Source organism: Ovis canadensis, chromosome 1 (genome assembly GCF_042477335.2).
Source record: "Ovis canadensis isolate MfBH-ARS-UI-01 breed Bighorn chromosome 1, ARS-UI_OviCan_v2, whole genome shotgun sequence".
In the NCBI taxonomy this organism is placed as follows: Eukaryota; Metazoa; Chordata; class Mammalia; order Artiodactyla; family Bovidae; genus Ovis; species Ovis canadensis.
In genome coordinates, this window is record NC_091245.1 from 2,342,336 (window position 1) to 2,411,930 (window position 69,595).

Below are 69,595 nucleotides of genomic sequence, written 5' to 3' on the forward strand. Positions count from 1 at the left end.
CCATCCCTCCCCACCACCCTCCTGTGCACGGAGGTGTGGGGCCGAGGGCCGACTCAGGGACAGCAGCTCCTCAGGCTCCTAGGACGCGGCCACCGAGCTGGGTGGAGTGAAACGAGGGCCACAGTGTGGATGCGCAGACCTGCCCTCAGCCGGCCCCAGAGGCATGAGGACCCACTAATTGGCCATGTGGGCAGTGTCGCCTGCCTGGTAGGTAATTGGGCCCTGGAGTCCTTGAGCTCCAACTGAAAAAGCCAAGACTACTGTGCCTCCCAGCCACCCATGCAGTGCTCCTCTCCGGAGTGAGTCCCAGTCACACTGGCCCAGTCCCTGTGGCTGGCCTGCAAGTCATTGGACACCAGGCGAAGCCACTCACAGAGAAGACTGAGGACCCCAGGTGGGATCCAGCACCTTCCATGTTGATATCTGTTGTTTTACTGTGATTCTAGAGCATGGTGTGTACACTGCATCCTGGCTGAGTGATTGTGTGTGTGTGTGAGAGAGAGAGAGAGAGAGACTCCACCAGCCATGCCTGCCCCCTCACAACAGCCGATTAGGGGCAGGGGCTGTGCAGGACTCCCCTCTGCAGTCCCAGCACCAAGACTCAAGTGTGCTCCAGAAATGGCCCTCACACCTGTAGGCCCTGTGCCGACTACACACCTGTGGGTCCTGTGCTGAGCCCCTTTCGGACATCACCCCCAGCCTCACCAACAGCCTCACAAGGACTGGGCAGACCAAGGACACCTGTCCCCATGCTGGCTCAGGTGCCGTCCAGGTGGTCTCCCAGGAGTGGGGGACGTGGCTGCAGGCTACCAGTGCTGGTGAAATCAGGGAGACCCTGCTCTAAGACCACCCAGGGCACGTAAATCCATCCTTCCTGGGAAGGGAATCTTCCTTCGCTCCTCTCAGGTTTTCCCAAAGGACCCAAAAGAGTTTGCATTTGCTGGCCTGGTGAGAGCCTTCTCTCTGCAGCTGCTGGAGAACTTGTTTCGGAGCAAAGAACCCCAGGCTCCCTACTGCTCTTGGACTCTGAGGAGGGAACCAGGCAGCGGTGGGGGCAATCACACCAAAAATGCAAGCTGTCTGAGAACCACGTTGGGCCCTGGAATGGAAGAGGGCCCTGAGAGGACACAAGACCAAATCCCAGCAGGGCTGGGGTCCGGTTGGCCGCAGGGCAGTGAGGTTCATCCAGACCTGAGGCACTCCAGTGCGGTGTGAGATGAGCCCTCAGCGTGGCGGAGATGCTGCTGTGGGCTCCCTCGGCGCTATCTTTGCAGCTGGTCTAAAATTTTCCCAAACAAACGGTTTGCTGGAAAGACATAGCCATTGTCCTAAGTGCAGACAAAGGAGGATGAGCTCCAGGTGTCCTGAATTTCTAAGGAAACACAGTTTTCCATTGAGCCAGACAACCTAGTGTGAATTATCCAATGCACTGGTGATCAGTCATTGTTCAGTGGCTAAGTCATGTCCGACTCTTTGTGACCCCATAGACTTCAGCACGCCAGGCTTCCCTGTCCTTCACCACCTCCCAGAGTTTGCTCACACTCACGTCTACTGAGTCAGTGATGCCATCCGAGCATTGCATCCTTTGTTACCCCTTCCACTCCTGCCCTCAATCTTTCCCTGCATCACAGTCTTTCCAATGAGTCAGCTCTTCCCCTGAGGTGGCCAAAGTATTGGGCCTTATCTTCAGCATCAGGCCTGCCAGTGAATGTTTAGGCTTAATTTCCTTTAGGATTGACTGGTTTGATCTTGCTGTCCAAGGGACTCTCAAGGGTATTCTCCAGCTGCTCAGTTCAAAAGCATCGATTCTTCAGTGCTTAGCCTTTTTTATGGTCCATCCCTCACATCAGCACATGATGACTGCAATAACCATAGGTTTGACCACACGGACTTTTGTTGACAAGTGATGTCTCTGCTTTTTAATATGTTGTCTCAGGTACCTGACTGGGTCTAGAGTCAAGCTGACATAGACAAAGTAAGGGAGAAAAGCATTTGTGTAATAGCAGTTTGGTGACACACAGGAGCCTTTATAAGGAAAGGAAATCTGAAGAAATGGCCACACCCAGAGTCTGATGCTGTGTGATGTGGACAGTTGTGGACCACAAGGCTCAGGGACTGCTCAGGGCAAGTGCTGAACCTCAGCCAGGTCTGTCTGGCTCCTTCTCAGCATCTGCTTGTCCTTGGAAGTAAGGATGCTCCTCTCCTCTGGGTGCAGAAAGAGCCCCTCTCATGGGAGTGTCTTATGACCTGATCCAGGGGAGATGGTGGTGGTGGGGGTTCAGGATGACCCTCCTCTCTCTGCCATTTTCTCAGACTCCTTCCAGTTGAATTAGTCATTGTGCCAGGGAGCTGTGTTCTGGGCTGTGCACCCTCAACCCACGTATGTAGCGTGGTTTCCTTGGTTTATGCCTTTGTGCTGTCTCTGGGTCCTCTGCCTCCTCAGCTGGAACACAAACTCCATCAGGAACAGGACAGTTGCATCTCCGGCCCTGCCCCCAGAATGTGTTCAAGAAATATGTCTCACAGAAAAGGAACATAGGCTAGCAAGGAGGAGGCAAGAAACCTGTGAGATCCGACCTCATGAGGCCAGCCTGGCGAGACAGAGACCTCTTCCCAGATGGAGACAGAGGCCAGGAAAGCCTGGTGAGCCCCGGGCTCCCACGTCAGTGCTTCCCCAGCGACGCTGCGTCTCCTCACAGGCTCTCTGCGTCTCCTCACAGGCTCTCTGCGTCTCCTCACAGGCTCTCTGCGTCCTCTGGGCACATCGGTTCTCGTATTCGGCAGTCATCATGTGCAGATTGAGATGTTATTTTTGTTCAGTCACTCAGTCATGTCTGACTCTTGGAGACCCTGTGGACTGCAGCACAGCAGGCTTCCCTGTCCTTCACCGTCTCCTGGAGTTTGCTCAAACTCATGTCCATCGAGTTGATGTCGCCATCTAACCATCTCATCCTCTGTTGCTCCCTTCTCCTCCTACCCTAATCTTTCCCAGCATCGGGGGCTTTTCCAGTGACGTATGCCTGGAATTATTCTTCACCACCGTACCCTCTGCCTGAGTCCCCTGCAGCCAGCACGGTTGCAGGGTGGTGGAGCATCCAGGCGGGATAAAAGCCCACACCTGTTGGGAGTCCAGGTGCTGCGCATCAATCACCTCCTATACCGTGGCAGGGAGACGGACACACCACTGTATTTCTGGGTTAAAGACGCGGGGGCCTGAGGTTGGGCAAGAGCCCCAGGTGCCGCCCAGGGAAGGCAAGTGGGTAGCAGGTTCAGACAGGGCCCGAGGCTGCTCTGCTGGAGCAGAGAGGAGAAGGGGTGCCTCGTGAGGTGGAGGGGAGCTCAGCAGATGAGCAAGGAGCAGGACAGTTGGGAGGGTGGTGGGAGCCAGGGGTCCACACTCAGGGGGGCAGGAAAGCAGTGGTCTCACAGCTCAGAGCATCCTTTCCTGTGGTGCCACCAGGTGAGTCAGACTCTGTGAGAAGACCCTCTGCCCTCAGGCCAGTCTTCGTCTTGGGTGTTTGTCAGAAGTGGTCTCCTTAGCTCCCCTCCACATGCCGCTGGGTCTGCCCTCTCATACATCTGCCTCCTTACCATAGGCACCCCCTGCCTGCCTCCCCTGGGACAGTCTGCCCTTCATGTCCTGCCTAGATGACCTGGGGAGACAGCCCTGGGGGCCAGCAGAGACCATGCCCACAGCCCCTGCCCATCCTGTGATCTCCTGAAGCCTGAAGCCCTTTCCTGGAGCCTTCTCCACCCTCCCCCAGCCCTACAAGCTGAGTTGGGGATTCTTCCCTTTTGGCTGGTGGCCCTGACTTCTTACAGGTCCCTTTCTTCCTGCTCAGCGTCAATAGAACAGATCTGAAGGAAGCTTCCAGGCCTGACGATTGCTCCCTCCTTCCCATCTGATAGACACCAGTGCTGGCCACACTCCCCCTGCCCCCAACTTCCCACCCACTGCCCCAACCCCTCACTCCCCCATGCCCACTGGCTAGGAAAGGCAGCCAAGACTTCCTGTGTGTGTGTGTTTATGTATGCGTGTGAGACTGTGAGTATAATTGTGCTGTATGAATGAGTCAATCTGTATCTGTGTGTGTACATACGGGTGTGAGACTGTAGGTGTGTGTCCAAATGTGGCAGTGTATCTGTGGGTGTATGTATATGGGGTGAGACTGTGAGTGTAGTTGTTGTATGAATATGTCAGTGTGTGTGTGTGTGTGTATGTGTGGGTGTGAGACTCTGAGTGTAGGTGTGCTCTATGAATGTGTCAGTGTGTATCTGTGTGTCTGTTTTTATGGATGTGAGACTGTGAGTGTAAGGAAGTTGTATGAACGTGTCAGCGCGTATCTGCATGTGTATGTGAACATATGGGTGTGAGACTGTAGGTGTGTGTATGAATGTGTCAGTGTGCATCTGTGTGTGTATGTAGACAGGGTGAGACTGTGAGTGTAGGTGTGTTGTATGGACGTTTTAGTGTGTATCTGTGTGTGTGTACAGAAGGGTATGAGACTGTGAATATAGGTGTGTTGTGTTAATGTATCAGTGTGTGTCTGTGTGTCTGTATGTATGGGTGTGAGACTGTGAGTGTAGGTGTGCTGTATGAATGCATCAGTGTGTATTGTGTGTGTGTGTGTACATATGGTTGTGAGACTGTAGGTGTGTTGTATGAATCTGTCACTGTGTATCTGTGTGTGTGTGTATGTATGGGTGTCAGACTGTGAGTGTAGGTGTGTTGTATGAATGTGTCACTGTGTATCTGTGTGTGAGTGTGTACATATGGGTGTCAGACTGTGAGTGTAGGTGTATGAATGTGTCAGTGTACATATGGGTGTGAGGCTGTGATTGTAGGCATGCTCTATGAACATGTCAGTGTGTATCTGTGTGTATGCGTATGTGCGGTGTGAGACTGTGAGTGTAGGTGTGTTGTATGAATGTGTCAGTGTGTATCTGTGTGTGCACGGCTGTGAGACTGAGTGTAGGTGTATTGTATGAATGAGTCAGTGTGTGTCTCTGTGTCTGTGTATGTATGGGTGTGACAATCTAAGTTTAAGTTCAGTTGCTCAGTCATGTCCGACTCTTTGCGACCCCGTGAATCGCAGCACACCAGGCCTCCCTGTCCATCACCATCTCCCGGAGTTCACTCAGACTCACGTCCATCGAGTCCGTGATGCCATCCAGCCATGTCATCCTCTGTTGTCCCCTTCTCCTCCTGCCCCCAATCCCTCCCAGCATCAGAGTCTTTTCCTTTTTTATTTTTTAGCTGTATCTGTTTTCTTTTTTTTATTTTATTTTTACTTTATTTTACTTTACAATACTGTATTGGTTTTGCCGTACATTGACATGAATCTGCCACGGGTGTATACGTGCTCCAAATCCTGAATCCCCCTCCCACCTCCCACCTCATATCATCTCTCTGGATCATCCCCGTGCACCAGCCCCAAGCATCCTGTATCTTGTGTCGAACATAGACTGGTGCTTCATTTCTTACATGATAGTATACATGTTTCAATGCCATTCTCCCAAATCATCCCACCTTCTCCCTCTCCCTCACAGTCCAAAAGTCCGTTCTATACATCTCTGTCTCTTTTGCTGTCTTGCATACAGGGTTATCATCACCATCTTTCTAAATTCCATATATATGTGTCAGTATACTGTATTGGTGTTATTCTTTCTGGCTTACTTCACTCTGTATAATCGGCTCCAGTTTCATCCATCTCATTAGAACTGATTCAAATTTATTCTTTTCAATGGCTGACTAATACTCCATTGTGTATATGTACCACAGCTTTCTTATCCATTCATCTGCTGATGGACATCTAGGTTGTTTCCATGTCCTGGCTATTATAAACATGAGTCAACTCTTCGCATGAGGTGGCCAAAGTACTGGAGCTTTAGCTTTAGCATCATTCCTTCCAAAGAAATCCCAGGGTTAATCTCCCTCTGAATGGACTGGTTGGATATCCTTGCAGTCCAAGGGACTCTCAAGAGTCTTCTCCAACACCACAGTTCAAAAGCATCAATTCTTCGGCTCTCAGCCTTCTTCACAGTCCAACTCTCACATCCATACATGACCACAGGAAAAACCGAAGCCTTGACTAGAAGGACCTTAGTCGGCAAAGTAATGTCTCTGCTTTTGAATATACTACCTAGGTTGGTCATAACTTTTCTTCCAAGGAGTAAGCATCTTTTAATTTCATGGCTGCAGTCACCATCTGCAGTGATTTTGGAGCCCCAAAAAATCAAGTCTGACACTGTTTCCACTGTTTCCCCATCTATTTCCCATGAGGTGATGGGACCAGATGCCATGATCTTTGTTTTCTGAATGTTGAGCTTTAAGCCAACTTTTTCACTCTCCTCTTTCACTTTCATCAAGAGGCTTTTTAGTTCCTCTTCACTTTCTGCCATAAGGGTGGTGTCATCTGCATATCTGAGGTGATTTATATTTCTCCCAGCAATCTTGATTCCAGCTTGTGTTTCCTCCAGTCCAGCGTTTCTCATGATGTACTCTGCATATAAGTTACATAAGCAGGGTGACAATATACAGCCTTGACGTACTCCTTTTCCTATTTGAAACCAGTCTGTTGTTCCATGTCCAGTTCTAACTGTTGCTTCCTGACCTGCATACAGATTTGTCAAGAGGCAGGTCAGGCGGTCTGGTATTCCCATCTCTTTCAGAATTTTCCACAGTTTATTGTGATCCACACAGTCAAAGGCTTTGACATAGTCAAGAAAGCAGAAATAGATGTTTTTCTGGAACTCTCTTGCTTATTCCATGATCCAGCGGATGTTGGCAATTTGATCTCTGGTTCCTCTGCCTTTTCTAAAGCCAGCTTGAACATCAGGGAGTTCACGGTTCACGTATTGCTGAAGCCTGGCTTGGAGAATTTTGAGCATTACTTTACTAGTGTGTGAGATGAGTGCAATTGTGTGGTAGTTTGAGCATTCTTTTGCATTGCCTTTCTTTGGGATTGGAATGAAAACTGACCTTTTCCAGTCCTGTGGCCACTGCTGAGTTTTCCAAATTTGCTGGCATATTGAGTGCAGCACTTTCACAGCATCATCTTTCAGGATTTGAAACAGCTCCACTGGAATTCCATCACCTCCACTAGCTTTGTTCGTAGTGATGCTTTCTAAGGCCCACTTGACTTCACATTCCAAGATGTCTGGCTCTAGAATAGTGATCACATCATCATGATTATCTGGGTCGTGACGATTTTTTTGTACAGTTCTTCCGTGTTTTCTTGCCACCTCTTCTTAATATCTTCTGCTTCTGTTAGGTCCAGACCATTTCTGTCCTTTATCGAGCCCATCTTTGCATGAAATGTTCTCTTGGTATCTCTGATTTTCTTGAAGAGATCTCTAGTCTTTCCCATTCTGCTGTTTTCCTCTATTTCTTTGCATTGATTGCTGAAGAAGTTTTTCTTATCTCTTCTTGCTATTCTTTGGAACTCTGCATTTAGATCCCTATATCTTTCCTTTTCTCCTTTGCTTTTTGCTTCTCTTCTTTTCACAGCTATTTGTAAGGCCTCCCCAGACAGCCATTTTGCTTTTTTTGCATTTCTTTTCCATGGCGATGGTCTTGATCCCTGTCTCCTGTGCAGTGTCACGAACCTCATTCCATAGTTCATCAGGCACTCTATCTATCAGATCTAGGCCCTTAAATCTATTTCTCACTTCCACTGTATAATCATAAGGCATTTGATTTAGGTCATACCTGAATGGTCTAGTGGTTTTCCCTATTTTCTTCAATTTGAGTCTGAATTTGGCAATGAGTTTATGATCTGAGCCACAGTCAGCTCCTGGTCTTGTTTTTGTTGACTGTATAGAGCTTCTGCATCTTTGGCTGCAAAGAATATAATCAATCTGATTTCGGTGTTGACCATCTGGTGATGTTCATGTGTAGAGTCTTCTCTTGTGCTGTTGGAAGAGGGTGTTTGCTATGAGCAGTGCATTTTCTTGGAAAAACTCTATTAGTCTTTGCCCTGCTTCATTCCACATTCCAAGGCCAAATTTGCCTGTTACTCCAGGTGTTTCTTGACTTCCTACTTTTGCATTTCAGTCCCCTATAATGAAAAGGACGTCTTTTTGGGTGTTAATTCTAAAAGGTCTTGTAGGTCTTCATAAAACCATTCAACATCAGTTTCTTCAGTGTTACTGGTTGGGGCATAGACTAAGGGCAGACAGTGCAGTGGCAGGCCGGGGCACTAAGCGCAGGCAGTGCGGTGGCGGGCCGGCGCACTAAACGTGGCCGAGAGCTACCCCACGTCCGAAGTCAGGGACAGTGGCCCAGAGTGCCAGGCTGCGACGGTGCAGGAACGGCTGGGAGGAGCCACCCCACGTCCGAGGTCAGGGGTGGCGGCTGAGAGGAGCTACCCTGCATTCGAAGTCAGTGGCGGCTGGGAGTAGACACCCCACGTCTGAGGTCAGGGTGGTGGCCAGGAGGAGCTACCCAGTGTCTGAGGCCAGTGGCGGCCAGGAGGAGACACCCCACGTCCGAGGCCAGGGGTGGTGACCCTGAGGAGTCACCCCAAGCCCGAGGCCAGGGGCGGCAGCTGGGAGGAGCCACCTGAGGAGCGGTGGCTGAGCAGGCACAGAGGGCCTAGAGGAGCTACCCCCACGTTGAAGGTCAGGAAAGGTGGCTGTAAGGAGATACCCCTCGTCCAAGGTAAGGAGCAGCAGCTGTGCTTTGCTGGAGCAGCCGTGAAGAGATATCCCACGCCCAAGGTAAGAGAAACCCAAGTAAGATGGTAGGTGTTGCAAGAGGGCATCAGAGGGCAGACACACTGAAACCATACTCACAGAAAACTAGTCAATCTAATCACACTAGGACCACAGCCTCGTCTAACTCAAAGAAACTAAGCCATGCCCGCAGGGCAACCCAAGATGGGCGGGTCATGGTGGAGAGGTCTGACAGAATGTGCTCCACTGGAGAAGGGAATGGCAAGCCACTCAGTATTCTTGCCTTGAGAACCCCATGAACAGCATGAAAAGGCAAAATGGTAGGATACTGAAAGAGGAACTCCCCAGGTCATTAGGTACCCAATATGCTACTGGAGATCAGTGGAGAAATAACTCCAGAAAGAATGAAGGGATGGAGCCAAAGCAAAAACAATACCCAGTTGTGGATATGACTGGTGATAGAAGCAAGATCTGATGCTGTAAAGAGCAATATTGCATAGGAACCTGGAATGTCAGGTCCATTAATCAAGGCAAATTGGAAGTGGTCAAACAAGAGATGGCAAGAGTGAACGTCGACATTCCAGGAATCAGAGAACTAAAATGGACTGGAATGGGTGAATTTAACTCAGATGACCATTCTATCTACTACTGAGGGCAGGAATCCCTCAGAAGAAATGGACTAGCCATCGTGGTCAACAAATAGTCCGAAATGCAGTACTTGGATGCAATCTCAAAAACGACAGAATGATCTCTGTTCGTCTCCAAAGCAAACCATTCAATATCACAGTAATCCAAGTATATGCCCCAACCAGTAATGCTGAAGAAGCTGAAGTTGAATGATTTTATGAAGACCTACAAGACCTTTCAGAACTAACACCCAAATCTGAGTTTAGGTGCGTTGTATGAATATGTGGCTGCATAGTTGTGTGTGTGCATGCACGGTTTGAGACTCTGGGTGATGTGTTGTATGAATGTTTATCAGTGTGTATCTGTGTGTGTGTATGTATGGGTGTGAAACTGAGCGTAGGTGTACCAGATGAATGTGTCAGAGATACCTGTGAGTGTGTTATGTATGGGTGTGAGAATGTGAGTGTAGGTGTACTAGATGAACGTGTGTATCTGTGTGTGTGTATGTATGGGTGTGAGACTGCGAGTGTGAGACTGCGAGTGTAGGCGTACTGGATGAACATGTCAGTGTGTATCTGTGTGTGTGTATGTATGGGTGTGAGACTGCGAGTGTGAGACTGTGAGTGTAGGTGTACTGGATGAACATGTCAGTGTATATCTGTGTGTGTGTATGTATGAGTGTGAGACTGTAAGTGTAGGTGTATTGGATGAATGTGTCAGTGAGTATCTGTGTGACTGTATGTATGTATGGGTGTGAGACTGCGAGTGCAGGTGTACTGGATGAACGTGTCAGTGTGTATCTGTGTGTATGTATGGGTGTGAGACTGTGAGTGCAGGTGTACTGGATGAACGTGTCAGTGTGTATCTGTGTGTATGTATGGGTGTGAGAATGTGAGTGTATGTGTGATGCATGCACGTGTGAGTGTGTGGGTATGATCATGGGTGGGGGCATGGGTTGAGCGTGGGAGCGGCAGGTCACACCACCAGAGACCTGGAGACCCTCGCTCACCTGCAGCAGCTTCTCAGGCCCTGACAGCACTTCCCTCTGGGGAGAAGGGGGCACGACCCAGTCACACCCAACTCACCTTCCTTGTGCATCTTTCTGCAACAGGGCAGGGCACAGCAGTGGTGGAAGAGCAGCTGCCATGCATAAAATTTGGGGAAAACGAAGTTCACTAAGCTTTCGTCATGGTTGGTCCTGATGCAGGTGGTGGAGGCAGTGGATGCTAGTGGTGGCCGAGGAATCCAGGCTCATGTTCTCTTGTGAAACATGCCCCACAGCCCAAGACGGGGCCAATACACCCATCCTGGGTCCCAGCCACACATCCCAGTGGGCCGTGCAAAGGGTCTCCGCTCTTGAGTCCTAAACAACCACTCCTTGCACGTCCACTCTCCCTAGATGTCCTCTGTCATTACCTTTAAATGTATGAAGGGCTTTTCTAACTCAAAACATGGAAATACTGTACCACTGCTTCCCTGCTGTCTGAGGAACCAGGCACCCACCCCTTGGGTCAAAACCCACCCCCAGACTGACCTCCGCTTTCTCTCCCCAGCCGCCCTTGGCCCTCATCTGGCCTGAAGGTTGTTTGTGGCCCTGGGTGCCCCGCACAGGAGGATGAGGGGGGAGAATGTGACGCAGGTCAGCGCCTTCATCCTGGTGGGCTTCCCCACAGCTCCCTGGCTGCAGTACCTGCTCTTCCTCCTCTTCCTGCTCACCTACCTCTTCGTGCTGGTGGAGAACCTGGCCATCATCCTCACCGTCTGGGGCAGCCCCTCCCTCCACAGGCCCATGTACTACTTTCTGGGCTCCATGTCTTTCTTGGAGCTCTGGTACGTGTGTGACATCATCCCCAAGATGCTGGACGGCTTCCTCCTGCAGAGGAGGCGCATCTCCTTCGTGGGCTGCATGACCCAGCTCTACTTCTTCAGCTCCCTGGTGTGCACCGAGTGTGTGCTCCTGGCCTCCATGGCCTACGACCGCTACGTGGCCATCTGCCACCCTCTGCGCTACCAAGCCATCATGACCACGGGGCTGTGTGTCCAGTTGGTGGCCTTCTCCTTCATGAGTGGCTTCACCATCTCCGTGATCAAGGTCTACTTTATCTCCAGTGCCACGTTCTGTGGTTCCAACGTCCTGAACCACTTCTTCTGTGACATCTCTCCCATCCTCAGACTGGCCTGCATGGACTACTCGACCGCAGAGCTGGTCGACTTCGTCCTGGCCTTCCTCATCCTGGTGCTCCCGCTCGTGGCCACCGTGCTGTCCTACGGGCACGTCACCCTGGCCGTGCTGTGCATCCCCTCGGCCACGGGCCGCTGGAGAGCCTTCTCCACCTGCGCATCTCACCTCACCGTGGTCACCATCTTCTACACGGCCATGATCTTCATGTACGTCCGGCCCCAGGCCATTGATTCCCGGAGCTCCAACAAGCTCATCTCTGCTGTTTACACTGTCCTCACCCCAATCATCAACCCCTTGATCTACTGTCTGAGGAACAAAGAGTTCAAGGGCACCTTTAAAAGACTCTGGTCTTAGGCCAGGTTTCAAAGCAACACAATTAAATGTCTTGTCATCTAATTTGTGATGATAATAACATTTTATAAGGCACATTATGTTGTCTAAAGTAAACCTTTAAATGAAATTTAGTAAACCTACAGAGACATTACTTTGTCAACAAAGGTCTGTCTAGTCAAGGCTATGGTTTTTCCAGGGGTCATGTATGGATGTGAGACTTGGACTGTGAAGAAAGTTGAGCACCGAAGAATTGATGCTTTTGAACTGTGGTGTTGGAGAAGATTCTTTTGAGTCCCTTGGACTGCAAGGACATCCAACCAGTCCATTCTGAAGGAGATCAGCCCTGGGATTTCTTTGGAGGGAATGATGCTGAAGCTGAAACTCCAGTACTTTGGCCACCTGATGTGAAGAGTTGACTCATTGGAAAAGACTCTGATGCTGGGAGGGATTGGGGGCAGGAGGAGAAGAAGGGATGACTGAGGATGAGATGGTTGGATGGCATCACTGACTCGATGTATGTGAGTCTGAGTGAACTACAGGAGTTGCTGATGGACAGGGAGGCCTGGCATGCTGCAATTCATGGGGTCACAAAGAGTCGGACACGACTGAGCAACTGAACAGAATTGTGCACAAATAAGAAACCTCCCCCTGAACTTGTTTTCACAGAAGGACTGCACCCAAACCAAGAGTCAGAAGCTCCACTCATGTACCTGGCCCCAAGATTTCCCCCATCCTGACTTCTAACACCAGATGCTATTTTTGATGTTTCTGAGACTTTTACAAATGAAACCATGAAGGATGATTTACAGTTTCTTTCAGTCGTTATGATGGTTGAGGGAACCTGTGATTTTTTTTTTAATGTAGCAATAACCCATGCATATAATATGTAATATCCCACTGTATAGATACATCACAATATATTTCAGCATTATTATTCAGAATTATGAATAGTGCTGCTGTAAATACCTGGTTTGTCTCTTTATCTAAATGTGCGTACAGTTTTATGAACTGTGTGCTAGGCTATGGACATGGAATCCATACCTACAGTGGCTGTAACAGAGGATTGATATCTGATCAGGCTTAGTAGAAACAGCAAGACTGTTACCCCAGTGGGAACCTGAGAATTCCAGGAGCTCCATGCCTTGCCAGCATTTGCATTCTAATATTTCTCTCCTTGCCTTCCTTCTGGGTTTGTACAAGTGCTCACAGTAGCCTGAACTCAGATTTCCCATGCCCAAGGCTGGGCACCTTTGTAAGTTTAGCTTTTTAATGTCCTTGTCTATGTGCCCGTTCTGAAGGATCCCTGCAATCACATTTTTTGCCTACTTTTGTACCGAATCACTTTTTAACATGCAGGACTTCTTATATATTCTGTATCCATGCCCTCTGTTGGATACAGTTATTGCAGAAATATCCTAATGTCTGGACTTGCCTTTCATTCTCTTAATGTTGAATTTTATGAAGAGAGGTTCTTTATTAATGCACAATTTCTCCATTTCCCCCCTTCATAGTTAGTTCATTATCTTGCATTTGAGAAGTGTTTGCCTATTCCAATATCATGAAGATATTCTCCTGTGTAACTCCAGAAGCTTTTTGACTTTACTTTTCACGTCCCGATTTACAGTCCATCACATGATTTTGATTTATGGTATGAGATCTGGGTCAACATTAATTCTTTTCTATATGCATATGAAATTGACCAGAACCCACTCTTTGTTGAAAAGACAATGCTTTGCCCTCTGCAAAATCACCCTTTCCATAAACCAGTCATCTCTTTTTGGACTCATTTTACCCCGTGGTCTGTTTGTCTATTCATGTGTATTATGCTCTTGATGTCAAGCCCAAGAATTCTTTCCCTAATCCTAAGTCCCAAAGGTTTTATCCTATGACTTTTTTCTAAGGGCTTCATAGCCTTGCCCTTACAAAGAAGGGCCATGGTCCACTGTGAGTCAGGTTTTGTATAACGTGTGATGGGCATACTCAGGTTTGTTGTCCATGGACGTCCAGTTGCTGTAATACCATTTGCTCAAAAGGCTGTCATTCCTCTGCTGAGCTGCACTACACCTTTGGGAAGCATCAGTCGACTATACTGCGGATTTATTTCTGATCTCTGTGTCAGTCCGTCAGGACCACATGGTCTCGATTAATGTAGACGCAGAGTAAATCCTCAACAGTGGAGGAATGATCCCTCCCACTTCACTCTTCCTTTTCCAAATGGCTGCGGCTCTTCTAGGGCCTGGGCAAGTGAATTTTATTACAAGCTCATGTACATCAATAAAAATCTTGTTGAGATTTTGACAGCCCTTGCGTTAAACTTACAGATCAGTTGGGGGAGAATTCTCTTTGTTTCTCTGTTGAGTCTTCTCGTGTTGCGTAGCTTTCAGCATACATATCTTGTACGTTTTGCTAGATTTGTATGTCTTTGCTAGATTTATACCTAAGTATTATATTTTTAGAGCAATCATCAATGGCATTGCATTCTTTTTATTTCCACTTGTTTTTTTGTTAGTATATAGAAATGCACTTGATTTTCATCTTGATTTTGTAACCTGAAATCTTGCTGAATTCACTTATGATTTCTAGGAGTTTTTTGTAGGTTGCTTTGAGTTTTCTACACAAACAATCATGTTACCTACATATACAGATAGTCTTATTTCTTCCTTTCCAATCTTTATGCCTTGAAAGTGAAAGTGTTAATCATTCAGCCATGTTCGACTCTTTGGGACTCCATGGACTGTAGCCCACCAGGCTCCTCTGTCGTGCATGTGATTTTTCAGGCAAGAATACTGGAGTAGGTTTCCATTTCCTCCTCCAGGGAATCTTCCCGACCCAAGGATCGATCCTGTGTCTCCTGCATTGGCAGGTGGATTAATGCTGAGCAGCCAAGGAAGCCTGCAGATATTGTAGCCTGTTTCTTATTTTAGAAAGATTAGAAGGAAATCATCAGTCTTTCACTATCAAGTATGATGTTTGCTATAGGTTTTTGTAGATTTTTTTATCAAGTAATTAGTAAATTGTTGCACCTTATGTGATTTCAGGATAATGCAGCTATAATATTTTTGTTACAGTAAGTCCCCTACATACAAACATTCAAGTTGCAAACTCTTAACAATTTGTTTGTGTGCCCAATCACACAAGTAGAACTGTACACAAAGGTTGCACCAGCCATTCAGAATGCAATCCAGTGTTATCATGTCATCTATGAAGAGAAAAAAAGAGGTACTATCCAGACATCACTGGATCATTTTTTTTCTCAAGGTGGATAGAACTGAATCCAGGAAGGAACCATAACCAGTGTCATCCATGTCATGCATGAGTGAAGCAGCAGCTCACCCTCCATCTCTTGTTGCTGACGATCCTTCAGTTCTACCATCTCCCACCTCCTCTCTTTCCTCCAGTCAGTAACTTCTTGCCTGTTCAATCCATGCCAGTCCTTGTACACCAGCTGTTGGTATGTACTACTGTACTTTTCAAGGTACTGTGTGTACTGTCAGGTTAAACATGTTTTTTGTTTGCTTGTTTATATATTGTGAAAAGTATTATAAAGCTATTACAATACAGTATTAGTCAATTGTGTTAGTTGGGTATCTAGGCTTACCTGGTTGAACCTAGAAACGTCTTAGGACTCAGAATAGAACTCGTTCAAGTGCAGGGGCCTTAATGTATGGTGGTTTTCAAAGTACCTCATACTGATCCAGAAAATCCACTTTTCTCTCTTATATTGAACTTCTGCTCATTTGGTTTCACTGTTGTAGTTAAGTGATTATACAATTGCTCCAACTGAAGCTGGACAGATAGGCTAGAGAATCATAAATGGAGCTCCTTTGGAAGGGACATCCCCGAGCGCACTGCTTCTTCTCCCTGTTTCTGCATACGGAATGGCAGCACCTGGTCATGGCTGGCTGTCCAGATCCCAGAACAAATATTCACGTGAAACACCTTACTATTAGGTTCATCGAACATATCATTTATTTCTGTGCACCAACAGCTCAACTTACTCTATATACAACAGTATTTCTGTGTAACTGAGTAAGGTTTAGTTTTAAAAAAGTAGTTGGGGAAACATTATATATAACAAACCATGCCTTCCTACAATATTCATCATAAACGTTAGGGTTAAGAGCCGTGAGGAGAACTGCCCCTGTGGACACCATCTCCTGTCCTGCTCACGATCTATAGCTGGAGGCAGGAACCAGGGAGAAGAGACCAGGCCTGGAAAGGCCCCTGACAGAAAAGGCAGTTGTCAAAACAGAGTGGTGGGTGTGGGGCCAAGGAGACTGACCATGTGCTTCCATTTGGGGGAGCTGTTTCCAGCTGGCCCCAGTGGTAAAGAATCTGCCTGCTAATGCAGGAGATGAGGGTTTGATGCCTGGGTCAGGAAGATCTCCTGGAGGTGGAAATGGCAAACAGCTCTAGTATGCTTGCCTGGAAAATCCCTTGGACAGAGGAGCCTGGTGGGCTACAGTGCATGGTTTCACAGAGTCGGACACGATTGTGTCTGTGTTTACATGCACGTGCGCTCAAACGTATGCACACACACACACGCTGTTTGAGAAAACTTAGGACAGTGATATCCTCAGGATAGTGATATTTAACTTAAGGTTATTTTGCTTTCCACTGAGATCTCGCTCTCTTTTCACTCTGCCATCAGTACAAAATTAATAAACACAGAACTTGGTCTTAGGAAGTGATAAGGATGTATGCTTGCTTGGGTGAAGCAGGAAAGACAACCAAGTGCTGGCGCGACTATGCAAATTGGCTAGAGGCACAAGGCCAGAGAACCTGACAGGGAGGCATCCCCCCCACACCCCCAACTTCTCAGACATACTGGCAAGGACATGGGGCTTCCGAGACATCACAATGTGGAGCCGGCACTTGGGTAACAAGTGGTGACTCCACTGGGCCAGGTGGCTTGGGGCTACCTGGTCACACCTGGTCATCTAACTGAATTTGAGGCACACCTGTGCTGTGTGAGGAGTCTGCTTCGGGCTGAGGGCACAGTGGTGCAGGATCTGGACACGGCCATTGCTCTCGGACAATGTATACAGCCGTGTTTCTCTCAATGTGGGTCATTCACATCAGAACTAGCTGGACGCTTGCTAAACAGATTTTAGAGCCCATCCCAGATCTTCTAAATCAGACCCTCCGGCATTGGGGGCTGGGGATCTGAATTTTGGACAAGCATTTCTCTTACTGGAGACACATCCATTGAAAGGACATTTGTGGTGACAGCTCCATGACCATTCTGAAAAGCTGAAAACCCGGATGAATGTTGAACACCACTTAGGGTATTAAAAACAATACGTCTGAGGAGGAGGAGAGTGAGGTTTGTGAGACCTTTTCAAATGGTAAGTGTAGTAGGAAAGAAATCTCAAGCGCCGTGGGCCGGGAAGGCTGATTCTGGTCCCGATCTCTCTTCGAGAGCCTCTCTGAGGATCACGCTTGTCCGCCGGCCGCTGTCACACCAGCCCTTATTTCACCCACTGGGCGCCCTCCTACGCTCCGGTGGTTTGTGAGCTGCGGAGACACTTCAAGATGACTCTCAAGTCCGCCCTGCAGCCCTGGGGAGTCGGGAGGGTGGGGTGCGCCGCGCCCTGGACGCGGATGAGGCGCGGTAGTAACTACCGGACCGGACCCGGGGCGGCTTCAGCTCCCCACACTGCGCCACCTCAAAACCCGCGGCGAGCGGGCCTCCCTTTAAGATCCAGGAGGCGAGAGGACCGTCCCTCAGAACCCAGGCGGCGGTCGAGCCTCTCGGGGATCCGGGCGAACCTCCCCTGGGAACCTGGGCGACGGGAGGACAATCCCACAGAAGTCACCCCTCAGAACTCAGGCTGCGGGCAGGCCCTAAGACGCCCGGACGAGGCGGACGCAAACGGAGACCCCTGGCGGACCAGCCCGCGACTGCGCACTGTGCGCCTGCGCTAGCCGCCCGAACGTTCCCGTCAGGCGCGGCGCGGACACCCCTGCCGTGACGTCACGGCGGCGCGCCGGCAGCGGGAGAGGACCCCGTCGCGACCGCGTCCCTGCAGGTCCTTGAGTCGGTGCAGACCGCGGAGCCATGGCCTTGAGGTTCCTGAGACTTGTCCCCGCGTCCGCGGCTTCGCGGGGCCTCGCGGCGGTCGCCCCGCGCGTGGTGAGCCGGCGGCGGGCGGGAGCTGCGGGGTGACCTGTCTTGTCCTCCTGGCGTCGCCCCATCCTCACCTCCCCGGGCCTCCAAGGGTCCTTCCTGGCGGGGGATCCCACTGTCCTCTGAAGTGTCTGGTCGTGCATTGCGAGGGCACAGCTTGGAAGGGCCGCCAGCTTCTTCAGGCCATTTTCTCTCAGCTCCAAGTAGAACGTGGGGGCTCGGAGGTGAATGGGCCGCCTGGCCGCCCTGCCTGGGGGAAGCCAGGTTACAGAGGTTGTGGGGTGGGCGAGTGAGCAGGTGTGTTGAGCCTGGGCCCGGGTTGCGCGCGCTCATTCACTCATTAACTCCTGAGGCGGCGCTGTCAGTAGCCGGTAAGGCGTGAGTGGCGGAGAGCAGAATGGCAGAAGGCGTTCAGGTCAGATCTGGAAGCATTAGGAGACCTTCTGGAATTACACTGTTCGCAGAGCCAGCAAGACAAGCAAAATGAGTTGTGTCAGAAAAACCAGTTATGACAGTGAGTGTATCTTAGCTTCTGTGGCTCCTAGTGACTGGAGGAACGCTGGTAGCAAATTGTAAAGAGACTTGACCTCTGTGCTCAGGATTTTGATGAGCAAAGGTTATTGAACTGAACAATCTAGTGGTCTTATTAAAAAGTCATATAAATGTCTTTAGGAGATAATTCAGGCTGCAAAAGAGAAGAAAAAGAGAGAGAGAATTGTGTTTAACACCCAATATATTTCCCTGCATTAGTGGAAGCGAGAGCCCCAGGATAGAGGGGGTACTACTCTGCTGCGGGGTGCTCACTAGGTGGACCCACCTGTGACTGTGTCCAGTCCTGAGCATCACTCCCTGCAGGGAATATAGATGGACTTCAGTAGGTCCAGAGAAAAATGAATAGGATGCAAAGGGTATGCAGCTTATTATTAGGTTGGTGCAAAAGTCATTGCATTTCACATTGTTGAAATACATTCTTAAATGTGGTTATGTTATACATCATTTTAATGCACCATTTCTCACTTTTTTTTGTTGCTAATATTACTTCTTATGTATTTTACATTTATTTTAGAATAGGGAAATGATGTTAGACAAAAAGCAAATTTGAGTGTTTTTTTTTTTTTCATTTGAGTTCAAAATGGGTCATAAAGCAGGGGAGACAACTCGCAACATCAACGCATTTGGCCCAGGAGCTGCTAATGAACATACAGTGCAATAATGGTTTAAGACGTTGCAAAGGAGACAAGGGCCTTGAAGACAGCTCAGTGGCTAGCCATCGAAGTTCAGTCCAGTCGCTAGGTCGTGTCCGACTCTTTGCGACCCCATGAATCACAGCACGCCAGGCCTCCCTGTCCATCACCAGCTCCTGGAATTTACCCAAACTCACGGTCATCGAGCCGGTGATGCCGTCCAGTCATCTCATCCTCTGTCGTCCCCTTCTCCTCCTGCCCCCAGTCCCTCCCAGCGTCAGAGTCTTTTCCAATGAGTTAACTCTTCACATGAGGTGGCCAAAGTACTGGAGTTTCAGTTTCAACATCAGTCCTTCCAGTGAACACCCAGGACTGATCTCCTTTCGGATGGACTGGTTGGATGTCCTTGCAGTCCAAGGGACTCTCAAGAATCTTCTTCAACACCACAGTTCTAAAGCATCAATTCTTTGGCGCTCAGCTTTCTTCATAGTCCAACTCTCACATCCATACATGACCACTGGTAAAACCATAGCCTTGACTAGACAGACCTTTGTTGGCAAAGTATATCTCAGCTTTTCAATATGCTATCTAAGTTGGTCATAACTTTCCTTCCAAGGAGTAAGCATCTTTTAATTTCATGGCTGCAATTGACAGTGACCAATTGAGAGGATCATCAAAGCTGATCCTCTCACACTTACACGAGAAGTTGCTGAAGAACTCAGCACCGGCCTTTCTGTGGTTGTTTGACCTTTGAAGCAAATTGGAAAGGGGAGAAAGCTCAGAAAGTGGGTGCATTATGAGCTGACTGAAAATCAAAAAATATCGTCATTTTGAAGAGTCGTCTTCTCTTATTCTGTGCAATAACAATGAACCATTTTTCCATCGGATTGTGACATGCAACAAAAAGTGGATTTTATAGAACAATCTGTAATGACCAGCTCAGTGGTTGTACTGAGAAGAAGCTCCAAAGCACTTCTTCCCAAGGCCACACTTTCACCCAAAAAATGTCATGGTCATTGTTTGGTGGGCTGCTGCCCGTCTGATCCACTACGGATTTCTGAATCCTGGCGAAACCATCACATCTGAGAAGTATGCTCAGCAAGTTGATGAGCTGCACGGTAGACTGCAGCGCCTGCGCCGGCGCTGGGCAACAGTGTGGGCTCAGCTCTTCACAACGCCCGGCTGCGCGGTGCACAACCAGCACTGTAGAAGTGGAACGAACTGGACTACAAAGGTGGGCCTCATCCATGTGTGCCTGAGCTCTCGCCAACCAGCTACCGCTTCTTCAAGCACCTTGATGGCTTTCTGCAGGGAAAACACTTCCACAACCAACGAGAGGCAGAAAACGCTTTCCAAGAGTTCACTGAATCCCAAAGCATGGATTTTTACCCTATAGGGATAAACAGGTTTATTCATTGTTGGCAGAAACATCGACTGTGGCCGTTCCTATTTTGCTTAACAAAGACGTGTTTGAGCCAAGTTGTAACTATTGAAAATTCACTGTCCAAAACCACACTTACTTTTTCATCAACCCGATAATTGAGGAATAATTGGAGAAATTGGAAATGTGTTATGAAAGATCACTATTCCATGTGGTTCCACAGAGCAGAAAAACGAGACTGAGGATAGGAAATTACAGAAAGACTATCATAAATGTGAAAACGCACTTTGCAAAGATTTTGAAGTCAGAGTGGCTGATAGCTTTCTATGACGTTGCTGCACACCTGCTCTGTGCCACAGCTTGTGGTGTCTTCAGGTTGGGGACACGGATAAGGAGCAGTTTGCACATGGCTCAGAGGTAGCCTGGAGGAGTGAGTGAGTGAAAGTCGCTCAGTCGTGTCCGACTCTTTGCGACCCCATGGACTATACGGTCCATGGAATGCTCCAGGCCAGAACACTGGAGTGGGGAGCCTTTCCCTTCTCCAGGGGCAAGAGTGATTGATTTCCAGGATGCAAGGCACCAATATGATTAACCCCCTCACTCGTCTCCTGTGCTGCTCTTCCCCCATCCGGTCCCCTTGGCACCAGCTACCCTGGCCTTGCTGACCCTTGCAGTGCTCCAGCCTCAGGGCATTGGTGTGCACTGTTCCTCTGCCCAGATGTCCATGGGGCCAGTCCCCTCACTGCTGCCCAGTCTTTCTTCAGACGTCCGTCTGCAAGGGCTCTGTGGCCATCCATTCTGACGTGCATCCCATCCCGTGCACTGTGCTCCCGCCGCGGCACTCACTCTATAATTTCTTTTTTGCTTTGTTATCCTGTGGGATCTTTTTGAGTCACTGCCGTATCCTCACAGCCTGTCTAGGAAAAGGACAGGATGGTACGGCAATCAGGAAGTAGTTGTCGAATGAATAAATGGCTGACTGACTGGCGCCCAGTTGATGCTGAGTGAATTAGGGTTCTCGGCTGTTGGGATTTGAGACTTTGGGAATGCGAGGACTACCCTGCCTTTTACTAAGCTGGCCTCCTGTTGATGGACCTTTGGGTGGTTTGTCTTTTTGATACCTGTCGTTCTGCCCATTGGCTTCCTGTGGTCGCAGAGGTTTCTTAGGTTCTCCTGTGTCTGAGGACTGCGGCAGTTTGGGGCAGTACTGGGCGGGTAGTTTCTCCCTTGGTGAGATTCGTCTGATATTTTCTCATGACTAGACTGGGGTTGTGTGTTCTGGGAGGAAGAGCACAGAGGTCAAGTGCCGTCCTCCTCACGTGCTGTGCAAGAGACACTGTGAACGTGACTTGTCGCCGTCGACCTTAGTCACCTGACTGGGGTAGCGGCAGTGTCTCTGCTGTGAAGTTGCTCTTTCCTCCCCGCTTTCCGTCCAGTTCTCTTTGGAGGGAAGTCACTGCGTGCAGCCCACACCCAGGGAGTGGGGATTATTCTCTGTCCCCAGGGCAGAGCATCCACATGAATTATCTGGAATCCTGCTGTGTGGGAGGCTTGTCTCTCTCCCACACTTGTATATTCACATCAGTGTGGACTGTGCGTGTGTGTTTTGTCTTGCGGGCTAAAGCTCGGTGCCGCTGTAAGTGCCGCTGTAAGTGCCGCTGTGCTCTGTTGCTCAGGCTGCTCCAGCTGTGGCCATTGGGCGCTCGTTCAGGCAGCTCCTGTGTCCCTGCAGCCTGCCCCTCCTGGTGTGTGTGTGAGCACTTCCTTGCTGCTTGGCCTGGCAAGAGGGTAGCCGTAGAATCAGCCATTTCTCCGGGGAGCCCTTGCTCCTTTGAGTGGAGAACAGCATTAGAAACCAAGATCTAGGTGCTTGGCGTAATTGCTCCTGGGGTGGTGTTGCTCAAGGCCCTCTTGCCAGACAGAGCGGGGGAGTCCATTGTACGCACCTCTGAATACCTGTGTCCATGAGTGTTTCCCTGGGTGACCCCGTATGTCTGTAGTGAACTGGACATGAGTTCACACCGATGTCTCTAGCTCTAGCCCAGTACTGCACAGGGCATCCCAGCTCCTCCCTGTGCTGACCTGTGGGGTTTTTTGGTTGGGAGAGGGGCCAGTGGCAAGGCGTGGTGTTTGAGTTTCAGTGTGGAGACTAGATCTGCTGGAGACAGGAGAGGCAGGCTTTTGCGTTGCAGACAGGGATGTGAGATGGCCGCGGTCAGTGTGGCAAGGGGAGGGAGGGGCCGCTGGCCAGAGAGGCTTAAGGCTTGGGGTCAGTGGGGTTGTGTGCGTGGTGATGGAGCTGGAGGAAGGAGGAGGGGGTCACAGGTGACGCTTGCCTTTGTTCTGCTTGGTGGGTGGTGGAGGGGAGCTTGTGAGGGGAGCAGGTGCGGGCCAAGTGTGGATGCTGAATTTCAGTTTTAGGTCTGTTAGCTTTCAAGTACTTTGAGGACATCGGAAGCTGTTTAAAAACATGAGATAACCTGTTCCAGAGACAGAGGCCTGAACCAGAGAAATGTTCCCTGTTTGCTTCCTCCCGCCTCCCCTCCCTCCTGCCTTTCTTTCATTCATATGCACACACACACACACACACACACACCACGCACACTATGCACACCACACACACTACACACACCACACACACACACACAAACCACACACCCACACACACACACCATACACACACACCCCACACACACACCCCACACACATACCCCCCCCACACACACCCCCCCCACACACCACACATGCACACCACACACACCCACACACACCCCACACACACACCACACACACACACACCACACACACATACCACACACACACACCACACACACACACACCACACACACACACTACACACGCACACACACCACACACACACCACACACACCACACACACACCACACCACACACACACACCACACACACACACCACACCACACCACACCACACGTGCACCACGTGCACACGCACACATACAGTTTTTATTGAACAAGGTAGATGTGTCCTGTTCCAGGCCCTGAGGATTTAGCAGTGGTCAAAACAGTATTCTGCCTTTATGAGCTTATGTTGGGGGTGGGGCTAGGAGATGGTAATTAAACAAATAGGTTGTAAAGGTGTTGATGTTGGTTTTCTGTCACCAAGGGTCTTCTTGGCATTCGTATCTAATAGTTGCTAATGCCTGCAATAACCATGACTCTCCCATGGTGGTGATGTTTGGTGTGTTTTTCAGGGAGGAATTCATACCAGTGTCCAGCGCAAGCTGCAGTATGGCCCGTTGGCGTACATACTCGGTGAAAAAACCACCAAAAAGATGACAGAAAACAGCAAACTGATAACTGTAGATGGCAACATATGTTCTGGAAAAAGCAAGCTTGCCAAAGAAGTGGCAGAGAAACTAGGTATGAACCTGTGTTATGCAGAATAACAGAGTCTTCTCAGATAAACAGTTCCTTGTCTGGGTGTGATTTTATTTTCATATTGAGTAGGTAGAATTGGGCCTAAGGTAGGTATTTTACATTTTTGAACACTTATTGAAAAAGCTGTTTTTAATCTTCCAGATAAGGGAAATTTTTAAGTCCAAGCTGGCTGTGAGTTTGGACTGGGATTTTATGTTGACGATGTAAGCTGAGCACGCTCACCTGAGCAGTCTCACTTGTAACAGCCCCTGGAGCAGGGACATGTGCCCTCAGTAGGAAGTGGTGGCACGCGGTTCCCTGGCGCAGAGCCAGGTGTCGCCCCGGTTCTGACTCTGGGCTGGTGTTGTCCAAGCCCCTTCTCTAGTATTTGACCGGCCAGTGCCGCCTGCATGCATGCAGCGGACGCCCACACATAGGGGCGGCTCTCCCTCTCGGGAGGAGCTCACACAAGGCTGCGGGGGACCTGCTGTCGTCAGCCCTGGGCTTCATGCCGCCCCTGCACACGTTGTCTCCAGGGTCTCACGCACTCCCTTCTGTGCACCAGGAACGCAGGCATCAGGGTACCTTTCCCCGGTCTCAGCCAACCGGCTGCAGGGACGATGCTCAGCTGGGTCCTCACTGCTCCCTGTGGGGTGTGACGTTTCCGCATCACGTTTTATCTGGGAGCTTGTGTCCTCAGGCCTGAAGCACTTTCCCGAGGCGGGGATCCACTATGCAGACAGCACCACGGGGGACGGGAAGCCCCTGCCTGTGCGGTTCAGTGGCAACTGCAGTTTGGAGAAGTTTTACGACGACCCGAAAAGCAACGATGGCAACAGCTACCGCCTGCAGGCCTGGCTGTACGCCAGCCGCCTGCTGCAGTACGCGGACGCCCTGGAGCACCTGCTGAGCACAGGTGCGTGTCCCTGCGTGGACAGGCGCTGCTGGGCATAGGCTGCACTCGGGCCCCTTCCGGAATTCGGTCGTCCTAGATTGCCTCTCTGTAGAGCTGCTTTGAAGGGGTATTTGACGAGGCAAGTTCTGGCTTTCCAATTAGATCATACTTGAGATCCACAATGGTGTGGTGGGGGGCTGACCCCGGGATCTCACTGAGCCGTTGGGCTCTCACTGAGCCCCCGCAGGACGGGGGTCGGGGTGGGGAGTCTGCAGTTCAAAAACCAGTGTCTTTTGTCTGTTAACTGATGTTTCTGTTGGATCTGCGAAAGAGTGAAACAAAACGTTGTATTTCTGAAGTGGATACATATTCGAGTTTTAGAAAATGATTTTCCGCTTAGAAGTGCCTGTGTGATCTGTGTTCTTTTGAAGATATTTGGTATGGAAATGGACTTGTAGATAATTTTTTCCATGTCTAAAGTGGACTGACTGGTTTTCCCAGCTGCAGTTATTCTCTGATCCTGACTTCTCTCCCTGTCTTTAACCAGGACAGGGTGTGGTGTTGGAGCGCTCCATCTACAGTGACTTTGTCTTCCTGGAGGCGATGTACCGACAAGGCTTCATCCGGAAGCAGTGTGAGTTGGCGGCAGGCTGGCCTTGTGGGCATGGGGTGGCTTTGTAAAGGTCCTGCTAGGCCCACCCTGCAGCTGGTACACGTTCTGTGAGCGTCTGTTGTTAATACATAGACGAATGATGCCGTTCCTCAGGAAAAGCCAGTCCCTGCCTGCCCCTGTCCCTCCTGAAGTCATCTCTCCCCGTGAGAGCGTCCTGTCCCGGAGCCTCCTGCCTGCAGCCCGCACGGCTCACTCCTGGCCCTGTGAAGGCCGCCTTCGCTCCCACGTGCTGTTCAAGTGCTTTCAGTGATGGCAGCACCAGGTTGGGGGTGTGGGAGGTCTGACAAGTGGCCAGGAGACAAGGAAAAAGGCTCCTGGTTGCAGTTAACCTGGCCACGAGGAGGGAGGGAGCCTGGGGAGCGGCTGACCGCGTGGAGATGGGGTGTCGGGGGCAGCGCCCCTGAGCAGGGAGCCCTGGTTGAGCCACGGTGCTGCCCTTGAGGGAGCGGCCTGTGCTGCGGGCACGGGCGAGGCTCAGAGAGGGGCCGGGGGTGGGTGCGCACGAAGGGTGGGCGAGCACAGGGGAGCCCCTCGGGGGTTAGGCGAGGGAGATGTGTGGTTCTGTTTGAGATCGTTTGTCTGAAGGATGTGTTCAGGGAAGGGAGGTCAAGAAGGAGGCCCTCGGCAGGAAGTTGGGGTTGGAGGGGCACCACAAGAGGAAGGCCCGCAGTGGGCCGTGGAGCACCTGCGGGGCCAGCTGGGCCTGAGGCACCCAGGACGTGCACGTGGCGAGCCTGCGGGAAAATAGAGTGGACCCACCAGGCCGGTGGGACTACCCATTGCACCTTGTATGCAGCCAGGGCCTGTGTGGATCTGGCCTGTAGAGAACTCTTAAGGTGAAGTGAAGGTGTTACCAGGCTGGGTTTAGATCCCAGGGTCTGACTCAGGATTCTTGCTGTCTAGCCGCTCAGTCACGTCTGACGCTTTGGGACCCCATGGACTGTAGCCGCCAGGCTCCTCTGTCCACGGGATTCTCCAGGCAAGAATCCTGGAGTGGGTTGCCATTCTTTCTCCGGGGATCTTCCCGACCGAGGGATCAAACCTGCGTGTCCTCCATTGGCCAGCGGTTTCCTTACCACTGAGCCACCGGGAAAGCCCTGACTGCGGGGTAGTCAGCTAGTCTCTGTGGCCTGATGCTTGTGGTCTGTGGCGGTAGGGGAAGCCCTGCTGTGTGTGGCGACTGTGGGTGCCGAGTGCCAGCGCGATGTGCGTGCAGCCGGCGGTCACGGTCATGACTGTCGTGTGGCGGTAGGTTGACGCGCGGCTCTGGGAGCTGCCGGTCCCTTTGTCCCTTGATCTGAGGGGGGCGTGTGTCTGAAAGCTGTCTGGGCCGCTGACTGACAGGTGGCGTTTCTCCCCCGCCAGGTGTGGACCACTACAACCAGGTGAAGAAGGTCACCATCTGTGAGTACCTGCCCCCACATGTGGTCATCTACGTGGACGTGCCGGTCTCCGAGGTGCAGAGCCGGATCCAGAAGAAGGGAAACGTAACTCAGCCTTCCTGTCCTAGACCCGCCTCTCTGTGTGTCCGCATTCACGGTGGTGGTGCTTACACGTGGTGGGAGACTGACTCACTGATGGCCCCACGGGGACCTGGGTGTGCACATGCCGTCCCCCAGGTGCCGGCGTGGAGGGCTGCAGGCGGCCCTGCTTGCCCCCTGCTCCCCCAGGACCTGGGTGTGCACGCGCCGTCCCCCAGATGCTGGCATGGAGGGCTGCGGGCGGCCCTGCTTACCCCCTGCTCCCCCAGGACCTGGGTGTGCACGTGCCGTCCCCCAGGTGCTGGCGTGGAGGGCTGTGGGTGGCCCTGCTTACCCCCTGCTCGCCCAGGACCTGGGTGTGCATGTGCCATCCCCCAGGTGCCGGCATGGAGGGCTGCGGGGGGCCCTGCTTGCCCCCTGCTCCCCCAGGACCTGGGTGTGCACGCGCCGTCCCCCAGATGCTGGCATGGAGGGCTGCGGGTGGCCCTGCTTACCCCCTGCTCGCCCAGGACCTGGGTGTGCATGTGCCATCCCCCAGGTGCCGGCATGGAGGGCTGCGGGGGGCCCTGCTAGCCCCCTGCTCCCCAGGACCTGGGTGCACACGTGCCGTCCCCCAGGTGCCGGCGTGGAGAGCTGCGGGCGGCCCTGCTTGCCCCCTGCTCGCCCCCTGCTCCCCGGGGCCCCCTGGGCCTGGTACACCCGCCCTCAGCCCCTGTGCTGCCCGCTGCTCCCTGGCGAGGCCGCCCTTTCTGCTCTTGATGGCCATGCTCTGTCGCTTCCTGCAGGTTGAGAATCGTCTCTGACGCCCTTTGAGTTTACCTCTCACATCTAACGGGCTTGGGCCCCTTGTTCGCTTTCTCCTGCTCAGTGACTCTGTGACCCCAGAGAGGGATCGGCACACACGTCCATTCACCACCCTAGTGGTGCTGAGACAGTCGGTCTTGGAAGCCCTGTGATTTGAAATTGGTCCTGCTGGCGGGGTGCACGGTGGCCAGGCCCATTGTTGCCCTTACAGCTAGTCCTTGTTGGAAAGATCAGTCCTGCTAAGGGTGTTTTTTCATGGGAGGAAACGCTATCTTGTTGAAACTGTGATGACAGCATGGACTTGCCTGTGTGTCTGTTGTCCCTGGGTCCGCTCTGGGCGCTGGGGCTCCCGTGAGATGCTCAGGCACCCTCGATGCGGCTGAAAGAGCCTGTGGTCACTTTCCTCCTCCCCCGATCAGTTTGCACATGCTCAGGATACCTGGCTGCACCTTGGAGCATTTACTCCTGAGTGTGCCGTGTGGTTCATGCCTTGGAGAACCTTCCCTCTGGTGGCCAAAGAAGGAACTACAGTCAGAGTATTTAGTATCACTCTACTACTGCTGCTGAGTCACTCAGTCGTGTCCGACTCTGCGTGACCCCAGAGACGGCAGCCCCCCAGGCTCCCCCGTCCCTGGGATCCTCCAGGCAAGAAACGCTGGAGTGGGTGCCATTTCCTTCTCCAATGCCTGAAAGTGAAAAGTGAAAGTGAAGTCGTTCAGTCGTGCCCGATGGACTGCAGCCCACCAGGCTCCTCCATCCATGGGGTTTTCCAGGCAAGAGCACTGGAGTGGGGCGCCATTGCCTTCTCCAATTATCACTCTAGAGAATACTTGTGCTTATTAAAGTGACATTTATTGAGAAATAGGAAGTTATATATTAATATTTACAGTTCTCTGGAGAACTCTTGTTATCTGTATAGCAATATTTAAGAGACAGTTTCGAGGAACACAGTAGATCTGTTAACATTCTTGGTTTTCCAGTACTCTGTGAATACTGTCACCAGCTAAAACTACCACTGTGTCTGAGAAAAGGAGACATTTTATCAAAGAAACATTGTGCCATTTTCAGATGTGTATTCTGATGGCAGATACTAATAGTAAACAAGGAAATAAAGCATGCAGATGCCAGGAAGAACCTTGAACAGGGTGGAAGATAATCTAGGCTTCAGCACTGCTAAACCAAGAGGTTTTGGTGTGGGAAGTTGCCACTCACGATTGGAAGTTTACATTTCTGTACCTGGCAAGCTTCATGTGAAAGGGAAGTGAGCCTGAGGAGGTGGGAGGGGTGGGGAGACAGCTGGTGACAGGAGGGTGTGAGGATGGGGGAGAGGTGGGCCCTCCCCTGCTGCAGCCTGTCGTCTCTCATTCCCCGCACGGGGCACACGGAACGGGACGCGCTGTGGCCGCTCGCAGTCCGTATCTTAAGTCTGGGAAGGGAAGGCCGCACCCCAGTCTCCCTGGGCAGACTCCCGTGCTCTGTGCGGCGGGAGGGGGCTGCGAGGACTGGCACTGCAGCTCCTCCCTGGCTCCCCCAGTCCCCGCAGCGCCCCCGCGACTGTCCTGGGAGCACTGTGCTGGCTCATTGCCTCGCACGTACATAAGCGCGGGGACGAGAAAGAAGTCCGGATGTTTCCCACGTTCGCTTTCTACTTTTGTCTAGCCACACGAGATGAAGATCACCTCCGCCTACCTTCAGGACATCGAGAATGTCTATAAGGGGACCTTCCTGCCCGAGATGAGGTGAGCGGGGGCACCGGGGGTTTATGTGCCAGATGGGAGCTCTGCACACATGGCCCCCCTGCCCGGGGAGCGCTTCTCGTTCATTTCACCAGATCTCGTCTGGGAGACTTAGTCTGACGTTTATAAGCAAGAACGACAACAGACATTTCAGTTTGATTTGGTCGGCTGGGAGTTGGTTTGTTTTATTAATTTAGCCCATATTTATTTTGTCATATCATTAGACTATTCCGATAGAAGTGAGTTGAAGCTATGTTCAGTGACAGGTTTTAACGTTAGGGAACTCATGTTTTCACTCTTGGTGGCAACTGAATGGACCTTTTACCTAGAAAGGTTGTCTGGAGGGACTCGGTGAGTCCACACACAGGATTGTGAAGGCTTAGCAGCGCCTGTCGGTCCTTTTGAAAGCTGTTGCTTAAGGGCCCTGGGTTCAGTGGAAATGCCACTTTCCAGCTTTGCTTCTCCCCTCCCTCTTGACAGCACCGAGCATCCGCTCTCTCTGGCCGGTTGTCCTGTGGCCCTTGTGTGTCGGGCACACGGCAGGCATTTCCTGCCGTACCTCACGTCCAGCTACAATTAGGATGTTTCAGTAATGCTGTTAAGGTTTCTAGTAGAATTTCTCAGACTTTCAGAAAACGTAAGCCTTTTTGATACCTAAAAATGTTTTGCTCTTGTTATTTAAAATTCCAAAGTAACTGAAATCGTGAACAGAGTATTGTCTTGCAGTTTTGGAAGAAAAGTTTTGAATTGGAGTGTCATTTCTCAGCTGCAAGCCAGTGCTTGCTTGCGATCAGCTTTTCCCTCACGGGCAGTGGAAACAGCGCTGCTCCATTTCAGGGCTAGAAGCGCAGAAAGGAAGTGTCATGAGTCTTGCCGGGGCGGGCATGGAGAGGTGTCCGGGAGAGGTGGCCGGCCCTAGACTCTCAGTTCCAAAGATTTCTTGTGGAGACCTCCCGGCTGCAAAGTTGCTGCTGAGCAAAGGCTTCCCAGCCAGTCCCAAATAGGCCACTGAGCTGGGCCGTCAGGAAAGGAAGTCTTAGACTCGGCTTACAGATGAAATAAGGGTTTTCTTGCACCTGGCATTTAATTTTCAAGAACTCACCCCAGGCCTCCTGCTGGTGAAGTGTCCAGCAGGGGTTCTGAGCGTCCATTGCTTCGTCCGGTGCTCCTGCGTGCTCTGTACGCGAGCCGAGTGGGGAGTCAGCTCATGCCCCTACACGGGCCTGGGCTCCCGAGGGGCTGCTTTGCGTCCTGTTGGAGGTCAGACAGCCGCCTCCTCGGAGGTGGACCCAGCCCGCACTTGCTCTCTGGTGGCTGGTGAATCCCCTGTGGAGCCAAGAAAGTTCACATCCTCACCCAGCAGGGCAGATGGTCAGACGCGGGGCTCTCCAGAATTATAGCAGCTCAAGTAACGTGTCCCTCCTGCCACCCCCTCTGCCCCACCCTCCCGAACCCCCCTCAGCTGCTGTCCGTGTGGCCCAGTGCGGCCCTGGGCTCCCTGCGCCTTCCTGCGATGCGTGCTGCCGCTGGTGGAGGTTTGCGTGGCTGCGGAGCTGACCCGTGTCCCTGCCCTGTAAACACCAGCCTCCTGCCTGTGCGGTGGGGGTGGTCCAGTCAGGCAAGGGTCAGAAAACAGACCTGCCTCTACTACCATCCAGCCTTGGGCACAGCCCTGCCTCGAGTTTGCCCTCCTTAGCCAGCCATGCCCTGCGAGCCAGTTCAGAGGATGCAGGCGTTTCTGTTTAGAGGGGGCGCCTGACGTCAGGTGTTCATTTGTGCAGTAACATCGGCTTGGAAGACTTCCACGAAATGTCATCTTGTTTTCTCTTACAGTGAGAAATGTGAGGTTTTACAGTACAGTGCATGGGAAGCTGAAGATGCAGAAAAGGTAAGAAAACGGCTGAAAATTTTATAATGTTTCTTAAATTTAACTCCCGTATAGGGGTTTTGCCAATCAAGTGGTGAGTTCGGCTCCTCCTGATGTTAGAAACATCTGTGTTTCGTGACCTGACGCGAGTGCCTCGCCCCCATCACATTTCTCTGAGCGTGACGTTTTGATTTTCCTTTAAGTTATTCACTTTATAGGATCTTAAAATTATGGAAGGGTGGAGATGCAAGGAATTTGGGGTTATTTGCATCAGCATTTTCATTAAACACGTGGTAAAATTGAGCGTTGGATTAGTTAATAGGTAAGACCTATTGAGACTATCGACCCTTGAATGACAGGGGTTTGAACTGCGAGGGTCCACTCTTCCGTGGATTCTCAGTGGGAAACCCCACACTGCCACACAGCGTGCGGTCCTCAGTAGGAAACACGGCGAAGCCTCGCGGCATCAAGGAAGTGGAGGAGCCGCCGTCCACGCACAAGGAGGCCTGCCTCCGGGTCATGCTTGGGTTCCGACTCTGGGTCGTGTTGTTTGGGGTTGGGCACATAAAGATACTAGCTTTCCCCAAAGTAGTGGGTGCAGGTCGCCCTCTGCCATTTTCAGGAGAGCTTGAGTAATCAGTACATTTGGATAGGCAGCTGGTGGGAAGGTGGCGTATGACACAGGGAGCCCAGCCTGTCTCTGCAGCGACCTGGAGGGTGGGATGCGGGAGCGGGGAGGGAGGAGGGAGAGGCTTGGGATGGTGCACACAGTTACAGATGAGTCTCAGTGTTGCGCTTCAGAAACCAGCACGGCATTGTTATCCTCCAGCTTAAAAACAGTTTTTGAAAAAGAATAACATTTTCCTTCCCAAGTGTAAAAACATTACAGGTTTACGGTAATGAAGGGACTATGGTATTAATAAAAGAAATAATAAGTAGTTTAACGGAGCAGAGTCCAGAAACAGGTGCGTGCGTGTGCTCACGGTTGGAAAAGTCAGTGCTTTAAACGATGATAGAAATAGAAGAAACTGGGTTATCTCTTAAGTGGTATTGAGGCAAATGACCATCATTTGGTTAAAAAAAAATCCCATGTTTTATATTAAGTATCACTTGAAAAGTGAAAGTGAAATCACTCAGTCATGTCTGACTCTTTATGACCCCATGGACTATACAAATTCTCCAGGCCAGAATGCTAGAGTGGGAAGCCTTTCCCTTCGCCAGGGGATCTTCCCGACCCAGGAATTGAAGTGGGGTCTCCTGCATTGCAGGCAGATTCTTTATCAGCTGAGGTACCAGGGAAGCCAGTTACTTATTTTAAAAAGCTTAAAAATTCTAAAAGAAAATACAGGTTTTGGGTCTGGAGTTGAGGAGTAGGTGATGGCAGCATGCAGCTTTGCAGCAGCCGCTGCTTTAGGGACAGCAGAGCCTCAGCGCCGCCCCCGGCGCGGGAGAGAGCCGGCCCTTCTCCACAGCGGGGGACCCACCGTCCAGGCAGGCTCTGGCCCGGCTCTGGGGGTTCTCGTAGGCTTGCTTCTTTCTGCCTGGAAACGAGGCTGCACTTCGTTTCCTTCAGGTTGCTCTGTCTGTGATGCCCGTTTCTTTGTGTTCAGGTTATTTCTGTCCCTCTGGCAGAGGGTTTACATTGCACGGGTCTGAGGGGAAGAGTTCTCTGAGACTGTGTTATCGCTGGAGTTCATAACCGAATGTGCTCACATTCTTGGAACCTAAAGAAGTCCTCGAGTTTGGCGGGTTTTGAGGGAGAATGTGTCTGAAAAGGCCGCCCCACTGGGAGGTATAGGCTGTCCAGACTGCAGGTGAGGAATGTAGGTTCTTGGAACTCTAGGAGTTGTGTGTATTCTCTTGTCCTGTTGTCCTTTAGTGGATGAGCTTTGCCTCCTGGAGTCAAGTTGCCGGAGGAAATGAGTCTGGAGTAGGGCTGGCTCGCCTCTGCGCCCCGCCCCTGGCCTGCCCCGCTCTCCCAGCCTGCGGGGAATTGCCACACCGCCGAGGGTCAGCTGGTCCAGCACCCGCATGGGGCTCACCCCTCAACCGCTCACGTCACTGAAAGCTGACCATCAGACCTCCTTTCTTTCTGACCCTTAGGGCATGATCCTTCCTGCCGGGGGTCTGTGGTTTGTCGTGCGCTGAGTGTTCTCTGTTAAGTCCTGTGTTAAATCCCTACACACAGGTAGTCGAGGATATTCAGTACCTGAAGTACGACAAAGGCCCGTGGCTGGATCAGGACGACCGCAAGTTGCACAACCTGAGGATGCTGTGAGTCCTGGCGGGGCGGGGCGGGGCGGGGCGGGGCGGGGCAGGGCCGGGCAGGGGCCGGGCTGGGAGTGACCTGGCTGGGCGTGGGGCGGGGCCTGGGTGGGGTTGGGGCTGGGGCCAGAACCTGGGCTCTCAGAGCTCTCCGCAGGTGGCTCCTGTCTGCATAGTGAGGTGAGAGACAGGTCATCAGTCCAGAGTAGCCGCGAGGGCTGGAGGCTGTGTTGGAGGCTTGAGGGAGGAGCGGGTCCAGGGTGCTGCCCGGGGGTGGGGAGAGGACTGTCGGGGGGAGGTTGAGCTCTGGAGGGGCCGTGAGTGGGCGAGGGCAGGAGGCCGGGCGTGAGTGTGTGATGAGGAGTTTAACGGGGAGGAGCTCTGTGGGCTCAAGCTGGGGAGGTCAGAGCCCCGAAACCCAAGTCCAGGCCGGACCCGGATCACGGGAGGTGTCAGAGTTTAATGCAGGTTCTTCCAGCCTTTCTTAAAGTGTTTGCGTGTACCTATATTTCTAAATAAAAATTATCCTGCATATGTCTTTGTACGGTGACTGTGTGTCCCTTTTTTGTTGAATATTTAAAATTCAGTTTTTTAATGGCTACTCAAGCCTCATAAATCCTCTGAATGAGGCAAGTCAGCGGTGGGGGACCATGGCCTGGGGGTCCATCCAGGCCTCAGCTGCCAAGAATGGTCCTCACATTTTTAAAGGATTGTAAGAAAAAGAAGGTACATATATGAAGGCATACATAGGCCCTTTACAGAAAAAGCTGATCTCTGAAATAATAGGCATAGTCCTTTTCGTTTCTTTAATATCAGTCTTTTGGGTTATTTTCACTTCTTCATATTTATAATAACAGTAATGAGCATATTGTACTTATTTTTATTCCATATGAGGTTATTTTCCTAAAGTATGAAAGTGGAGTTATGGGTCAGATTATGTGAACGCATTACGGCTACGGTGTGCTTTGAAATTGTTCCCCAGAAAGCATGTGCCAGCTTGCACACTTGAACCTGTGTTCTGGAAGTCCTTATTTTCTCTGTTTCCTTATTTTCAGCTTCCTTGGCATCTACTCCAGGTTTTGTTGTTATTTTTCTTTAATCTGCTTCTTTCAGGCTTCAGCTGCTCTGCTTTCTCCAGTTTCCTAAGGTAGACGCCTAGGCGGTTGGTTTTAGACCTTTCTTCCTTTCTCATATATGCATTTGATGCTATGAATGTTCCTCTAGTCTAACTCTGTTGTGGTCTGGGAACACAGTTCGTGTGATTTCAGGACTTTTGCACTTGTTAGGGTGTTTTATATGGTTGGGGAGGTTTTGTTTGGGGGTCCCCTGGGGTCATCTGCCTAAACCCGCCTTTTCCCTCCTGACCCCGCCCCTTCCCGGGTCCCGCCCCTTCCCGGGTCCCGCCCCTTCCCGGGTCCCGCCCCTTCCCGGGTCCCGCCCCTTCCCGGGTCCCGCCCCTTCCCGGGTCCCGCCCCTTCCCGGGTCCCGCCCCGTCCCGGGTCCCGCCCCTTCCCGGGTCCCGCCCCTTCCCCGGGTCCCGCCCCTTCCCCGGGTCCCGCCCCTTCCCCGGGTCCCGCCCCTTCCCCGGGTCCCGCCCCTTCCCCGGGTCCCGCCCCCAGGGTGGGGCTGCGGCCCCTGGTTCTTGATCTCTGCTCCTCCGCCTGCCCGCCAGCTAATCTTCACGAGTGTCACAGTGACCCTGTGTTTCCTTTACTCAGAACCTTTCCGTGGCGTGCCTGTTGAGGCGTGAACCCAGGTTCCATTTCTCAGAATTAGTTCAGAGCACTCATCGTCTGCCCTGCCTCTGCCGTCGGGATACAGAGTCTCCTGAGCCTGTCGCCTCCCCACCTGCCCAGTAGCCCCTCAGGGCCTGAGCGTTTTCCTAGCCTCGCCCTGTGCGCCTTCTTTTCAGCTGCGCCCCTCTGACTTTTCCAGGCTTTGATTTTGGGCGTATGTGTGATTCTTGTCAGTACTGGCTCCTGCTGGTCAGAGTACACGAAAAGCATAAAATGGTGGCTGTCCCTGAGCCCCGACATCCTGCCGAGACTGAGCCGCGTGGGGTAGCTTATCACTTCTTCATCAGTGGCATTGCTTTTCCCTCTCCCATCCTCTGCCTCCCAAGGATAATTCATAACAATTTACAACGGTAATTCTGCTTATTTTCACTTAAGTGCCATTTGTTAATGTGGGAGACTCAAGCAAAATTATGACCATTTTCTAAGATAATTACCGTAAACCTGCCATTTACCAGCTACGCTCCTTTTGTTCAGAGCCTGACCGGATTATTGGCTTAGAGCACTTTTGTGCATCTCAGAATGTGTGTTGGTGTGTCATTGTGTATGTGAGTGCCCATTCAACCTTGATGGCGTCTTGTGTTCAGATCCGTAATCCCCGACGGACCGCTGCCGCCCCGCTTGCCCCATTTTTGTGCTGGAGGCGCGTTCCCCGCCAGGCCTTCTCCTCGCAGGGCTGAGGGCCCACCTCCCCCAGAGCTGGGGCCCCCTTCTTGCCCCTGCTGCTTCATCACCGGGACGTGAGTTTTCTACAGCTTCTGGAGGATATCTTCCTAATAGGGAATTCCAGTGCTACGAAAACTGGAGGGTAGGGTTTCAGGCAGAACTTTGCCATTCGGGAGAAGCTAAAAGACTCGCCCTGGACATGCTTTAGGAGAAAGTGTAAGCAGTCTGTTAATTGGGAGACAGTTGAGTCATAAGTCATAATTTACTGTTTTCCTCTTTCCCTTCTTGCCTCGCTGTTGCTTTGGAATTATGTGGCAGAGTGCCTCATTTTGTGAACCGGACTCGGGGATGCGCTGTCTTCTCATGGGGACACTCTGGCCTGTGATGTGAAGGGGACGTGCTGTCAGTGTCTGAGTCTCCTTAATTAGACTCAGTGCTCCGTGAACAGAACGTTCTCTCTCACCGCTTTAGCTCCCTGAGTCATGAAATGCGTCCTGTGGTGTCCAGTCCCTGTGCATCTTCAGTCTGGAATATGTCTGTAGTTTCTGGAGGCCCAGAGTTGGGTTTACGGGAGAGAGGCTCCGAGGGCTCTGCTTAGTCATCACTGAAGCTCATAGGGCGAATGAGCAGTTTACACAAGGTTGAACAGTCTCTACAGATTATTTTTTTAATCTTCAAAAGTAGTTTGAAGATATTTGTTCAAAGATACACCCTCTTTGAGAGCTCCTCAGGTGGCTCAGTGGTAAAGAATCTGCCTACCCGTGCAGGAGAGGTGGGTTCAATCCCTGAGTCAGGAAGATCCCCTGGAGAAGGAGATGGCAACTCACTTGAGTATTCTTGCCTGGCAGATCCCACGGGCAGAGGAACAGAGGAGCCTGGTGGGCTACAGTCCGTGGTGTTGCAGAGAGCCGGACAGGACTGACTAAACACCGCCTTTTCTGGGGCGGGGCGGGGGTGTGAATGGTAGTTCTTCCAGATTGAATGTAGGTGGCGCTGGTGGTCTCCGTCACACGCGTTCCTAGGCCAGCTTGTTCCTTCCAATTCTTCGGTATGTTTTTAGCTTTTCAACACTATAGAGAAAACCAAATCATACCCCAGTTTCATATTTATTAACATTTAAAAACACAAGATTCATTTTTACTTGAAACTGTTTACAGTGAGATCACCTTAAAAAATACCCTTACTATATAATAAGTACTGCAGAAGGAAATGGCAGCCCACTCCAGGACTCTTGCCTGGAAAATTCCGTGGACAGAGGAGCCTGGCGGGTGACAGCCCACGGGGTCGCAAAGAGTTGGCCACGACTGAGCACACCAGCGTATGATAAGCATTGGATAATTCTATTTGTGTTGAAGGTGAAGACATGTACGTTATCGGTACAGGCTTATGACAGATACTCTGTAACCAGTTTACAGTTAAAAGGAAGAGAAAACGCTCACATTTGAGTGTGTGTGACAGGTGTGTGCACGACCAGTGAAACCCGCGTGAGCACACTTACAGCAGCCATCCCAGCAGCGTTCCCCGGGGCTGGCGTTTGGGTGCAGGGTCATCGGCCCTCCTGCGAGTGACACCGGGGCGTGCTTCTGCCTCCTGGCCACGCGCGTGCAGCCTGTCGCAGGTTCTCAGTGCCCCGTGCTCCCTGGGCTGGAGGGGCTGGAGGGCTGGAGGGGCCGGGCCCACCCAGGGCCCTCACAGCATGGCCGAGAGCCAGACCCACTTAGAGAGCTTCCATCTGGGCCGTTTCAGCGGAGGCATCTTCTGCCATTATAAGTCATTAATGGGAAAAGGGCCTTTTAAAATAATCATTTTCTTGGTTTTGAGCCTTGAAGAAAAGAGACTTAACGTTTCTTCCTAAAAGCACTCAAAATGCTTTTCATCTTCTAGTGGTTATAGTCAGAGTAAATTTAATTTAAAGTAAGCAAATTATAACAAAGCGTAAACATTTTAGCATTCAGAAAAAAATGGCAACACGGGGAGTGAGCCCTCTGACTGTCTCGCTGCTGAGAAAAGCAGGGCTGCAGCAGGCGCCCCGCGGGGGTTCCCCGCGCCCCAGCCTCCTCCACGCGCCCTGGCCAGCCTCCGCCCCAGGAGTCGGGCCCCACACGGCGGGGGCCTCCAGGCCGGGTGCTGAGCTGGCAGCGGCGTTGCGGCGACGACCCTGCCCTCTGCTCTGGCCCTCAGGCTCCAGCAGTCGTGCAGGCTGGCGTGGCACCGGCTCGCACCTTGCATCCCCACTGCGTCTGTATTTAGAGCGCACGCAGATCCCTCTTGACGTCTTCACACCTGTGTCCTTTCCCCGAGGGAGTCACCCGTGGCCGTGGGGCTCTCAAAAGACGGTCTGTTCTGAGAGTGGTGTTGGGAGGGTGCCTCCCGCAGCCCCACAGGCTCTTTGGGGCAAGTTTGGCTTCTGAGGTGAAGGGGGTGGACGTTTCAAACAGTCAGTCTAATAGCTTACTTTATTGTATTGACTTTGGTGTTTTCTGTGCCATATTGATTATTGATGCTACTGTATTGATTTTGATGTTCGGTCTGTCTGACATCTGTCTGACTTTCCGGGGTTTATTGTATTGATTATTGATGCTACTGTATTGATTTTGATGTTCGGTCTGTCTGCCATCTGTCTGACTTTCCAGGGTTCAGGATAAGTTGGAGGTGCTGAACTATACATCCATCCCTGTCTTCCTCCCCGAGGTCACCATCGGTGCCCACCAGAGTGACCGGGTCTTCCAGGAGTTCACAGAGGTAAGGCCCTCGGGCAGTGGGCGTCAGGCAGCCCGTGCAGTCAGTTCTGGAGAGTGCTTTCTGCGGGTCTGTTTTCTCGAGCGGGCTCCCCTCTCGCTGAAATAGCTCTCCTGTCCCCCTCGGTCTCCGCGCTGCCGCAGCTCCCCAAGCAGCAGGACCCCGTGCAGGCGCTGCTCCCCCGGGCAGCTGTCTGAGCCAGCCTGCCGTCTGTGCCTCAGGCTCTATCTCTGTCCTTTCCTGTCGGCTCTGGCTCCTGGTGTCCGTGTGTCATCCACGAGGAGGGGAGTGTGCGCTTCTGCAGAGCCCTAGGGTGGACAGGCGCCCTTGGGGAGGACGAGGGCAGGTGTGAGAGCTGGGCAGGTCCACACGCTTCATTCTGAGTGGCGTGGACAGTCGTCGAGGCAAGACTGGGTAAACCTGGAGGGCTCTGGAAGCTCTGTGTTGGAGCCTGGCCGGCAGTGATCACTCCTGGGTCGCAGCTCCAGTGGGGTAGTGAGAGCGTCCGCGGTGGCTGTGATCGGTGATCGGCACAAGCGCAGAATGGCTGTATTTAAATCAGAACTTCAGGCTGAGCGGTCAGCACTCGCGTGTGTTAGCTGCTCAGTCGTGCTCGACTCTTCGCAGTCCCATGGGCTGTAGGCCGCCAGGCTCCTCTGTGCGTGGGATCCTCTGGGCCGGGCGGTCGGCGCCTGGCCGAGCTGGCGTCTTAGCTGAGCACTGTTGTGTGGCTGCAGTTCTCTGAATGGTGTCTGCACGTTGCGGGCCCAGCTCTGACTGCTGTGACTTTCAGCACAGAGATTTGGGGAGGACCACGAGTGTGAAGCTGTCGCTCGAGGCCCCTGCAGGTCGAGTTTTCCCTCTTCCTGGTGCACGCATTTGTGTCTCACGGCCTTTGTCTGAGGGGAGCTGGCAGGCGTGGGTCGGGGGCTGAGCTGGCCCGTCGCCACAGCTGCTGCCTCCACGCTGCTCTGCCGGGCCGGCGGCCTTGCCCCCTCACGTGCTGACCCAGAGGCCTCGACAAGCCTGGCACCAGGGCTGCCCCCGCGTGGCGGCCGCGGCCGTCCTGCTTGAGCTCATCCTGCCACGCCCAGCTCTGGAGTTCCAGCTCCTGAGGCCAGAAGCCTGGAAGTCAGCCGACCCTTTCTCACTTTCCAGTGCAGTAGACTGCAACAGAATCAGAGGTTCATGGACCCTGGGTTCTGGCCGCAGGCTGACCACCGTTCAGAACAGCCACAGTGACGGCCCTGGTCCAGACTGGCGTGCCTCGCAGCTAGCTGCCCTGCTTCTGCCCACGCCCCGCACAGTGTGCTCTTTAACCAGAGACCAGGATGTTCCCACCAAGCACATCACACCCATCTTTTTGCCTCCCTGTGTCCTGAAGAGGACAAGCCAGAGCCCTCTCGATGGCCGGAGACCTCCCTCCCTCTGCTCCAGCCGCGGGGGCCTCCTTCCTACCTCATGAGCGGCCTGGAGCACTGAGCCACACTCTGCATCCCTGTGTAGACCTGTACGGTCTGCCCCCAGCATCCCATCCACCCCCCTCGCCCCTGCAGGTCTCTGCTCACCCGGCACCTTCTCAGCAAGGCCCTCCTGGACCATGACCGGGACCTGAACTCCAGCCCCCCCAGTTCGCAGCGGCTCTGCCGTGCCCTCTTCTGGGAATTCAGTTTCCGCCCCAGCAGTTGCCGCTGTCGTTTAAGGCTCTCTGTCTCACCTTCTGCTTGTTTTCCGTCTCCTCTCGCTCTGATGTCAGGGCCTGTCTGAGGTCAGGGGTTCTTGTCTGTGTCATGCACGGCTTTGTTCCCAGGGCCTGGGACAGCTCTGGCGCCTGGTATGCACTCTGAATATTTAGCAAAATAAATCATTGTACTAACGAACAAAGGGGGTAAATGCATGAAGGCGCTGGTGCCTGCAGAACCTGAGTGAGCACAGGCAGCTACCCAAATGCTCCAGGGGCACCTTGCCCGTCAGGTCGCAGCAGAGGCGGCTACCCAAGCGCTCCAGGGGCACCTTGCCTGTCAGGTCGCAGTACAGGCGGCTACCCAAGCGCTCCAGGGGCACCTTGCCCGTCAGGTCACAGCACAGGCGGCTACCCAAGCGCTCCAGGGGCACCTTGCCTGTCAGGTCACAGCTGCAGGTCAGGTGCCCTGCCGTTCACATAAAAAAAAAATGTGGTACCTTTTTTTTCCCACAAATGTATTTTAAAAGGAAACTTTATGTCATTAACGCAAGTGAAAAGCCACTGCCACTCATCGTAAACAGCAGAAAGACTGGCACAGCCCAGCCATGCCGCTGAACTCTACACTGGCAGATGGGGGAGACGGGTGCAGCAGCTGCGCCAGCGTCGTCGTGGCTGCGGGAAGCACTGGGGTTCTGGGGAATTAAAGCTGCGTGCAAAACGGGCATTTACAGTTCCCATGTGAGAAGGGAAACGTGCCAGCAGAGGATGACAGTTTCTTTCTAATCTTCAGACCTTTTCTTAACGTTACTGTGGTGGGTGCATCTCTGGTTCGTGGCTGGGCAGACGTCGTGACAGGGCTCATCCTTCTCTTGTTTCTGATCTCACGGAGAAAGTTCTCAGTAACTCGCCAAAGCGTTGAGTTGGCCAGGTTAGTCATAGATTCTCTTTCCCAGATCAGGGAAGTTCCATCTTGGTAGTAGTTTCCAAGGGACTGCTGTTGAGTATGGATGTCGGTGTTATCACACTTTTTGTCATGGTGATTTTCTCTTCTTTCTGTTAATGTGGTCATGAAATTACATCGGTCGATTTTCTAGTGCAGGCCGGCCTTGGTTTCCAGGAGCAGTCCTCCTGTGAGCTCTGTCCTCTGCGCGTGCAGCTGAACCTGACTCACATGTTCAGTTCCGCGTTTTTGTACTTATATTCCTGAGAGATTAGGCTGTGACTCTTCTTTCTTGTAGCGTCCTAGTCAGGTCTGTCAGCAAGCCCCTGCTGGCGTCAAGCACTGAGCTGAGAGGGGTCTCATCTCGGCTCTCTGGAAGGGTTTGCTCAAGGCTGTCACTACTCCTTGCCACAGTGTTAGGGAGGCTTGATTGGTGGAGCTGTGCTGAGGTGTTTTCATTATAACTTTCCTTCGTAGATGCGGAATATTCAGGATCCTGTTACTTCTTGGGTTTTCAAAGCTGTGTTTGTTGAAGAATTTGACTCCGTTTCACATTTTCTCATTTCTTGGCATGAAGTTGTTCAAAATGTCCTTTTTAGAGTTTTTAACTTGATCACATTGATGGAGACCCCTGTCCGCTGCTTCCCCCTGTTACTGGTCCTGGTGCTTTCCCTCCTTCCGTTTCAGACTCTTGAAAGAAGTTCATCGTTCAGGGAACCAGCCTCGTGCTTGTACTATGGTACATTCCATTCACTGATGACTACTTATTTTCCCCCGTTCATTTGCTGTTTTTCTAACTTCTTAGTATGAGTGGGTGGATCATTGATTTTCTGCCTGTCGTGCTTTTGAATATATGCATGTAAAGCTGGTCACATTGCCCTCCAAATTTGGCTTAATTAACTGGATCTCATAATTCTGGATGTTGTGTTTTCATTATCATTCAATTCAAAATATTTTCTAATTTTAGTCTGATTTCTTTTTTGGCTAATTTGAATTCTATTAGATAATTTAGAAACAGTCAGAGTGTTTCTAATGGTCTTTTTGTTGCTGGTTTCTGGCTTAACTCCTCTCTAGTCGCAAACAGCCTTGTGACTTCAGTCCTTGGACGGCAGCTGAGACTGACTTTACGGCTCAGCCTTGGTCGCCGTGGCAGCGGTTCGTGGTCCTGGAGGAGAAGGCCACCCGCCCACCGTGTGCTGGGCTCTTGCAGCACCCTTGAAGGGAAGCCTGTCGGTCACGTTACTCGGACGGTCTCTCTCCTCGGTGGCTCTGCTTCCTCTGCCAGTTTGCCGTGAGCGGTCGGGGGAGGCTGCCGCTGCCGGTGGGTCTGCAGGCTTTGCTTCGTGTGTATCTTGAGGTTGCATTGTTAGACTTGCACACGTTGAGAATTGCTGCACATTCCTGATAGAGTCACCCCTCTGTGGCTCAGTCGCGTCTGACGCCGTGGCCTGCAGCACGCCAGGCTCCTCTGTCCGCCACTGTCTCCCGGAGCTTGCTCAGACTCGTGTCCGCTGAGTCAGAGATGCCGTGCGCGCGTCTCATCTTCCATCTCCCCTTCTCCTCCCGCCCTCAGTCTTGCCCAGCGCCAGGGTCTTGTCCAGTGAGTTGGGCTCCACGTCAGGTGGCCAGAGCTTTGGAGCCTCAGCGTCTTCTCTGTGTGATGCGACCCTCCTAGTATCGCTGGCGCTGCTGCTCACCTTCAGGGCGCTTCACTGGCCACGTCGGTGGCGTCCGCAGCTCTCCTCTGGGTAGTATTTGCCTGGTAGTGCTTTTCCCACGTCCTTTAATTCCATTCTTTCTCTCCCTCTGCGTTTCCGGTGGACGCCTTCTCACCTGAGAACAGTTTTGTCTTTGGTTGTGGCCCAGTCTAGCTACGGGGGATGCTTACCTGTTTACATTCGGTGCAGTTGCTGATCATTCATGTTTAAACAGTTTATGTTAGCTATGTATTCTATATTTTTTTTACCTCTTCTTTGTGTTTTTTTTCTTTTCTTGCCTGCTTGTGGATTAAAGTGGTTTTTTTTTTTAACATTTTTATTCCATTTCCCCTACTGTTCGCTTACTAGCTATGACTTCTTCGGTAGGTTTTAGTGGCTAACCTGGTAATCACAGTGCTCATCCTGGATTTGCTGGCCTCTCATGAGCGTTAGTGGTCCTCTAGCTCCACAGTAGCAGGCCCCTGGAACACTGTTGCTTCCCTTCGCCCGGCTCTTGGGCGCTCTGTCTGTCATCGGCTGTCACTGTGTGTGTGTGAAGCTTTGGGACACTGTGGGTATTGTTCATGCGGTCAGCTCACACGCACTGACCCCGGCTGCCCTGCTGCTAAAGCCTCCCGGGTCTGCACACCTTCCTGTCAGTCAGAGTCCTTCTGTCTAAGGAAGCGTTGCTGACCGCAGATTCTCACCATTATAGGTTAAGATGCTCTTTAAGTTGTTCTGATTTTCATCTTGGAATTTTTCAAATTTGCAAAAATAACAGGAATAGGAAACTAACTTCCGAGCCTCTGTCCGTGATCAGCATCGTGCTGGTGATCTTCAGCCGTCCCGACACACGGATTCTCAGAGCGGTCAGGGCACCTGGGTGCCCGGAGGAATGCCAGTTCTCAGGCCCCAGCCCAGGCCCCTGGAGCAGTCTCTGGGGATGGGGCCCGGAGCCTGTTTCAGGGAGGCCTCCAGCCAGTTCTGGTACACGCTAAGGTCTGAGAACCATGGCTTTAATGTGTAATTCTTACAAACAAGGACATTCTTCCACATGGCCACAGCACAGCTGTCAAGGTTAGGAAAGTAACATTCATGCATTCCTGCCTCTGATCCACAGGCCTTGTTCAGAGAGCATCAGCTGTCCCAGGAAGGTTCACGTGCTGCCTGATAGATGCAGTAAGTTCCCTAACATCCCTACAAAAACCACACAAAACCTAAGTCTGATCATGGGAAAACGTCCAAACCAAACCAAATTGAGGGATATTAAAAAATAACCATCCTGTGATCTTCAGAAATGCCAAGGTCTTGAATATCAAGGAAAGTCTGAAGAACTGATCATATTCATAGGTTCTAAAGAGACAAGAAGACTAGGTGCAGCCCGTCGTCTTGGCTCAGGTGCCTTTGCTGTGTCAGGCAGCGCGCGGTTCCTGTTTGTCCTGTCACGGGCTCTGTTACCTGGTCACCTGACGGAGGTGGTGTTCTCACTGTAAAGTTGCTGTTTTACTGCTTGTAATTAATAAGTGTTTTCAGTGGAAGTGCTTAGGAACCGTGAAAATGTCCGTTTCCTCCTGACTCTGGCCTGGTAGTTCGCGTCTGTCCGTTTCTTGGCTGAGCTGATGGGTAACCTGACAGCTGCCGAGGCGCAATTACCCAGATTCTGTCAGCGCTTCTACCTGGTGAGTTACTGTCCTGCTGTGAAGAGATGGCCTGCCCTCTCTCTGCTGACTCGTCGATATGTTGGTGTCACTGTGGATTCCCAAGGCTCCTGTTTTATACCCGTGCGTCTGTGTTCACTTCTGTCTCTCAGTGTACTGACAGCTGCGAGTGTGCACCAGCACCTTTAATTCCAGGCTCCTCCTCACTGTCCCCCGTTCACGTCCTGCTCAGGTAGCGAGACGCCTGGCCCTCTCGGTTCAGTGTCTCCTTCCCGGCCGTGCCCCCGGGCGTCACCACGCTCCCTCCGCTGCTGCCTCTGCCCGTTGCACAGCCCGCGCTGGAGCCTGGTGATGCCCTGCAGTGCCCACTCCGCACCCCTGGCGCTGCTGATGTCTTTGGAAAGGCTTTTCCCCACACCTCTGGCAGGGTCTTGCTGTGACTTGCGGCGGTGTTTCTGACTTGGCTTTGGGTGTCTGTGCTGCCTCGAGGGTGTGCGGAGCCTGGTGATGCCCTGCGGTGCCCGCTCTGCACCCCTGGCGCTGCTGACGTCTTTGGAAAGGCTTTTCCCCACACCTCTGGCAGGGTCTTGCTGTGACTTGCGGCGGTGTTTCTGACTTGGCTCTGGGCGTCTGTGCTGCCTCGGGGGTGTGCGCCTGCGCCTCTGTCTCTGCTCTGCTTGGAGCTCGCAGCGTTCTTTGGCTGGCGCGTGCTGCTGGGTTTGGGACGGCCTGCCTTGCCTGTCTCTCTCCTCTCCTCGGCGCCGCATGCTGGGCCCTGGCTACCGTGTTCTGCGTCCTCTTCCCTGTGTCTTTTCTCCTGTCTGCTCTGTGACCTTCAGCCCAGGTGTGCCCTTTTCCTCCTGTCTGCTCTGTGACCTTCAGCCCAGGTGTGCCCTCCACTCTGTCCTAATCACTAACTCGCTTCAGCTCTTCCGGATCTGCTCTTAGGCCTGTATTTTCTATGTTTGAGATTTTAACTTTCATCATACTTGTTTTTGATTTTAGAATTTCCTTTAAAAGAAATAACTTCAAGTCATCTGTTGAAATTATTTTGTTATCTAATTTTGCTTGCGTATCAGTCAAAAAGTTATCTGGTAGCTGTAATAGTTGAGCCTCTGTCAGATCTGTTTAAACTCACTCTCCCTCTGGTCTTTTCGTTTGGGGACATCTAATCTTATGTTTCGGTATACTGGTATTTTTTTAAATGCCAGTCGTTATTTTGGAGGAACAGTTAAGATGGTGTGAGGCTGCGGTGCTGTGCTTACTGTCAGCCGGCAGGCCCCGTGTCCGTCAGCAGTCCAGCCGGCGGGTGCTGCTCTGGGGTTGAGAGGTCCGGCGAGTTTCCCGTGTGCCCTTCCTGACGGAGCCCTTGTGCTGGGCTGCTTCTCTCGGGGGCTCTTGACCCCTGCCGGGGGCCCACTCGGCTTCTGACTCCTGCCAGTAAGTGTGGGCGGAGCCCCTGGACGGAGTCAGCCCCCCTTTGCTGTCCTCTTCTGGGGCCTTGGAACTTCCCTGCCTTTGATGTCTTGGCGCACATTTTTTTTCGAATGTTGTCCATTTTTCCTGGTGGCTCAGGGGGGACTGGGCCTGTGCTCGTCCACCAGAAGCTGGACATACTCGCCATTTCACCGAGCGACTCAATGAGGCTGTGCGGCAGCTCCTCACCATTGTTGTGTTTTCTCTTATCTTTAATCTGTGACCATTAAAGGGAGGCTGCTATGTTGGACTTCGGATTGTAATGGTTAGAAATGTTGGGATTTTTAGTCAACATTTAAATGATTGGGGAAGTCTGGTTCTTAAAATTCTTAAGTGTTTTTAAATAACTTCATTTTTTAAGAATAATTTTACACTTATGAAAAATTATGATGATATTAGAGTCGGCTTCCCAGGTGGCGCAACGGTAAAGAATCCGCCTGCCAGTGCAGGAGACATAAGAGCTGTGGGTCGGTCCCTGAGTCGGGAATATCCCCTGGCGTAGGAAAGGTCAGCACACTGCAGTATTCTTGCCTGGGAAACCCCGTGGACGGAGCAGTCGGGAGGGTCACAGTCCATCGGGTGGAAAGAGCCGGACACGACCGAGCGTGCACACACAGAGGGTTCTTGTTGCTGTTCAGTTGCGGCCAACTCTGTGCGACCCCGTGGACTGCAGCACACCAGGCTTCCCTGTCCTTCACTGTCTCCCTGAACTTGCTCAAACTCATGTCCATTGTGTTAGTGATGCCAGCCAACCATCTCGTCCTCTGTCGTCCCCTTCTCCTCCTGCCCTCAATCTTTCCCAGCATCAGGGCCTTTTCCAGTGAGTCGGCTGTTGGCATCAGGTGGCCAAAGTATCAGAGCTTTAGTTTTAGCATCAGTCCTTCCAATGAATATTCATTCAGAGTTGATTTCCTTTAGGATTGACTGGTTTGATCTCTTGCTGTCCAAGGGACTCTCAAGAATCTTCTCCAGCACCCGAGTTTGAAATGATTAATTCTTTGGTGCTCAGCCTTCTTGTGGTCCAACTCTCACATCTATACATGACTACTGGAAAAGCCATAGTTTCTGCCTTTTAATACACTGTCTAAATTTGTCATAACTATTCTTCCAAAGAGCAAGCGTCTTTTAAATCTGTGACTGAGTTCTTACACACCCAGTCCCCCGTGTTGATGTCCGTATGCGTGTGGTGTATTTGTTAACCGATACTGAACGCTGTTGATGCGTTACTACTCACGAGAGACCGCACCTTATTTAGACTTCCGTAGTTTTCCCTCGATAGCCTTTTTCTGACCCAGGATATAATGCAAGACAGCTTGTGGCTTTTGGTTGTCCTGTCTCCGTAAGCCCCTCCTGACTATGCCCGCTTCTCAGACTTGTCTGAGTGATTCTGCCAGTTTTGCGGAGCACTGGTCGGGTGTTCTGTGGAGTGCCCGTCGCTTGGAGCTTGCCTGGTGCCCGTCTCGTGAGTGGCCTGGCTGTGCGTCTGGGGGGAGCAGAGTTGGAGCCCTGTCACTGTGCCGTCACTGCTGGTGCTAACAGCGGGCCAGCTGAGGCGTCTGTCAGACCCTCTGGACGCCCTCCCCTCCTAGCGCTCAGCAGGCCATCAGAGCCTTTGGGTTTATTTTGTGGGGTAAAACCTGTCTCATTATTTAGAGGGTTTTTTAAAAAATGAAATTCAGTTACTTGATATTTTCCAGTTCAGCTGCTCAGTCGTGCCCAACTCTTCACGACCTCATGGACTGCAGCACGCCAGGCTTACCTGCCATCACCAATGCCTGGAGCTTGTTCAAATTCATGTCCGTTGAGTCGGTGATGCCATCAACCATCTCATCCTCTGCTGTCTCCATCTCTTCCTGCCTTCAATCTTTCCCAGCATCAGGGTCTTTTCTAATGAGTCGGCTCTTTGCATCAGGTGGCCAAAGTATTGGAGCTTTAGCATCAGTCCTTCCAATGAATGAATATTCAGGACTGGTTTCCTTTATGATTGACTGGTTGGATCTTCTTGCAGTCCAAGGGACCCTCAAGAGTCTTCTCCAACACCACAATTCAAAAGCATCAGTTCTTCAGTGCTCAGCCTTCTTTATGGTCCAGCTCTCATATCCATACATGACTACTGGAAAAATCATGACTTAGCTGGACCTTTGTCATTAAAGTGATGTCTTTGCTTTTTAATATGCTGTCTAGGTTTGTCATAGCTTTTCTTCCAAGGAGCAGGCATCTTTTAATTTCATGGCAGCAGTCACCATCTGCAGTGATTTTGGAGCCCAAGGAAATAAAGTCTGTCACTGTTTCCATTGTTTTCCCATCTATTTGCCATGAAGTGATGGGACCAGATGCCATGATCTTCGTTTTCTGAATGTTGAGTTTTAAGCCAGCTTTTTCACTCCCCTTTTTCACTTTGATCAAGAGGCTCTTTAGTTCCTCTTTGCTTTCAGCCATAAGGGTGGTGCCATCTGCACATCTGAGGTTGCTGACATTTTTCCCGGCAGTCTTGGTTCCAGCTTGCGCTCCATCCAGCCTGGCGTTTAGCACGATGTGCTCTGCAGACGAGCAGGGTGACAGTATGCGCACTTGACACACTCCTTTCCCAATCTGGAACCAGTCCGTTGTTCCATGTCCAGTTCTAACTGTTTCTTGACCTGCATGCAGATTTCTCAGGAGGCAGGTCAGGTGGTCTGGTATTCTCATCTCTTTAAGAATTTTCCCCAGTTCGTTGTGATGCACACAGTCGAAGGCTTTAGCGTAGTCATTGAAGCAGATGTGTTTCCAGAATCGTCTTGCTTTTTCTATGATCCAGTAGATTTTGACAATTTGATATCTGGTTCCTCTGTCTTTTCTAAATCCAGTTTGAACATCTGGAAGTTCTTGAAGACTGGCTTTGAGAATTTTGAGCATTACTTCACTAGCGTATGCTGCTGCTGCTAAGTCACGTCAGCCGTGTCCGACTCTGTGCAACACCCCAGATGGCAGCCCACCAGGCTCCGCCGTCCCTGGCATTCTCCAGGCAAGAACACTGGAGTGGGTTGCCATTTCCTTCTCACTAGCATGTGAAATGAGGAGAAGGCAATGGCACTCCACTCCAGTACTCCTGCCTGGAAAATCCCATGGACGGAGGAGCCTGGTAGGCTGTAGTCCATGGGGTCGCTGAGGGTCAGACACGATTGAGCGACTTCACTTTGACTTTTCACTTTCATGCATTGGAGAAGGAAATGGCAACCCACTCCAGTGTTCTTGCCTGGAGAATCCCAGGGACGGGGGAGCCTGGTGGGCTGCCGTCTATGGGGTTGCACATAGTCGGACACGACTGAAGTGACTTTGCAGCAGTAGTGGCAGCATGTGAAATGAGTGCAATTGTGTGGTAGTTTGAACATTTCTTTGGCATTGCCTTCCTTTGGGATTGGAATGAAAACTGACCTTTTCCAGTCCTGTGGCCACTGCTGAGTTTTCAGAATTTGCTGGCATATTGAATGCAGCACTTTCACAGCATCATCTTTTAGGATTTGAAATAGCTCAGTTGGAATTCATGCCCTCCACTAGCTTCGTTCATAGTGATGCTTCCTGAGGCCCCCTTGATTTTGCACTGTAGGATGTGTGACTGTAGGTGAGTGATCACACCATCATGGTTATCCGGGTCATGAAGTTCTTTTTTGTATAGTTCTGTGTATTCCTGCCACCTCTTCTTAAGACTTTCTCCTTCTGTTAGGTCCATGCCATTTCTGTCCTTTATCAAGCCCATCTGTGCATGAAATGTTCCCTTGGTATCTCTAATTTTCTTGAAGCGATCTCTAGTCTTTCCCATTCTGTTGATTTCCTTTGTTTCTTTGCACTGATCACTGAGGAAGGCTTTCTTATCTCTCCTTGCTATTCTTTGGAACTCTGCATTCAGATGGGTGTACCTTTCCTTTTCTCTTTTGCCTTTCACTTCTCTTCTTTTCTCAGCTATTTGTAAGGCCTCCTCAGAGAACGCAATTTGCCTTTTTGCATTTCTTCTTCTTGGGGATGGTTTTGACCACCACATCTTGTACAGTGTTACAAACCTCCATCCATAGTTCTTCAGGCACTCTAGCAGATTAAATGCCTTGAATCTGTTTGCCACTTCCACTGTATAATCGTAAGGGGTTTGATTTAGGTCATACCTGAATGGTCTAATGGTTTTCTTTACTTCCTTCAATTTAAGTCTGAATTTTTAAAAAATGGTAAGTTGAAATTAGGATGAAATTAGAAATTAGAGTGTATTTCTTCATTCACAGAATTTTGTTTGGACCTTAAAGATGTGAGCAACAGTTATCGCGAAATTCCGCTGTAGACGGCGTTGCAGCAAATAAAGATGGACAAATAAAAACCCTTCTGCGAGTTTCTTCTCCAGGGGTCTGCACCCAGAAAGACGTCTCTCTCCCTGAAGGGTCCCCGGCCCGGCTATGAGCATAGTTCTAAAAATGGCTGAGCTAGCAGCCGGCGAGGTCACTGTCCTCTGAGACCCCGAGATAAGGGCGGCTCCTTGCGGGGGCGGGCAAGCCGCACGGGGACGTTTTCAGGGATTGTTTCTTTCCCAGCCGGACTGATTCAGTAGTAGAGCAGAGGGTGTTTTGTGGCCATTTACTTCCTGGAATAAGTGAGAGTTGGTGGGGTGCTTTCTATGGCGATGGTCTGCTGAAATGAGTTCCCCCAGTTTCTCACCGTCCAGGGAAACAGCATTTAAAAATGAGGGTTTTAGCCAGTCTGAATATGAGAAGTTTGTCCAGTTGGCCCTTGTACCCCGTGGGGCAAGATCTTACAGGTGGCCCCCGCTCCAGTTCCACAGTCTGGTTCCCCCGCATTGTTCAAGGGTCAGCTGTATCATCCTGATTAATATAATAAAGGTAATAAACCAAACCTGCATCGTGGTCTCCTCCGAAGCCTGAGGAGCTCTGGCCCTGTGCTTGTGGGGGCCTGGGAAGGAGGAGGGGGTGGTGTTCTCAAGACACACCCGTCGCCTCTTGCGAGCGTAGTGGAGAGGAGCAACTTAGTTCCTACGGGGGAGGCTGAGCTTGTTGACGCTCTGTGGTTGGAGATTATTGGGCAGTGCCTCCAGTTCTGGGAAAAAGAAATTGCACATTACCCTTCTGTTTCTTTAATTAAATATTTCAGTCTCGTTTTTTTTTTGTTTCAGGAGCTGTGTGCTCTTTCTGTTCCTGGTGTTTTTGCGTTTAACCAGGATGGATCTAGATTTAAATTTCTTTCTTGTTAAGCTGAGAACTCCCGATTCGTTGGTAGGGTCTTGCTCCTTGCTTCTGTCTGCAGTTTTTTCTCTTGCTTTAGGCATCTTGAACGTAGTCGCTGTATTCCGTGTGTGGTGTCGGGGTGGAGCCTTCCTCTGTCATTGACCGTTTTCTCTGATTCCTACCCATGGTGGCTTATTTCCTGCTGCCTTTTGGAGACTTGGACCCTGAGTTCGTGCTCTGTGGCTCTTTACCCTGACGCCTCCCAGGACACGATGGCTCCGGAAGTTTCGAGTTCGGGTGAACCCAGACTGTCTGGAAATCAGCTACCTTGGCTTGTAGCTGGGTGTACTCCCGCCCTGCGTATTTCACGCACGGGTCATCCTGTGTTGTTTGCTGGCGCTGACAGCTCTGCTCCTGGGTGGACTGTGCTGGCTCCAGGCCCAGGGGTTCCGGAAGTGCAACGGTTGAGCTTCCTTTGCTGCCTGTGGGATTCCAGGCCAGGATGTTGAAGGTCAGGAGCCGGTGCTGTGTGGGGCCCGGCTGAGGCAGAGCATTCTTAAGGTCCCCGTTGAGACCTCCTTGCCCATTCTCCACCTCCCCCCACCTTCTCCTCTCCCCGCCCCCCAGTCACTTCAGAGCGGCACACCTAGCTGGGTCGCCATGACCACCTGCCGGGCGCTCCGAGGGCCTTCCAGCAGCTCTGCAGGGGTGCCGGGGTGGAGCCTGCCGCTCGCGCAGCTTTCCCGCTCCCCCTCCATGCCAGCCCCAGGAGAGACCTCACATTGCTCAGCAGCGCAGCTGAAAGCGTTTCTGGAGGTTTTGTGTCCAGAGGTCTCTCAGGGCACTGGGCTGTTGTCTTGCTGGAAGCGGAAGGCTTCTCTGTGTTTGTTTGTGATCTGAAAGCTAATTTGGAGCTGGGTCTTCCATGTCCCTTCCACAGAGGGTCCGAGCGGGGAGCTGGGTCTCCCTTTGTGCAGTGGACAGAGAACCGTTCAGCCCCAGTTCAGGGCGTGTGAGGGAAGCCTTGTGCTGTGATGCTCTGGGGAGCTGCGGCATCCCGAGAGTGCTGAGCAGTGGGGGCTGCGCTCCCCAGCCCCTGCTGCCACGCTGGGGCCCCTGGCATCCTGTCTTGTGGTTCCCGTTTCAGGCGCTGTTTCTGGCACTGGGGACGGGGAGGGATGAGCCAGCAGGGAGTGCGTAGCTGGGCCTCTGAGTGCTGGGGGACTTGGGTGGGAGCCGCCGTGTAGGAGAGGTCTTGGGTGCCTGCCCGCGTGGGCGCTGGTGTCCCCGCCGCACCTGCAGTGGGGGGCAGTTGTCCTGGGAGGCAGAGGCAGGCTCGGCTCACTCCAGGGATGGAAGTGTCCGTGCGGCGGGGAGAGCGGCCGGCAGCGTGCAGGAGAGGAAGCTCTGTCGGCAAGAGTACAGCCCAGGGAGGTGCCCCCGAGGCTCCGGCAGGGCGACCCCCCGAGACTGGGCTGGCGCCTCGCGTGTCAGTCCTTGTGTGGCTCGGCCACTTCACCTGCCGTGCCACGGGGGCCTTGACTAGTGAAGGGTGGGCTTTTTAGGAGAGAAAGGGTCTCGGAGTTCCACGTGCTAAGAATGAACGGTTTGGTTTGGTTTCGCTGACCTGTGGCCTGGGCGCTTGTTTGCAGACCCGTGGTGGCCCTGGCCGGGCTCCCGCTGGCCTTCGCCTCCACGCAGTCTCCAGGGACTGCCCGGAGTCTCAGAGGGCCGTGAGGGCCGCTTGTCAGCACGTTTTCCGTGCACACACTGCCCGCAGCTCTGGAGTCGGAAGTGACCTTGTGAACGAATCCATGTGAATGCTGAGCGTGGGCACGAGCGCCTGCTGATCTTTTAAGCCGTTTCAGATGCTGCATCGGGTCGCTTTTTACTTCTGCACAGCCCTTCCTTGGGGTGGACGAACCGTGAGTTGGTTTCCACTTTACCGATTCTGTCTCTTTCCAATTTAAGGAGGCCAGATGCTATTAGGATACTGTGTTCCCTCCATGAGTCACATCGCGTGCAAGACAGTTGCCAGGACGGCAGGGCCTTCGGTTTCCTCTCGCGCTGCTTGCATTTCCTTACCGCCTCAGCTTGCTGTCTTCATCTTCACTGTCAGGTTCCCCTTTACCATTTTTAAAATAGTTGCTTGGTAACTGTAGTATGTGAATATTGTATGTTCTTGCCTTTACAAAGTTCACTTTACTAAAGACAAACTTGCAGTTCACAGAAACTCCTTAGGATCAGTTTACCTGAAGCTGCTGGAGAAGCCAGGCTCAGACCTGGCTGCTTGCACGTCCTCTGCGCATTCAGACCGTGGTCGGCACTGCTTTGGCGTCTGTTTTGCTGTTGAAATGCCCGCTCTCAGTTCAGAGGCTGTTTACTGTGAGCAGATGTCTAGTGCTTCCAGTCTGTCCTTCGCAGGCTGTGGCTGGAAGAGGCGCTGAGGCCTGCCTCTCCCCCACCTCACCTCGGGCTCCGTGGGGAGCTCTTGTTGAAGGTCAGCGTTGGGCTGCGTGTCCCATCGTGCGTACTGCTGTGTATAGGAAAGACTGCGTGTCCCTCGGAGAGCAAAGCCAGCGTCAGGGGTAGCCGTCCTGCCAGGCGCATGGGCTTGTGTGGAGGTGCGGTGTCCGCGGGGGCCTGCGGCTCTGAAGAGGCGGGCCGCCTTCCGCCCGCAGCCCGGCCAGCCGGGGCGCGAACACTTTGCTCATGTTCAGCTGTCACTCTTGTTTTAGGATTTTTAGGAAACGTCCTATTTTCAGGTGTTTGAACAAGTACTGAGTTAGGAGCTTTCCTTTTCAGCTAATGTGAGTTGAATGAAATTAAGACGTCTTCCTGAACGACACTGCGACCCCGTGGCGTGGAGATGAGCCCCGAGCATGGGTGTGTTTGCAGTAGGTGCTCCGCCTGTCCTGGACCGCGTCCCCTTCTCCCACGTCCGGTCGGGCAGGGAGCACTCAGACCCCTCCACCCCTCCAGCACTTTCCACCCGCTGCTGTCCCACTTCCCGACTGGCTCATCTGGTCTGCGTATTTTACAAGCTTAGAGAACACAGGACTTGGTTCATGTCTCTCGAAGCAGCTAGGACACAGTGCGTCAGAGGCGGAAGGATCTGTTTCCTCCAGGAGGATGAGTGAATATGTGTTTCTTTTCTCAACTGGCTGGTGTCTGAGCAGCTGGCTAAGTCAGCCTGTGCCAGCATCTCTAAGCGCCCGGAGTAGCCTCCGTGACCTCGCACCTCTCCAGCCCCTTCCAGCACTTGGCCGCCCAGCCCGGAGCAGGTGGAGCTGGGTGCCTTTCCTGACGTCAGGGCTCACCAGGGCCTCAGGCACCTCGCAGTCAGACTCAGTGCATCACCTCGTTTCCGCTGCCTCTGGAGCCCCACTCAGAGCTCACACCCACCGTCCCTGCCGGCTCCCCCCAGCGCAGGACGGACCTGCGCGGGCCAGAGCGCTGGGCTCCGGCCAGGCCCAGGGGCTGTGCTCCTGCTGGCTCATCAGGCACCTCCTGACGGATGCGCTGGGCGACCCTGTGACCTCTGCCTTCACGGCTCCACGCAGGGGGTGTACAGTGAGGACCTGGATTGGTGGTGGAGGTGCAGGTTGGTGGAAAGGGGATATGGAGTGAGATAAGGGAAGAAGCTAGTTTTGCGTCTCACTGTGAAACACGGCAGACGGCAACCTCCTGGGGTTCTCTGTCGGCTTCTCTCCACTGAGAGCGCCGCCCGGACCTGGGGACCCTGCTCTGCGCCCACGGCCAGTCGGGTGCTGCCCGAGAGGGGCAGAGGGCAGGCTGGCACAGAGGCTGGCGGCTGGCGGGCTTTGCGGCTCCACACTCTGCTCGCGGTTGTTCTCTGCTCTGTGGTTTAAAATCTGATTCACAAAGAAGATGGCAGAGCCTTCCTAGACCGTCCTGCAGTGCTGGCGGCTGGCCTGGCGGGGTCTGCTGCTGTTAGGGAGGCTGGAGAGCCTCTCAGAGCGTCCCTGAGATCCGAACTCTGTTCTCTGGACATGAGGCTGCAACTCCTCATTCAGATAAAACGTTACTTTCAGATGTGATAAAATCAGAGGCATGATAAAATCTTAGAATGTTCTTGCTCCAGCCACTGTGTTTGTGGCAGTTGGCTGGGAACGTTGCGTGGGACAAGAGTGGCGGAGGGGAGACACGCCTGCAGCCACGTGGACAGGAGTGGCGGAGGGGGGACACGCCTGCAGCTCCTGCTTTGTGGCCGCTCCTGGCTCCCACCTGGTGTCCCGGGCCCCCAGCCCTGACCAGCTGTGCAGTCCCTGCGGGAGGCGCAGGCAGGCGACAGGAGGGTCGGGGGAAGGGCTGACACGCCCCCTGCCGCCGCCCTCCCGCGTGGCTGTGGCTCCCCTGGGCCAGAACAGCTTCTCCCCATGGCTCCACGGCCCCCTCCTGGCAGCAAGGCAGCGCTTGGGTTGGTGTTGACAGTATTTGCGTTTATAGCGCCCCACCAGGATGGAAGCTGCCGGGGCAGGGTCCTGTTGTGCTTTATTCCCGAGGAGCCCCTCACCCTTGCAGCAGGAAGCCCCAGGGTCAGGCCCCCCTGCCCTGGGGGACGAGGGACGGAGCGGGGGATGCATCTCTGCTGTAAACTGCTGGTAACCGCACTCTCTGTTCCACAGCTGCCAGGCCGCAAGTACCGCGCCGGGTACAACGAGGATGTGGGGGACAAGTGGATCTGGCTGAAGTGACGCCTCCCGGAGGCCGCCTCCTCGCAGTGACGAAGACACGCCCAGGGCCCCCGCTCCTGGGCTCCGCCCGCCTCATGCTGGGGGCAGGGGTGCAAGCATCGCACAGCGGACGCTGGGTAGTCACGGGAGCAGACGGAAGCCCCCCAGTTAGGGGGCCCAGCTTCCTTCTGCAGCGCCGGTCCCCGGGCAAGCAGCGTCCGCTGTGAGAGAGCAGGCACCGCCCGGAGCGTCTCCTTCCCCACAGCCCGGCTGTGTCGGGCCCAGTCTGTGCCTGTGTCTTCAGACTTCGAGAAATAAAACTGTTTCTGTGGCGCCTCTCTCCGTGGTGCGTCTGCACACGCATGCACATGACACATACGTGTGTGCGCACACCATTAGCTCACAGTTTGCTTGGATGTGGTTTGGTTTGATTAAGACCTGGGTTAGGACTGAAGAGTGGTTCTGAAGCGTTCATCCTGTGTGTTTTAGAGTGCTAACTACCGCCTTAGAGGAAAAGGGAGAAGGCAGGGAGGAAATGGCCAAAGGAGGGGGAGATTACCCCCGGTTTATAGAGCCGGGCATGTGCTGCAGCAGAGCTCTGGAAGTCTCCTGCGAGGACCGTGGTCAGCCGACCTCGTGACTTCTTCCTTCGAGGAGAGGTTCACGCCAAGGATGGCGGTGGGGTAAAACGCAAAAGCAAATCAGCGTGCCTACCCCTTCATCGCCTGAAAGTCCAGTTGTCAGAAACGAGTCACACGAGAGGGGACCACACTTCTTCATTCACTGCCATTGAAACTTGGGAACAGAAGCGAGATTTCCTGCAGGCTAACTGTCACCCTTGAGCTCTTAAGCTGCAGAACCGCTCCGTCAGGTTTTCTGCCCCAGGGCTCCGCATGCTCAGCACACAGCTCCAAGCCACAGGTGACTGCTGAGACGTAAGTGAGATGAGAGCCCCCCCCCGCCACCGTCAGTGTAGGGCTCAGTTCAGGCGCTTCCTCGCCGCGTGGCCCGTGGCTCCAGTCCTGGACGGGGGTCGCTGCAGGAGCCCCACTGCCCGCCTGCCCCGCCTTCCCCTCTCTCCCTGCCCTCCCGCCCTTGCTGGCCTCACTCTGGTCAGATCTTAAGGATTAAAAAGTTTCCCAGCAGTTTCTGGGTTGGAATCCAGAGGCATTTCACGAAAAAGCTGCTTTTGTCATTAAAAGTGAGTGCGCCAGGCAGGGGGGCAGTCCTGGAGCCCCTCACAGACCCATTGGAGGAGAGGAAGGGAAGGAAACTTGTCTGATTATCTGCCGATGTCTTGGCCTAAAGAGCCAGTGCTCGCTGTCATAGCCGCGGGCCTGAGGTCAGCAGGCAGGCCGGTCAGTGCTGACCCGGTGACCCTGCTCCGTAAGGAACCAGCGCTCGCTGTCACAGCCGCCGCGGGCCTGAGGTCAGCAGGCAGGCCGGTCAGTGCTGACCCGGTGACCCTGCTCCGTAAGGAACCAGCGCTCACTGTCACAGCCGCCGCGGGCCTGAGGTCAGCAGGCAGGCCGGTCAGTGCTGACCCAGTGACCCTGCTCCGTAAGGAACCAGCGCTCACTGTCACAGCCGCCGCGGGCCTGAGGTCAGCAGGCAGGCCGGTCAGTGCTGACCCGGTGACCCTGCTCCGTAAGGAACCAGCGCTCGCTGTCACAGCCGCCGCGGGCCTGAGGTCAGCAGGCAGGCCGGTCAGTGCTGACCCGGTGACCCTGCTCCTTAAGGAACCAGCGCTCACTGTCACAGCCGCCGCGGGGCTGAGGTCAGCGGGCAGGCCGGTCAGTGCTGACCCGGTGACCCTGCTCCGTAAGGAACCAGCGCTCACTGTCACAGCCGCCGCGGGGCTGAGGTCAGCGGGCAGGCCGGTGACAGGCCTCGGGCAGGACGGTCAGTGCTGACCCGGTGACCCTGCTCCCCCCAGGCCATGGGTGTGATCGCATTGTGCTTGGAGTTTCTTTTCCTGGGAGGTTGGGCAGAAGAGCACGTGTCCGAGGCTCTGCACGCACGGAAGGCCCAAGGAACTGGCGTGGCTCCGTCTGACAGGAAGGCCCACAGCCGCGAGAAACCCAGGGCGCGGTCACAGTGCGCTTCCAGCCTCTCCTGCTCCAGGCTCGGGGAGGAAGCCTGTTGCCACAACCACGCGTGTGTGTCTCCAGGAGGGAGACTCTGAGAAGGTGTCAGTTTCCCCTGAAGCACCTTTTCTGTCAGGTTTTGTCACCAGGCGGGAGAGGCCACCAGCTGCCTAGAGGGGGTGGCAGGCAGGTCCTTACGTCCGCCCCAGCTGGCGGGTCACTGGGCCTCACTGTCCCTGCAGTCCTCAGCCCAGCGCTAACCAGGTGTGTGGCCCAGCGCGGGTCAGGTGACCCAAGGACGCTGCTGACCTGTCCTCCTCTGGTCTCGAGCCGGGATCTGTGATTCGACAGGAAGGAGACACGCCCTTGCCTTGCCCGCTGAAGCCCATTTTGTTTGTCAAAAGCCCGTCGGCCACCAGTTTGGCCCGGGGTCTCTCTGTCCTGCTCCCTTACCAGTGACCCGTTTCTGGGCTGGTCGTTCTCAGCGGTGCACACATCAGCACCAAGAAGCAAGCAGGGAGCACGTGTTGGTCGGCAGCGGGTTCTTCAGTACGTGTGTGTGTGTGTGTGTGTGTGTAGCCTCCTGGGTCCCAGCCGCCATTTGCAGCCCTGGACGGGGGGCAGAAAGGACACAGACCCCAGCTGCGGCTGCAGATGCCGGGTCTCTCGTGGGGAGAAGAGGGGTGAGTGGCGGTCCAGGCAGGCCCTGGGGCATCCCAGCGCAGACGCAGTGCTGTGCTTCTTCGGAGGAGGGCAGTGGGCCTGGAGCTGGCCCGGCGGTCCCAGTGCAGCCCTCAGAGTCTAACTTGCGGGCTGGACCTGCAGCAGGAGGGCTGGCGCCCAGCACCAGGTTCCGCGTCGCAGCCCCGCTGTCGTAAGGCCTCTGCCATTGGAGGCCTGCACGTCTCCACTGGCTGGGACCTCGCGCAGCCGATGCCCTCCACCCTGCTCTGGCCCCTCCATGCTCTCAGAGGGCCTTTCTCCCCCAGCCCCGCAAATGCTGTGGCTGCCGAGTAGCCCTGTTCCCAGTGCCGTTTCCCATGCACTTAGGTCTATAGTATTTGCGTACTTAACGTGATGCTTGCTTTCTTAAGAGATGAATTTAATAAACTAATTTCTGTTGAAGTCAAAAGCAAGGAGACTTTGCAACGCACCAGCCGAAGCTGAAATGAAAATGGATCCCTTCTGTAAAGAGGGAAAATCTTGCTGAGAGAATGTAATGTAGGTGAAGAAGGGATTCCGGTGGCTAGAGGTCCCCACTGCACAAAGCCATCCAGCCATCCCATCCTCGGTCGTCCCCTTCTCCTCCTGCCCCCATTCCCTCCCAGCATCAGGGTCTTTTCTAATGAGTCAGCTCTTCGCATGAGGTGGCCACAGTATTGGAGTTACAGCTTCAGCATCAGTCCTTCCAGTGAACACCCAGGACTGAATTCCTTTAGGATGGACTGGTTGGATATCCTCGCAGTCCCAGGGACTCTCAGGAGTCTTCTCCAAACCACAGCTCAAAGCATCATCTCTGGTCTGGCTCTGGCTTTTTCTGACAGTTAACCAATTTACATTTGAGAGTACAAAAAAAAAAAAACCTAATGATAAATTTTTTACCTGGTCAGAAGTGACTGGAAAGGCTCCAGGCGTTTTTCTTGGCTTTAAACTGAAACAGAAAAATTTAAAAAATAAATAAATAAATAAACTGAAACAGCCCCATCTCTGCTCCGGCGAGTGTGGTCAGGCCTGCCCGTCTGGTGAGCCCGGGCCTATCTCTGCCGCTTCCCTGGAAGGTGCAGGGCCGGCCTGTGCTCAGTTACCTCGCCCTCCTCAAAAGCCACTTCCGCTTCTCAGCGCCCTCTGCTCCTCAAGCCGGCTGGTAGGAACCCCTCGGGGCTGAGATGGCCCCCAGAGGACGCCACTGCGGGCGCCGTGGGGACACCACGGGCTGGGCCCGGGATCCCTGGGGAGGCAGCGAGTCCTCCATGAGCTCCCCCTGGAGGTGTCGGGAGGCGGCTGCGTGAGAGCAGTGCTGTGACCTCACAGACAGAGCCTTCCCCGGGGTCTGGGCACGCCCCAGCCCCTGCCCGGAGGTTGTCCACGCGGCCTGCAGCAGCCTCCAGCCTGCGGAAAGGGTGGTGAGCCAATGCCCCGAGAAGGGCAGTGTCCAGAGCTGCAGCCCCGCTGAGGTCACTGCGAGGGCCTTGGGGTGGGCACTCAGCAGCGTGTCTTTGCCGGGACCCAGCCCCCGGGGGTGATCCCGCCTGGTCTCGGTGGGGCCACCACTGAGCCTGGAGTGGCCCGTGGTGCTGTCACAAGTGACTGGAACTCATCAGCTCAAACCACGCCCGTGTCCTCTCGCAGGAGGCCTCAGGGCCAGCTGTGCACAGGGGATCCGTTTGCCTGGTGTTCCCAGCTTCAGGACACTGTCCGGGTCCTGGGGCTCGCGGCCGCTCTTCAGGTCCCTGGCCTCCTTTCCTGAGCCTGGCCCTCCTGCCTCCGTCCACGGGCCCTGGGAAGACACGGCCCCAGAAAACACAGAGTGGGTCCCGGCCCGCAGTCCCACCTGCAGGGCCCCCGCCCCACCCGCCACATGCAGGCATGGCCGCGGGTTCCAGGGGCAGGACGTGGACGTCTGGAGCCCGACACTCCCACTCGAGCCCCACGACGCAACGGGGAGGCCGTCTAAGGACAGCGGCAGCCTGGGGGTGCTGCTGCTGGGCCCACCCTGTGCCGCACCTCCCCGGGGCCTCTCCCCTCCCTAGTGGCCCCGCCCGGGGCTCCCTGCCCTCCCTTCCCCGGGACCCTGCCCTGACCCAGGCCAGCTGCCCCTGTGCAGCTCACATCCTTGGGGGCGAGTCCGAGCGGTCACCCTGTGACTTGAAGGAGGGTATTCAGGGGCTCGCCTGGTGCAAAGGCTGCTCAGGGGGCAGGGGTCCTCCAGGAGGCAGTGACGGCCTCGACTCAGCACGGAAGTTGGAGAAAAGCCAGAAAAAGGACCCAGTGTCACCGAGGCCAGAGCCCTGTCCCCTCGGGGTCCCCATTCTGTGCTTCCCCGCCCGCCCCGCCTGCAGCCTGTCTGTCCCGGGGCCCACAGCCCTCCACCTGCAGACCGGCTCCTCTGAGACCCAGCCTCGGGCCGCGTGGCGTGACGGCGTGGGCCAGGCCTGTGGGCTGACCCATATGCAGACCTCGTGTGGACCACGGGCCAGAGGGGAGGCTGCGTGGGGCGCACAGGGCCCCAGAGCCCCGGCCTGAGTGCTGGCAGCACCTCAAGCCCCCGCTGGGCAGGGGCCCCACCCGGCACTGCCCTCCCCCACCCCCTGCTTCCCCAGGCGGAGCACCGAGGTCAGGGCCGGGCATGGGGACCCCCCAGGCAGCCCACCTGGAGCGTCAGCGTTCGCTCTCTTTACCGCCCTCCTCCTTGCCCCTGGACACCACTGCACCGTGGATGGGGGAAGCGCGTTTCCCTTCGCGGCCAGTGCGGCCCTCAGGCCTGGTCAAGGCCCAGACCCAGGACCCCACTGCGAGTGGACAGCGGCCCCAGGGCCGCCAGGGGGCGGTGGAGCCGTGTTCCCCGAGTTTGATCCCGTTTCCTGGGAAGCCCTGGCTTCCGTCTGATTGCAGGCTGCCAGTCCTGGTGAAGAAAAACACTCCCAGGCTGGTGTGGTGGGGGTGCCCCGCTCCCCTGGCTGGTCCAGGCCCGGCCAAACTCCTGAGGCAGAGAAACCCCAGCCCCGTGGGCTGCCGCTGCCAAGTCGCTTCAGTCATGTCCGACTCTGTGCGACCCTGTGGGCCCCTTGACAGCAAGTCTGCAGCCTGGGCCTCGGGGCTCAGGGCACCCCCAAGGGACTGCAGAGGCCCCCCTAACCCCGTGGGCTGCTTTCCTGCTACATCCTTGGTGGGAAAGGCCCTGGCGTCTGTGGGTCCCCTCAGGCCTGGCCTCGGGATGCCCGGGAGGAGGGCTGTGGTGCCCAGGCAGGGGGTGGCCAGCCTGCCAGCAGCCTGGGTCTGGATCCGTGCCCTGCATGCTCGGGAGGACCAGCCAAGGCTGCCGTGCACCCTCAAGCTGCTGGGGGGCCTGTGACACTCGGGAAGAAAGAAGCCGGGACCTGGAGCCCGAGGTCCCCTGGCCGTGGTCGCCGGGGCGCCCTCAGCTTCCAGCCCCAAGCACCCATGTGCCGAGGTCCATCCCTGGGAAGGCGTGTAGGGACCCCAGCCCTGAAGTGAGGAGCAGAGGAGGCAGGAAGGTGGCGCAGAGAGGTGATGGGGAGGAAGGGCTGCCCCAGGCTGGCAGCTCCCTGTCCCACCGAAGCCTGAGGCCCCAGGGCCCTGACTGGAGGATGCACAGGAACCCAGCTGTCACTCGTGAGAAGCTGAAGCAACGACGTGGGGTGTGGGTGATCCCCAGATGGGCCGGTGTCCAGGAAGGGGTCCATGGCAGGAGTGCTGGGCACCCAGGAGCCCGTTCCCAGGAGGGACCGGACCCATGGTGTGTTTGGAAGGTTGGTGCGGCTGCAGAGAGCGTGTGAGGTCCGAGGCGACGGGCGTGGAGGAGGATGGGGGTGGGTGAGGGCCGTGCCGGCGCAGCTGTGTGCCCGGGGTGTCCCAGGTTCCACCGGCATAGTTGTTTAGCCCACCCGCCTGGGGCTTCGACAGCCGCAGAGCACCTGAGAAGCACCTTGCTTGCCACAGAGCGTGTGTCCCGCCCGGGAGGGCTCTGGCAGACCCGGAGCCTGCCAGGGACGCCTCCCTTCTTGGTCTTGCTGTTCCTCTCTGCTTTTCTGACCTGGATTTCGGGTGCTCCGGCACCAAAAGCCCCAAGGTGCTCCTTTTCATGGACGTTCCCAGCGTCCCCAATTCAGGTATGTTCTTATGGGACTGAAGTCGTCCCTGCTTGTGGACATTCGAAGAGAATGTCAGAGACAGTGGTGAGGCAGAATCTCCTGCCCCCAGAATGAATAGAAAGGAAATAGCTAGGGAACAGCAGAGAAGAATCCTGGCAAAAACCAAGCAAGAACGCGAGCTTCAGACACTGGGTACTGAGCACGGAGGGGACAGCTCCCCCGAGGATCTGAGGTGCGGGCCGCGTGGTCCCCGGGCCGCCCCCCACCCCAGAGCCACGCCAGCCGGCGACTGGGGGCTGGGAGCCCTGGTTCGTCTGCACATACCGACCCTGGGAAGTCGTGGAGCAGCAGAAATGGAGTGGCTGTGCGCTGACCCTCACAGGAGGGCATGGTGGCTCCAGGCACACCAGCCGTGGGCCCAGGATCTGGGACTGTACACACTGCCCTTCCCCTGTGTGTCCAGGACATCTCGAGGATTATAGGAGGAAGCAAGGCTAGGCTGCTTCTAACACCCCTCCTCTGAGACCTCCCTTCTGCCACCAGCAACCCCCTCCCTGAGCTTCCCATGGCGTCCAGAACACAAGTATTCGTGCCTCTGACGGGAAAGCAAACCATCGCCAGGCTTTGAGGGACGAGCGTTACAAACACACGGACACATGGACAGTCGCTCAGGCTTGAACAAGATGGAAAGGGGTGGGGAGGCCAGGGGTGTGCAAATAGCCGCAGGAAAATAAATAAGTGACTCAGTGCACGGGATAGGGTCATAGCAAAATGACTACACAGCCGACTTGGGATAAACAGCCAGCGAACAGAACCAAGTCTCCTCCCACGCTCTGCCCGAGAGATTTGATAAGAACAGGGACTCGGGAGATAAACATCAAAAATATACAAAAGGCTAAGAAATGAAAATCGGACTCCAGACGTCAGAAACCAAACTGAAAACCAAACAGTATCAATAAGGAACCAGCAAATGAATTATAGACAGCAAAGAGCAGAACAGACAAGGTGGAAATTGAGCCATCGATACAGAGCTGTTCTCAGAGCGTGGTCCCTGGGCCCACGGTGTCAGCATCCTGTCACAAACTCAGATTCTCAGAAGGGCGAGGCCAGCAGCCTGTGGACTGACAGGCCTTCAAGGTGACGCCGAGGCCACTGTGTGGGAGCCACTAGCCTCAGAAATGTTTCAGGTGACCCAGTAAATGAAGTAAAACAAGAGGTGTTTATTACAAGTTTTGTAGACCTGAATCACATTAAGAACAGACAAGACAACCCAACATAAGGATAGCTGGTGCTCTTGAAGTAATGCACCCAGCAAACGGAGCGGAAAAAGTGTACCTGTGGGGGGGGTGCATGCACGTGTGTGCACATATGTTGTGGCTGTGTGTGCACGTGTGGCTGTGTGTGCATGTGTGGCGTGTGCACGTGTGAGTGTGCATGCGTGCACCTGTGTGCTGTGTGTGCATCTGCAAGCTTGTGTGTAGTGGCTGTATGTGCACGTACGGGGTGTACACGTGTGTGTACCTGCGTGTGTATGTGTGTGCATACGTGATGTGAGCTTTCAAAATACAAAGCCAGTTTAGGGTTTTTTTCCATTTCAAGGGATTGTTTTTAATCAGATGTACAGACTGTCAGACTTCCCTGGTAGTACAGTGGTTGGGAGACAGCCTGCCAGTGCAGGGGCACGTGTCCGATGCCTGGTCTGGTAGACGGGCACATGCCCCAGGGCAACTAAGGCCGCATGCCACAGCTACTGAGCCTGCACGCCGTACAGCCTGCTCACCACAGCCAGAGCGCCCCTGCCCACTGCAGCTAGAGAAAGCCCGCACGCAGCAGCAGAGAGCTAGCACAGCCACAGACACGCACGCTAGTCAACGAGGAGGGGCAGACTGCTGTGATGCAGCAGCATTCCACGTTTAGGAAACGCAGGAGCTCTGCGTGTTATGTTAAAACTGGTGTTGAGTGAAGTTAAATATACTTTACAGTGTTGAGAGCGTCCACAGTAAGATTCCATTTACGAGAGTGCAGCTGCCCTCCTGTTGGCACACACTTGCGCATCAGGCTCACTTAGGTTAATGGCGGTCTTGCTGAAGAGAAGGGCCTGGCCGGTTTCCCTTCTGCCCCACGTGGCTCTGTGGTGTGGGACGCCGGACACCAGGGATCGAGGTGACTAGGCTCTCGTTCCAGGCCTGCAGTCATGGCTGTGCCACAGCCCTCCTCAGTCGTTTGCTGATGTATTTATGTCCTGTGTCTCCCCCACAAAAGGGCACGTGCCTGTGCCGCGCACATCTGTGCCGTGTGTGTGGTGTGCACATCTGTGCCGTGTGTGTGGTGTGCACATCTGTGCCATGTGTGTGGTGTGCACAGCTGTGCCGTGTGTTGTGTGTATATCTGTGCTATGTGTACATCTGTGCTGTGTGTGTTGTGTGCACGTCTTTGCTGTGTGTGTGTTGTGTGCACAGCTGTCCTGCATGTGTGTGTGGTGTGCACAGCTGTGCCATGTGTATTGTGTGCACAGCTGTGCTGCGTGTGTGTATATCTGTGCTGTGTGTTGTGTGTACATCTGTGCTGCGTGTGTGTTGTGTGCACAGCTGTGCTGCGTGTGTGTATATCCGTGCTATGTGTTGTGTGCACACCTGTGCTGTGTGTGTTGTGTGTATATCCGTGCTGTGTGTTGTGTGCACATCTATGCTGCGTGTGTGTTGTGTGCACAGCTGTGCCGTGTGTGTTGTGTGCACAACTGTGCTGCGTGTGTGTATATCCGTGTGTGTGTTGTGTGCACACCCGTGCTGTGTGTTGTGTGTATATCCGTGCTGTGTGTTGTGTGCACATCTGTGCCGTGTGTGTTGTGTGCACACCTGTGCCGTGTGTGTGGTGTGCACATCTGTGCCGTGTGTGTGTATATCCGTGCTGTGTTGTGTGCACACCCGTGCTGCGTGTGTGTTGTGTGCACATCTGTGCTGTGTGTTGTTTGCACATCTGTGCTGCATGTGTGTGTGGTGTGCACATCTGTGCCGTGTGTGTTGTGTGTATATCCGTGCTGTGTTGTGCGCACACCCGTGCTGTGTGTTGTGTGCACATCTGTGCTGCGTGTGTGTTGTGTGCACACCTGTGCCGTGTGTGTTGTGCGCACACCTGTGCTGTGTGTGTTGTGTGCACACCCGTGCTGTGTGTGTTGTGTGTATATCCATGCTGTGTTGTGTGCACATCTGTGCCGTGTGTGTTGTGTGCACAGCTGTGCTGCGTGTGTGTATATCTGTGTGTGTGTTGTGTGCACACCTGTACTGTGTGTTGTGTGCACATCTGTGCTGTGCGTGTTGTATGCATGCATTTTGATGCACACTCGTGGCTACGGGATGCCTGGCCCCTTCCTTCTGCTTCCTGGACGGTTCACCCCCTCTGTGTATTTAAGATCTGTCTTCGGTGTGTGCACCTGCCCCAGGGGCTCGGTGGTGCCGTTCCTTCTGTGGGGATGGACACTCAGGCAAGGCTGCGAGGACAGCCGGCAGCTGAGCAGGGTGTTCCCACTTCAATACTCAAGTGTATGTTGTCTGGAGAATACGATCCAGGTCCCCTGATTCTCGCCGGTCAGGGCTTTGGGCTGTTTCCCAGGCACGTCCCGCTCCCCGCTGTCCATGGCCGCTCAGGACTGCTCACTGCCGCCTCCACGGACAGCGTCCTCAGCCCATCAACCCAGGTCCATCGACGTCAGTTCCCTGGGTTCTCTGTGAACCAGTCTGATTCTTAGAGTGAGTAGAGTAAAGTCTCCAGTGCGTTCCGCTTTCTGTGTCTCCTGAGGGAGACCTGACCTGACTTTCTTTCTGCGAGTCCTCTTGTCCCCAGAGGGGGCCTGTCTCCTCACGGAGCTGTGTGAAGCTCTGTGGGAAGCATGTCAGTGGGAGAGCTGGCTGATGGGCTGGGCATCGCTGGTCCATGCCAGCGTCACCAGGGTCTGCTCTCCCCACCCTCCTGTGCCTCACAGCAGAGGCACCTCTCCGCTGGGCACCCGACCCCACCGGGCCAGGAGGAGAGGGGACACAGCGTCTCCAAGACAGAAGGGCCCCCTGGTGAGAGAATTGCTTCCCTGGTCCTTGGGGTGGGTGATTCTCTAGATCAGGGGCCAGCTCACTGTGGCCCACGGGATGACTCACCACCCATGTCTGTAAATAAAGCTTTATTGGAACGCAGCCTGGCACTTCTGCCAGGCAGTGATGGATCTTTACAGCAGACAGGAGTCTTGCTCACCCGTCCGGGGTGGGGGAGCGTCCATCACGTGACACAGACCCACTTGCCGCCCAAGCTCGAGGCCTGTCCAGGATCCGGCCTCTGCCAGGTGGCTGCTCAGATCTGCCTGCTCGGTCTGCCTGTGACGATGCGAGCTGCTCCCCAGCGCAGCCCCCCACACGTCGGCCCATCCCCTCCCTGACCGCTGCCTCCTGCAGAGCCCTGCTCTCGAGGCCCAGTTTCCCCCAGGCCCCTCCTTCAGGACTCTGATTCACGCTGACCTCGGATTTCTCCCCAGTTGCCCGCTGCGTTCTCGGCCCCTTTCCGGCTGGCAGAGCTGTCCCTTTCTTGCTGATGTAGAGAAAATCCTTTTCTATTCTAGCAATTGTGCACGTCACAAATACCTCCTGCTATTTATTAAGTGTTTCTGCAGGTCTGGAACCCTTTTTAATGAACCTGCATAATCTTTACCCCCCGAATGAGAATTTTCTTAAAGGTACACACAAGAGTGAGGCAAGCACAGAGCTGCTTTGTGCAGCAACAGAAGCCTCGGGATGAGTGAACGCTGGGGAGCTGCTCTGGGTTTGGCAGCGTCACTTCCTGGACACGTGAGCTTCGCTGACAGGTGTTTCTGCCTTTCTCCTTCCACGGAGCGCTGCCCGCCTGCTCCCCACAAACCCACAGTCATTTCAGCAGCCGCCCTGTGTGGGGAAGAGAGCTGCCCAAGTCTACTCCTGGGAGAATTGTTGGAAGGCGCCGGGACGGTGGGGCCTGCCGAGCTGAAGTCCTGTGGACCCCAGGACATCGCCTCTCTCCCCACTCGGTGACCCCCAGGGAGGATGGGTGCCATCTGCCGGGACCCTGACTGGACACAGGCCCCAGTCCTGCCCTGTCTGGATGCTCGGGGTCGCCTGTGTGACGGTTCCTCCACTGAGCAATGTTTCTCCCAGCTTTATGACTGAACGGGAACCAGATGGTGGACGGGAGGCCCTGCTGGCCTGGGTCACCGTGGGGTGTTTATGGGCACAAGCTTGCCAGTGGACACTCCTGCAGCCCTGCCTGCAAGCCCCAGGCAGCCCATCTCCCCTGGCCACCCCCATTTAGGGGTGCAACCTCACGGGACTTGCAAGCTGGAACGCGACCTGGCCAATGCCCCTGTGTCCCCGTCTAGCAGCATGGCCCTGCAGCTTGGCAGGACCCAAGGCAGCAACTGCTTGGAGCCCAGGGGGCAGGGAGGGGACGTGTTCTCCGCACACACATGGGGTCCCTTCCTGCACTACCTGTACAGCCTCTGGCCAAACGGGGAGTGAGCCCCCTGTTAGATGAGCCACAGGACACACATGACAGCTTGTGATGCCGAGAACTCTTTGGCAGTGAGACTGGGTCTGGGCACTGGGTCGGGCTTATCTGCCAGCACGGCTGACAGCTGAAGATCTCTGGCGGCCGGCCTGGTCAGGCGTGCCTGCAGCAGCAGCAACACAAATGTCCCAACAATGTGAACAGGTACTGGGGACCTGGCGTGAGAAGGCTGGGAGCTAGACGCTGCTCTCCAGGGCAGGGACGTGACCCGGGGACCCCATGGTGACAGTGTGCTGAATCGGGGTGCTGGGAGCAGCTGTGAGGCACGGGACAATCTGCTACAATGAAGGTTAGTGGGCTCCCACCAGAGGGGCTGAACACAGACTCAGACAGCAGCAAGTGTTGGCACGGATGTGGAGAAGCTGGACTCCCTGAGTGCAGATGATGGCAATGGAAACGGGCAGCTGTTCCGTAGACAGGTCACCCGTGACCCAGGAGTCCCCTTCCTAGGTTTACACTCGAGTGAATGGAAACACACGTGCACATAAACCCCTGTACAGAGGCATTCAAGCAGCCCAAAGGAGGGGGACCCAGAGTCCATCAGGATGGGGCACACCCATACAGTGGGGTAGAATTCGGCCAGAGAAAGCGATAACGCCCTGATGACATGGCGCGACTCGGATGAGGCTTGAAACAAGACACTGCATGGATAAAGCCGCTCAGAGAAAGCTCACGTTTTGCAGGGACTCCGTTAATTTGAAACATTCAGAGTTTCAAAGCCAGAGAGGCAGAAGGCAGATTAGTGGTTGCCAGGGGCTGGGTGGGTGGTGGGGGTGGGGTGATGGCCAGAGGGCAGGAGGGGTCCCTTGGGGCCAGGGGAATGTTCTAGCGTCGGATTGCTGCACGACTCTGTCGACTGGTGAAAAGTCATTAAGTTGCATTCTTAAAATAGGTGAATTTTATGGTATGTGAG

The 69,595-nt window shown here is 53.7% G+C and overlaps 2 protein-coding genes across 3 annotated transcripts; both read left to right on the forward strand.

Annotated features, from left to right (window-relative positions):
* Positions 1 to 10,918: 10,918 nt before the first annotated feature.
* On the forward strand, positions 10,919 to 11,839 carry LOC138428755 (olfactory receptor 6B2-like). Its single transcript, XM_069569579.1, has one exon. The coding sequence runs from the start codon at positions 10,919 to 10,921 to the stop codon at positions 11,837 to 11,839; it is 921 nt and encodes a 306-aa protein (XP_069425680.1).
* A 5,610-nt stretch (positions 11,840 to 17,449) lies between these two features.
* On the forward strand, positions 17,450 to 56,516 carry NDUFA10 (NADH:ubiquinone oxidoreductase subunit A10). 2 transcript variants are annotated; one of them, XM_069542315.1, is made up of 10 exons: positions 17,450 to 17,954; positions 23,746 to 23,914; positions 24,612 to 24,827; positions 25,354 to 25,440; positions 26,845 to 26,966; positions 29,424 to 29,503; positions 31,334 to 31,388; positions 33,556 to 33,641; positions 38,725 to 38,833; positions 56,136 to 56,516. In XM_069542315.1, the coding sequence occupies exons 1-10, from the start codon at positions 17,880 to 17,882 to the stop codon at positions 56,202 to 56,204; spliced, it is 1,068 nt and encodes a 355-aa protein (XP_069398416.1). In that variant the 5' UTR covers positions 17,450 to 17,879; the 3' UTR covers positions 56,205 to 56,516. The 2 variants fall into 2 exon arrangements, 1 of the variants encoding a protein (XP_069398416.1); XR_011246900.1 differs by having other exon boundaries at positions 17,550 to 17,954; positions 26,845 to 27,098; positions 27,179 to 29,503.
* Positions 56,517 to 69,595: the final 13,079 nt, after the last annotated feature.

Coding starts and splice junctions, on each gene's coding strand:
- LOC138428755 (XM_069569579.1), top strand. CDS start 10,919: ATGAGGGGGGAGAATGTGACGCAGGTCAGCGCCTTCATCCTGGTGGGC.
- NDUFA10 (XM_069542315.1), top strand. CDS start 17,880: ATGGCCTTGAGGTTCCTGAGACTTGTCCCCGCGTCCGCGGCTTCGCGG. Junction 24,828..25,353: donor GGAGCACCTGCTGAGCACAG/GTGCGTGTCCCT, acceptor GTCTTTAACCAG/GACAGGGTGTGGTGTTGGAG. Junction 38,834..56,135: donor TCTTCCAGGAGTTCACAGAG/GTAAGGCCCTCG, acceptor TCTGTTCCACAG/CTGCCAGGCCGCAAGTACCG.